General features: G+C 34.7%; 2 long non-coding RNA genes across 3 annotated transcripts; one reads left to right on the top strand and one right to left on the bottom strand.

The window, feature by feature from the left end:
• Positions 1-15,218: 15,218 nt before the first annotated feature.
• On the bottom strand, positions 15,219-20,069 carry LOC139359096 (uncharacterized). The gene is made up of 3 exons (XR_011614748.1): positions 19,960-20,069; positions 16,828-16,936; positions 15,219-15,408 (listed from the first exon to the last, which is right to left on the bottom strand). It is a non-coding gene; the product is annotated as an uncharacterized lncRNA (long non-coding RNA).
• On the top strand, positions 19,141-42,306 carry LOC105489953 (uncharacterized). 2 transcript variants are annotated; one of them, XR_011614746.1, is made up of 7 exons: positions 19,141-19,430; positions 23,345-23,511; positions 27,292-27,323; positions 28,597-28,672; positions 32,309-32,425; positions 36,277-36,388; positions 40,543-42,306. It is a non-coding gene; the product is annotated as an uncharacterized lncRNA (long non-coding RNA). The 2 variants fall into 2 exon arrangements; XR_011614747.1 differs by lacking the exon at positions 27,292-27,323.
• The last annotated feature ends 29,783 nt before the right edge of the window (positions 42,307-72,089 follow it).

Consider the following 72,089-nt stretch of genomic DNA (forward strand, 5'->3'; position numbering starts at 1 on the left):
ATGTTTATTGTGGCACTATTCACAATAGCAAAGACTTGGAAACAACCCAAATGTCCATTAATGATAGACTAGATTAAGAAAATGTGGTACATATACACCATGGAATACTATGCAGCCATAAAAAAGGATGAGTTCATGTCCTTTGTAGGTGCCTGGATGAAGCTGGAAACCACCATTCTGAGCAAACTATGGCAAGGACAGAAAACCAAATGCTGCATGTTCTCACTCATAGATGGGTATTGAACAATGAGAACACTTGGACACAGGGTGAAGAACATCACACACTGGGGCCTGTTGTGGTGTGGGGGAGGGGGGGTGGATAGCATTAGAAGATATACCTAATGTAAATGATGAGTTAAGGGGTGCAGCACACCAACATGGCACATGTATACGTATGTAACAAATCTGAACGTTGTGCACATGTACCCTGGAACTTAAAGTATAATAAAAAATAAATAAATAAAAATAAATTTTAAAGAATCATACCAAGCACACTCTTGCACCACAATCACAATAAAAATAGATATAATATCAAGAAGATATCTCAAAAATATAGAAAAAATGTGGAAATTAAACAGCTTGCTTCTGAATACCTCTTGGGTGAACAACATAATTTAGGTAGAACTCAAAAATTTCTTTGAAAGTAAAAAAATAGAAACACATCTTACCAAAATCTTTGGGATATAGCTAAAGTAATGTTAAAAGGAAAGTTTATGGTGCTAACTTCCTTCATCAAAATGTTAGACAGATCTCACATTAATAATCTCACATTAATAATCTAACGTTGAACCTATAGGAATTAGGGGAAAAAAAATACAACACCAAAGCTGATGGAAGAAAAGAAATAACTGAAATTAGATAAGACTAAAATGGAGGCCCAAATGTTTACACAAGAGATCAATATAATCAAATATTAGTTCTTGAAAGAATAAACAAGATTGATAGACTGCTAGCTAGATTAACAAGGAAAAATAAAAGGCAGTAGATACAAGTAAGTACAATCAGAATTTACAATTATGATATTACAGCCAATTCCCCGGAAGTACAAAAGATTCTCAGAGACTATTATGAACATGAATTAGGAAATCTAGAGGAAATGGGTAAATTTCTGGAAAGACACAACCTCCCAAAATTGAACTAGGAAGAAAATGAAAACTTGAACAAACCAATAACAAGTTCAGAAATTGAATCAGTATAAAAACAAAAAAACGGATAAAAAAAATCTACCAACCCCCCAACATCCTGGACCTGGTGAATCCACAGCAAGATTGCATCGCATGTACAAGGAAGAGCTGATACCAATCCTATTGAAACTACTTCAAAAGTTGAGGAGGAGAAGTTCCTCCTTAACTATAATTCTATGAAGCCAGTATCATCTTATTAACAAATTCTAGCAGAGATAGGACCAACAGTGAAAACTACAGGACAATACTGCTGATGAACATGGATACAAAAATCCTCAGTAAAATACTAGCAAATCATATCCAACAACAAATCAAAAAGTATATTTTATTCCTATAATGGAAGACTATTTCAACATATGAAAATCAATAAAAGTAATTCACCACATAAAGAGAATAAAGAACAAAAAACACATGATCATCTCAATATATGCAGAAAAATCTGTGATAAAGTCTAAGATACCTCCATGACAGAAACTCACAAAACACTAGACATTGAAAGAACATGCTCCAAAGTAATAAAAGCTATGTATTCATGAGTGACAAATCAATAGCCAACATCATACTGACGTGATAAAAGTTGGTAGCATTCCCTTGAGAACTGGCACAAGATAAGGATACCCACTCTCACCACTTCTACTCAACATAATACTGGAAGTTCTAGCCAGAGGAATCAGATAAGGAAGAAAATTAAAAGGCATCCAAATAGGAAAATAAGAAGTCAAAGTATCTCTCTTTGCTGATGATTTGATTCTATAAATAGAAAACACTGAAGACTCTGCCAAAAGACTCCTGGAACTGGTAAATAAATTTCGTGAAGTTTCAGGATACAAAAATCAGTGTACAAAAATTGGTCACATTAATATACACCAATAACATTCTAACTGGGAACCAAATCAAGAACAAAATTTCATTTACAATGGCCACAAATACATAAAATGCCTAGGGAATCATCTAACCAAAGAATTAAAAGTTCTCTACAAGGAGCTCTACAAACACTGCTGAAATAAATCTGAGAAAACACACATAAATGAATAAATAATTTCATGCTCATGGATAGGAAGAATCAATAATTTTTAAATGGCCATACCACCCAAAAATTACAAATTCCAATGATTATCAAAATACCAAAGACATTTTTCAAAGAACTAGACAAATCTACTTAATAATTCATTCAGAACCAAAAAAGAGCCCAAATAACCAAAGCAGTTTTAAGTAAAAAGAACAAAGCCTGAGGCATCACATCATCTAACTTCAAATTATACTATAAGGTTATAGTAACCAAAACGCATGGTGCTGATATAAAACAGGCACATAGACCAATGGAACAGAAGAAAGAGCCTAGAAATAAAGCTGCACACCTACAATCATCTGATCTTCAGCAAAGTTGAGAAAAAACAGCAATGCAGAGAGGACATCCTATTAAGTAAATGGTTCTGGGATAACAGGCTACCTCATGTGGAAAAATGAATCTGATTCCCTATCTCTTACTATATACAAAAATGAACTTGAGATGCATAAAAGCTTGAAATCTAAAACCTCAAAGTACAAAAATCCTACAAGTAAACCTAGGAAATATAATACTCATCGTCTGTTTTGGCCAAGAATTTATGGCTAAGTCCCTAAAGGCAACTGCAATAAAAACAAAAATTGATATGTGGGACCTAATTAAAGAGCTTCTGCACAGCAAAAGAAATTACCAACAGAATAAACAGAGTGCCTACAGAATGAGAAAATATATCCATAAACTATGCATGTGACAAGGTCTAATATCCAAAATCTGCAAAGATCTTAAACTATCAACTAGCCAAAAACAAATAATCCAATAACAAAATGTCAAAATACATGAACAGGCACTTCTCAAAAGAAGATAATCAAGCCATCAACAAACATATGAAAAAATCTTAAATATCTCTAATTATCAGAGAAATGCAAATCAAAACCACAATCAGATACCACCTTACATCAATCATAACGGTGATTATTAAAAATTCAAAAAATAACAGGGTGGAGAGGCTGCAGAGGAAAGGGAATGCTTATAATACTCTGTGGTGGGGATGTAAATTAGTTCAGCCACAGTGGAAAGCAGTTTGAGGAGTTCTCATAGAATGTAAAATAGAGCAAACATTGGACCCAGCAATCTCATTACTGGTCATGTACCCAGAGGAAAATAATTCATTGTATCAAAAGGACACATACACGCATTTGTTCATTGCAGCACTGTTCACAATAGCAAAGACATATTGCTAACCGAACTGTCCATCAACAGTGGATTGGATAAAGAACATATGGCACATATACACCATGGACTGCTACACAGCCATAGAAAGGAATGAAACCCTCTACTTTAAGGCAATGTGGACAGAGATGGAGGTCATTGTCCTAAACAAATTAGTGCAAGAACAGAAAACCAAACTCCATTTTTGTTCTCTGTTTTAAGTGGGAGCTAAATATTGAATACACATAAACATAAAGATGAGCATAATAGACATTGAGGCCTACTAGATGGGAGACAGAAGGAGGGGGATGTAGGCTGAGAAACCAGCTATCAGGTACTATGCTTACTACCTGAGTGAGAATATAATTTGTATCCTAAACCTCAGCATCATGTAATATATCCATGTAACAAGCTTGCACACTTACCTATATTATAAAGGTTGAAATTATCTTTTAAAAATTCTGAAGTGTAATTATTAGTAAATTTTAGTTCTCAGACTTTCTTCCCATTTGATATTTAATATGAGACACTATAACATGTTTGCTTAATATGCACAGATACATTTTTGTAATAAACTTCAATGTACTTTAAATTCTTTAAAATGCTAGTTGTATAATTTACAGGGTTTGCCCTAATTAAATATTTTGAAAAAATCAGATCAACATCTCTATATGGCATATATATTTTTCTCAGTATTCAACATCTTAAATGTTATTAAGTCAAAATATTTTATACACAATTTTATGTATAGCACATATACTGGCATTGCTTTTTGCTATCCAAAATAAATATATAGCAAAATTAACTTGTATTGAAAATAAGACAACTGCTTTTACTTTACTGTGTTAAGTATTTAAGCTTATCCAAGTTTTTAAAATTACAATCTGATACATTTTTAAATCAAAAATTAATATTGCTTCCTGGATATAATTTATGACAGCTATAAAATGGCACTATCTGCTAATCTGCTTTTTGGAACTAACCTATTAGGATCCAGTTCACTAAAATCTATTTTTGTAAATGCTAAGCCTGTGCATCTTTAAAAGGGTTTAAGACATCTTAATGTGGACATCTGATGAAATGAATAGGATTTTGCAATTAATCTAAGAAGCATATTTTTAAGATACACGTATGACCAAACAGAAATGGAAAAATGCTCTAAGACAACTACTAATCCTACTATACCTATAATTACCACTGTGACTATTGGTAATAAACACAATGTTGATAACAAGTTACTTACTAAACAGTTTCTATGAGCAGGAAATTGTTCTACTCATTGAATTATCACAATAAACCTATGAGTTTACTTTTATCATCTCCTTTTTATTAAGGAGAATGAGAGAAATGAGTGACTAACTCAAGGTCAGAAGTTAGGGAGATAGAAATCCAACCTAGGAATTTTAGTAAGCTCATGTCAGCCTCCAAAATAATTATTTACATTTGCATGAATATATTAACATATTTCTCAGGATATAGTTATTTATTTCATATTTTTCCTTTTTGTTTATATTTTATTTGAGAATTTTAGAAACCTTTAGGTCCCAAGTGTTAAGATCTGAGCCTTCCAGAATCCCTTCACACCTAAATAAGCTTCAGCAGTTCACAGGCCCAGTTGCTCTTGGATTAAGTAAATGTTTACCTTTACGGACTGACCGTCAATTAAACAAAACCCCACTGTGATAAGCTACTATCTTTTATTTTCTCAGAAGAAGTTTGAGTCCCATATTTTATATATAACAAATTTTGGTATTCATCTGGACAAAGTGAAGGAATGGATCCTAAAATGGTAGCAAAATATCTCTTTCTGGATTTATGGTTTATATAATCCTAAGTCACCAAAGGAAAACAAAGACTCTCCACTCAAAATGACTGCAAATTTGTATTCACAAGCATATTTATCTGCTTCTCTTCATTATAGTTCTTTTTCAGGCTTTACTATCACATATTGTAGATGATTGCGTTATGCTAAATTGGGAGATGGGAAAAATGCAAAATATTCTTTTGAAGAAAGGGACATTTTACTACTGACTTAAGCCATTTAAAACAAAAACAGGCTTTAGTATTGCCCATATTCTGTAAGGCTTATTTACTATGTGATGATAAAAACTGAAATTATTTATAATTTTATTTTTAAGTTACCTTTCACCAATAATCAATTTAAGAGAAAGTAAGGAATATATTATTAACACTTTTAATGATTTAATTGCCTGAAATTTAAAATTTTATATAAGTGATTTGTAAGAATGATACACTTGAAAATCCATTTGTCAGTTCACCATTATATAATATTTCATGGATTTAATACATTGAGTTATGCTCTCTGCAATTATAAATTAATACCTGTATATTTGTGGCCTAATATAAATGTGTTTTTTTTAATATAAATCTAGTAATGTTCTAATGATGGTTTTCCTGCCTAGGAAATGTGAGAGTTTGGTCTCTGAAGTCATTAAAATACCAAAGTTGCCCTGGAAGGAGGCATGTAACCATCAGAAGGTGAAAAAGTCTAAAAGAGAGCTTGCGAGATGTACCCATGGGCCATGATGGACATGACACTGAATCTCCAGTGTGCCTCTCCTGCATACTGCCTGTCATGACTCAGATGCAGTCACAGAGAAACAGCAAAACACAAGCTTGGAAAAAAGACAAGATGTGGAACAAGGAGGAAGAAAACCATGGATTTTGTTAAACAAAATCTTTTCTAAAATTTCTGATTACACTTGTTTTATAAGTATACGGTAAATCTGAAAGTAGATTGTGTGTGTGTGTGTGTGTGTGTGTGTGTGTGTATGTGTGTGATGAAGTTTTGCTGTTGTTGCACAGCCTGGAGTGCAATGGCATGATCTTGGCTCACTGCAAACTCTGCCTCCCAGGTTCAAGTGATTCTCCTGCCTCAGCCTCCCGAGTAGCTGGGATTACAGGTATGGGCCAACGCACCCGGTTAATTTTGTATTTTTAGTAGAGACAGGATTTCTCCATGTTGGTCAGGTTAGTCTCATAACGTAGATAAGAACAATCAGTATAATAATGCCTTTGAATATGGCTATTAAGAGTATTGCAATATATATATTTAACATATTGCCAACATTTTAGTGTAGAAAAATTGTCCAGAAATGTTATATTTCTCAAAATCATTATTAGATGTACTTATTTTATGTTATTTTATAGAATGTGATTTGAGAAGACTTGTTCCTAAATCAATAATTTTAATCATGTAAGTTTTAACTAAATTTAGATACTATTTTAGACACAATTATTTGTGAGTGCCTAATTTAAGTGATTCATGTAATAAACAGAAAAAAACAGAAGCAAAATATTTTTGAATTAAGATGGGAAAATCTAGGATAAAAAAACATAAAGAGAAATTTGAGATTCAAGGGTGTGAGATAAGGTAGAATTTGGCTAACAAAACAAATGAGTAAGGAAGCTTTTATAAATTATGATTATACTTTAAATTCTGGGATACATGAGCAGAATGTGCAGGTTTGCTACATAGGTATACATGTGCCATGGTGATTTGCTGCACCCATGAACCCATCATCTAGATTTTAAGCCCTGCGTGCATTAGGTATTTGTCCTAATGTTATCCCTCTCCTTGCCCCCTACCTCCTGACAGGCCCCGGTGTGTGATGTCCGCCTCCCTGTGTCCATGTGTTCTCATTGTTCAACTCCCACTTAATGAGAACATGCAGTGTTTGGTTTTCTCTTCCTGTGTTAGTTTGCTGAGGATGATGGTTTCCAGCTTCATTCATGTCCCTGCAAAGGACATGAACTAATTTGATTTTTATGGCTGCATAGTATTCCATGGTGTATATGTGCCACATTTTCTTTATGCAGTCTATCATTGATGGGCATTTGGGTTGATTCCAAATCTTTGGTATTGTAAATAGTACTGCAACAAACATACTTGTGCATGTGTCTTTATAGTAGAATGATTTGTAATCCTTTGCGTGTATACCCGATAATGAAGTTACTGGGTCAAATGGTATTTCTAGTTCTAGATCCTTGAAAAATCGCCACACTGTCTTCTACAATGGTTGAACTAATTTACACTCCCAACAGTGTAAAAGCGTTCCTATTCCCCCATCCTCTCCAGCATCTGTTTTTTCCTGACTTTTTAGCGATTGCCATTCTAACTGGTGTGAGATGGTATGTCATTGTGGTTTTAATTTGTATTTCTCTAATGACCAGTGATGATGAGCTTTTTAAAATATGTTTGTTGGCCACATAAATGTCTTCTTTTGAGAAGTATCTGTTCATATACTTTGCCCACTTTTTGATGGTTTTTTTTTTTTTTTTTTGTAAATTTGTTTAAGTTCCTTGTAGATTCTGGATATTAGCCCTTTGTCAGATGGATAGATTGCAAAAATTTTCTCTGTAGGTTGCCTGTTCACTCTGATACTAGTTTCTTTTGCTGTGCAGAAACTCTTTAATCAGATCAAATTTGTCAATTTTGGCTTTTGTTGCCATTGCTTTTGATGGTTTAGTTATGGAATCTTTGCCCATGCCTATGTCCTGAATGGTAATGCCTAGGTTTTCTTCCAGGGTTTTTATGCTTTTAGGTCTTACATTTAAGTCTTTAATCCATCTTCAGCTAATTTTTGTATAAGTCATAAAAAGAGGTCCAGCTTCAGTTTCTGCATATGACTAGCCAGTTTTCCCAACACCATTTATTAAGTAGGGAATCCTTTCCCCATTGCTCGTTTTTGTCAGGTCCTTTTAATCACTCTATTGACCAGGTAGAACATTCCTCCCTTCCTTTCCCTCCTCTCCTCTCCCCTCCCTTCCCCTCTCTTCTCCTCTCTCTTTGTCCTCCAGCAGAAATAAGGATTTGGATAATTCTGATCCTTTTATATGGGACAGAACAGGAAAATAAAGACTAAAAAAAAAAATACCTTTTATAAGATCCAAAATGAATTTCCTGAGACTTCAACTTTTGCTGAGCAGAATGAGAATAGAAAAGATTTTCAGATTGTTTACTAGAAATTGGTCCAGTTTCAAAATTGCCCACATGTTATTATAAAGCCTAGTTAAATGGAGCTTAAAAAAAATCTTAAAGAATAGCTATTTCCTGAGAGGGAGATACACGGAATCAAGATCAAGGAAAGATTTTCCCCATGGGCATATATATCAGCTGATTACCAGAACCATACCATTACAATCCTCCAAAAAAAGTATCAGTGACAGTGTCAAGCTGTTACATATCATCTAATTTTACTCTTGGAAAGCATTTTTGTCTTAAGCTATTGGAATTAATATATTACTTAATTGGTTTTAGCATACATGTGGACTATCAATTTTAAGTGGCATAATAGTAATCTTTATGCTTAAAATGAAATATTTATAATTTTAAAAAGTAATAAAAATCAGTGCATATGAGTGTAAGAAGAATACATTTTTCCAATAATATTGATCCATATGATGAGTAGCTAAAATTGAAGCTCCTGTTGTAGTCTAGCAGTTTGTTTATTTTTCTGGCACTTTATTTCCATTAAATTCGGAAATATCAATTTAGGTTGTTAAATTTGGCAATACGTATTGGGTAGCTTGTTCAAATAATACTTTGTATTTTTAACAATTATGCAGTGATTTCTCATTGAATACCACTATTATCTCTCTGTGAGTTGATACATAATGCATTATGCACAAGATATAATATTTGGTGGCAGATGAAAATAGTTTTAAATTTTACTCTTTGAGACCAAGATAGTGGAGTAGGAGATACCAATTTTCATCCAACTACTCTCTCTACATGTATAAATATACTAAGATACTCTCTCCTTCTCTCTCTCTCTTTCTCATTCTTGGTTGCAAGAATGGTTCATATTAAATACGCATATGCATATTTAATGCTTCACCAGAATTAATGTTTTTTAAAGATACATTCTGATGATGTACTGTTAATAAAAAATAGTTAATAATGTAGCCACCTGACTGCCTCAGGTTTAAGAACAACAAACAAATTTACTGAAAAAATAACTAAAATATGCATATGCATATTTAACAAAAGGTAAAAATGACATGATTGTCTCAACATACAGAAAAAGCATTTGACAAAACTCTACACTCTTTTGTGATAAAAATTCTCAATAAAAAAGAAACACAAGGAATATACTTTAACATAGTATAGCTCATATATGGAAAGTTCATAACTAATCTTGTACTTGATGAAAATCTGAAAGCTTTTCCTCTGAGATCAGAAACACAAGGCTACCAACTCAACATCGTAATGAGTGACCTAGCCACAATTTAGACAAAATAAATACTAGACATCTGAATTAGAAAGGAACCAGTACAATTATCCTTAAAAAGACCATCTGATCTTTATATAGAGAAAATCCTAACTCTTACAAAAACAAAAAAACCTGTAAGAATAAGTATATATATACACACACACACACATATATACTAGTATATATATATACACACACACATATATATACACACACACATATATACTAGTGTGTATATACATATAATTTACATATTTATGGAATATCTGTCATTACCTATGCTTCACCAGAATTACTTCAGTTTTTAAAAGATATATTCTGATGATGTACTATTAATTAAAAATAGTTAATAATGTAGCCACCTGACCCCCTCAGGTTTAAGAATAACAAACAAATTAACTGAAAAAATAACTAAAATATAATGTATAATTCTTCATAACTTTACACACAAAGATGCTTCAATCTACTGTTTAATGACTATCCAAACTTAAGAAGGCCTGTTTGCCTGGGCCAGGCCACAACGTTATTTTTTTTAATTGTAAAGCGATAGAAATTTAATGAAACTAAAATTCAGACAATAGTCTAAATATTTTACATATCTAGCGAATGCGATGACATGCAATATTTACATATTGTCCTTATTACCTTCAGTCCTCCGCCACAGATGTGGATCTTGGAAATGCTGTTAAATCTTAGAGCTGATAGTGCTCAGAATCTGGCTCAGGGATGGCTTCAGAGAGATTATCCCCCAGTTCACATCAAAGAGTCTTGGAGAACAGCTTAGTTTGCCTTACAAAAGAGAGAGGAGTTTTTCTGATCTATTTACTACTTCTTCCAAGGCTGAATGCAAGGTTTTCGTGAAAACAATTCCAACTTTCTCTTACTCTATTAAAGAGTGAATGTGACAAAGTTTCTCTCTAAACAATGGAGATGACACATAGGTATAAAAACTGGCAGATAAATAGGATTTATAAACCACAGGGTTTAGGCAGTGGGTTTACAAACGATGCACATCTGACATCAATGTTTCACATTCAGGCAAAAATGTAATGAACTGTTGGTGATTATTGTGTGCAGAAAAAAATGATGATAACATGGGCTCCATTTTAAATACTACAGCATGAATGACAAACTCTGAAATCGTAACATGCTCAACCTAAATAACTGTAAGACGTGGCCAATCTCAGGCCCCAATCTGGAAAAATTTCCCGTAATCTTTTTATTTACTTAAGTATGCTACTTGAGCAAGAAACTTTAAATTATATATATGGTCTCTGCTGACTCTGTTTTACTAGAGTTAAAAAAAAAATCTGTTTCACATTTTAGAAATTCACGTCTCTTTCTACCTTCCACGCACCCCTCTGAGGGGAAGCCTCGTTTTTCTCACACTACAAGAATGCACTTCAGGCAGATGTAAAGACTGGGATGGCTATTAGTGGAGATGGTACACCTGGCAAATTAGCCTTCAATTCACCCCCAGAATCAATAATCAGTAAAGTATAGCTTTTTAAAATGTTTTAATTTTGTTTTCTGGGTACTTGCAGTGTTGTAGGCAAACAGATATGTAGTCAGACTTCCCAGAAAAACAAAAGAAGGCCAAGAATTTACATCAATACACATTGAAAGTGCAATATAAACTTCTTAAAGGACTGAAGGGTTTCTCACCTTTATCAAGTGTTGACAAGTAGGGTGTCTGTTTTGGGAAGATGAGGGCTAAGGAAACATGCTACTCTAATCAGAAGAATTATATTGTACCTTATTCTTGAGCACCTTTCATCATTATTGTTCTTGTATAATTTGCATAAAGAAAGAAATAACCTTTATATTTGTATATTTCAGTGACTGAAAGCAAAGTCTGTGAAAAGAAGTTGGGTATAGTTGATTATATGGAGATCACCTCCAGATTATCTGGAGAGCAGGAAGGGTGCAGGTGTGTGAGACAGAGAAAATGGAAGAATCGCAGGAAGATGTTTTGCTTGGGAGGCTACTGCTGTAGACCACTGTGACCCAACTCTCCTCAGAGGTACAAGAGGTCTGACATACAAGAGGTTATGGTGGCCGTTTGTGCAGATTTGCCCACCAGCTCCCATTCTCACATTGGATGAAGGTACTTGCTGGAAGCATTAATTGCTTTCCACTTCATGGAAAACTCCGATGAAGAAAAGCAGAAAGATGAGAGTGATGCAGGATGTTTGAGGTTTCATTCTTTTTCTGTACAAAACATTAATCCATCATTGCTTCTGTTGGTGTCAGAATTGAGCTGAGGGAAGATGGCAGAAAAATGACTAGTTCACTCAATACTCTTCCATTAATCACTGCTCTGCATTTGCAACTGTGCATATACTGCATCTTGTGGACTGCGTATTTGCGTCCTCCCCCAAATTTCTATATTGACAGCTTAACCCCCAGAAAGATGGTATTAGGAAGTGAGGCTTTTAAGGTGTAATTAGGTCCTGAGGCTGGGATCCCAGCAAACTCCATGACAGAGTTAGTGTTTTTTTTGGAAGAAGAGAGCTAGCCCTCTCTTATTCTCTGCCAATGATACAGCACCTTTAAAAATCAATTAAAAACTTGTAGGTCCATAGGTTGAAAGATTTGTTATTATTAATTACAGTCAATAATTATGAAATACAGCTTTAAAAAATCTGCATTTTGAATCCAGGTTTTGAATCCAGGTAACATATCTAGAATAGGTGGTTATTTTGAGGAATAAAAATTACATAAATATAAACATTTAAAATTTATGAACTATAAATATACAAATAAACAAATACAAATGTATTTTAATATAAACCATTATTTCTTTACTAGATCATCAGGCATTTATGGGAAATTAATATTATTAAAAATTGTATTTGTTTATTATAAACATTGGAATGTATATCAGCAAAACTACAATAAGTTATTGTCTTAAAATTTAAAAGGCAGTCATTTTCCTATGTATTTTTTTACTAGCCATATATCCCCCAAATACTGAAAACATCCCTCAGGTATTTTAAAAATCTATTAAACGTTTACCCAAAATAGAACAGCTTTTTCTGTATATCATCTAAAGTGAGCAATTAACGTTCTCTTTAACGGTATATTTATACCGTTATACATGCCATATATACACTATCACTTAAGGACTTAATTTGAGCTCTTAAATAACTGGAGGACCATTCATGTTTTTCTATTCCTATTAAATTGATGTGAGGTTAAATATTATAAAGCATCTGTTGCAAAATGTGTTTTAACATCTATATATGTAACTATATATACATATAGTGAAATTTCTTAAGATACAATATATTTTTCAAAAAGTATTGTATAAGAAACTTAGAAACACACAACATAATCACTTTAATGTCATGTATATTTTCCTTAAGAAATTTAAATGTTATTCCTTTAAAAAGATACATCATAAAATATTTCACAGAAATAAAATATTACTACTTAGATTTTCTTCATGTTCTTAACATTTATTGGACATGTACAATATACTAAGTTGACTAATGTGTACTTGTCTTTTGGATCACAAAATATAAATTTTATTTAATTGCTTGAATTATGTCATTATTAAATAGAATAGAAATCATAAAGACCAAAAGAAAATTATACACCTTTATAATTTGAACAGTAACTGTTCCATACTGCATTTTAGAAAATCAACTGTGAGATGGTGAAGAAACACTCTTTGCACAGTTTGTAAAATACCATATTTTCGCAGAATGCCCTCAGATAGTTTGAATTTTATGTATTGATAATACTGTCATATACAACATTTTTATTCAGTTTGGTTTAGAGTATTAGAATATCGCAAATTTCAAATAATGTTTGACATAAGGATACAATGTTAAATGATCTAGCTGCCATCAGTACTAGAAAAGCAGCAAACATGTGAACATGCTGATAGAGACTTTCCAGCGTCTGATCCTTTATGGATGTGCCAGTTCTTTTCCAGCCTGATTACTCTGCCATTCACTGGAGCCTATCTTGTCTGGAGCTGTCATGCTTGGTCTTTGACATTAACAATAAGATTAGGGCCAGCACTGACTGTCATAACAGCAGCAGGAGCCTAGAAAGATAGTAGGAAGCTCACTCAGATGCAATTACATTTAAAGGGAGACCATTAAATCCATACTTACAGAAAATCATTCTCCAGCTTTACTGAGGGGAAAAAATTACTGAATTTTTACACTTTAAGCACTTTAAGTTGACAGCATGAAAGAAGTAAACAATATAATGTGATAGTTATTAGACTGTTAATTGGTTACAGTTAATGCTTCTTCATTCAGGTGTTGAAAATCTGTAAATAAATTTACATAATCTATAATAAGTAAAGAATAATTTAAATTAGCTTAAAGCTTCCCTTTGTTCTTGACAATACATAATTTCTGAGTATAAAGCCATATTAGTTTATACTATCCTTCCTCATTCCCCCATTTATTTGACCAGTGTTTACATCAGAGAATGAATCATATTCAGAAAATGAACAATATCGAAGTCCTTCTTCTTTTAAGTAAATATATTTTTATTTCTTATATCAAAATCTACATAATATATGAGGTTGTTTTTATACTTTATATGCAAATTTTATACCCATATGAAATAATATTTTTCCTAGTGAGCCTATTTTAACTTGAAGTAATGGTATTGCTTAATAGTGATATTTTCTGATAAAATATAATGAATTGTGGCAAACTGGCATGGAGGTAATGAGGAATTCAGGATCACACACAATAAGCTGAGATCATTGTTATAACAATGTTTAAAATAATATTGTCAATACTAATACTAGCTTTTCTTCTTTGTAATGAATTACCACACACTAAGAGGCTTAAGCTAATATACTTTTGTTATCTTATAGATACTACAGGATAACACGAGTCCAGATGCAGCTTAGTTGGTTTCTATGCCAATGTAGTCTTATCATTATTAGGCTATTGAGATTAAACCCTCATGATGCTTCATTCAAGAATTTTTGCTGGACTGCATTCCTATCTGGAGGCTTGACTGGCAAGAATCTGTTTCTATCTCATTCATGTACTTGGGATAATTTATATTCTGGAAGCTATGGGGGGGCAGTTCTCTCTGGTTATAGGTGAGGGGCACTCATCTCCTCAAGGCCATAGTTTTTTTGACATGTGTTCCTCTCAGAGGCCTTCTTACAAATGGCAGCATAAAACTTCCAAGTCAGCAAGCAAGAAAGTCTATCTCACTCTCTGCTAAATAGTGAATTTTACATAATGTAACCCAATAGAGTAATAGGCCCTCTCTTTTGCCATATTTTATTCATTAGATGAAATTCACAGGTTCCATCCTCATTCAACAGTGTGACACATTGGTAATCACCATAGGGTTGTGCTAAACAGTAATTATAAAGAAGTTTTGTTTTGTCAAAAATGATTGTGATTTTAAAATAATAAGAAAGATAAACACATGGACAGATATGACAATTCATCTGTATCTGGTTATGAATGAGTTTTTAGAGCAGAATAATTTCTAGTTCAGGGAATTTTTGAGGGAAAAGTAAAGCCAAATCTCAGAGTTAGAGCCACAACTCACAGTTCAACCATAGTTGGAAGTTTATGTGTTTAATAAAATAATCTTTTAAGCATAAAACATATCATCTTTCAGCACAGGAACTGCTCTGCATTCCATTCACTTTTCCAAATTTACTCTCCACCCTTTGGTAGCACGTTCTGTGCGTCAGGAAGCTAAATTTTATGGATAGCATCAATGGAGTCATTGATTTTCTGATTTCCACCTGTATTTGGCCAAAACGAGACACCTGAAAAAGATCAAAGTGAAAGAAGAAAATGAAGTAGAATTAGTAATTTTTTTTCCTTTTAATCCCCAAACTCCTAATTGTCAGTTTTTGCACTACTCTTCATGTTTAGTAGTGACCACCCCTTATTTCTGCTTCTATAGGCCAAGGGATAGTTTCCTGAAGCTATTGTCCATGCTCTAAGTCCATGTTAGTTCCTACATATTTATAAATAGTCCTAATGGGAAATACGAGATCTTTGGATATGACTGTTTATTATTCACAGAGTATCTAAGAATCAATTCCGCATGTCACAATTTTCCATGCGGTGAGATGATAAGAGTCAATTGTTCACCTATTCACACAGCGAGGTTGCGCCACTAAAGGAGATCCCAGAAATTATGAGACTCAGAGCTTATACATTGGGGCTGATGCATTGGCCTGTCCTCCTTTAGGAAAGAAGCCTTTACTCTGGGATGAAAAAAAAAAATAACTTTTTGGAGAAAAGGTGAACGTCTCCCTAAAACATAAGCAAGTTGCTCTGAGAGAGATAAGTATGTAAATATCCAAAAAGAATACACAATCTCTAATTTTCAAGTCATGATTGCCATTAAATTATCCTTCAACAAAGTTGACTAGTGCTCTTATCAGTGTATATATGGAGATTTCTAACTCAACACTCTTTATTCAATTTTTTAGCATTATCTCAAGCTTTTTCCTAGTTGGATCTTGTTTAATACAGCCTGTAAGTAATCAAATTGAGATATGAATACACATAACCTTGCTCCTAAGGTAGTGTTATCAATCATTCTGCTATGTGTATGTTCTGAATCCATAAACGTTATTGCATTGCCTGCAACAAAGAAATTATTTCCTTAAAAATCTTCTATTATACTTTCAAGAGTGTATAATTGAATATTTTCAATGTCTGCACAATAAAATAACCCAGAAAATATTAGTGTGATAAGATAACATATAAATAAATTAGAACAATAGTATAGTTCTTCAATTAAGATGATATTTGTTAAGCATATCATTCCTCTATGACTTCAAAAAAATTGCAGTGAACAAGGAATAAAGACACCTTACTGTTCTCAAATACACTATTTCTGTTTTAGGAGACATTCTTTAGTTCAATGTCCTAAACCTTCACCTAGACTATAATAGGAACACAGACATTTTATTTTCCTAACAAAAATATTTTGGAATTTATTTGTATGTAACTATTAAATAGAAAAGTACAGATTAATAGTTATAAATATAGCATTTTATAGATCAATTTTCCATTTATCTGCCTTTTATAAAATCCTGTCTAGTTTACCCTCTTATTTTTCTTTCCAAGCACACAGAACAAAACCATTTTTTAGCATTACTTTAACTTATTTCGGGACTTTATACCTGGGCTCTGTTCAATTCAATATAGTTGTAATTGATATGACTCACCTACAGACTTGGTCCATTAAAAAAACGTGTTCTATGCTCAAATATTTCTTCAGCCAGGTGTTTAACATGACAGTGTCAGATGGATGGAGACCAAATTTCTAGATCAACACTGGGAGGAGATATACCAAATTGAGTTTCTCCTCAGTTTTGAATTATGATGTAAGACAGACATAAAATTTTATATTCTTAAGCCATTGATATTTGGACTTGTTTTTAAAAAGAGTGACAACTAAATTAACTAAACACCAACCCTTTTTATACCACCCTTTACTGAGCAAAATACAAATATATTGAAAACACCTATAGAGCTATTATAGATACTGGCAAATTAGTTAGGTCAGATATTCCTTCAGTTTCAAAAAATCTCAAAATTCACATCATCATCATCATCATCATCATCATCAATAACATAGTAGGCCTCTCAAATAGTCAAACACCCTACTTAATTCATATTTTCTCTGAGTAAATGAAAAGGACTGAAAAATCCAAGGCTATCACTTGTATGAGTCTAGACAAGTTTATTCAGATCACTTGAGATGAATACTCCAAACTCAATCTAAATAATTCTACTTCAGCCACAGAATTAAATAGCTTATTTTAATATGGTCTATATCTAATTCTTCCTCATCAGTTGATTCCTTCTGATATTCTTTCACATGTGCTTTAATTTGATGCTTCTTTCAGTTTATTACATTAAAATTGAGCTACTAGAAACATAGTAAGAATAAATGCAAATTCCCTTTTCCTTTCATAAGAAATATAATAATTCCCAATTATACAGTAACCATTAAACTAGCACTCTAAAATTTTCTGAACAAGTGAAATAATTACAATTTTCCCTGAGATAGTTAAATATCTGCCAATCCTCAAATACGTGAAATGATAATATTTTAACCAGGAGTGTTTGTTTGTATTTGCTATTCACACACCAAAAAAGATATATCTTAAGAAACTTACAGTGGAATGTTTGTTTACTTTTGCTTTTGTTTTTTATGTAAAGGAGACAGACTTCTAGAAAAGGTAAAACCCTAAAGTGAAACAATTCAGTAAACTATGCGTGCCAATTACAGGAGAAAGAAGTGGATGTGGGACTTTTAGGAGACACGCAAAATATCATCATTAAAATGAAAACATTGAATGTTTATTGATGAAGTTAACATATGTTGTCTGAATCAATGAGCAAGAACTAGACATAAACAAGTGAAAATAGAGTGAAAGAAAATTTAAGAGGCTTTATAGGAAAACTATTTCATGCCAAGATGCTTTACTAGACCATCAAGAGATTTTTCTAAAAGACATGCATTGTCACTATTGAAACCTTTGAAGACAGACAACAGAAGCTCCTCCAAACAGTTCTTCAATATACATCCCTTTGTAAATGCTATTGACAACAGTATTGCTCTGAATAATGTTCTGATGAGATGCTCTGAATCTCCTTGTTTTCCTTTTTCTTTAAAGAGATTATTGGCATTTTACCCACTTTGTAGACACAATTAATTATCCCTCCAAAATAAATGAAGTTAAGTGTGTTTTTATTTTAATGAATGCTCTTAATGTCTTTCCCAATGGTGTGAGAAGTATGGAGAAAAAGTTCTGAGCAAAATAGAAGAGCACAATTTAATTAACACATCTATTTAGTAAAACTGTTTTTAATATTTACATGCAATTTCAAACTATATATTCTTGTTTAGCAATTGTAAACTTCAGTCTATCATTCTTCCCTGGAAATATTTTTAGACCTCAACTTCTATCATTTCTGTGAGGTAAAGTATCTCTGAGCAGATAACTGAGTGAGGGTAAGTGCCAAGCTTATATCTGGGGGAAGAATCCACAAAGAGGTAACAGTAATTTCAGATCTGAAAGTGATATTTGAGGTAGATGCTTGGCCTTTCTGAGAAACTGGAAGAAAAAAGAAATGCCAGAGTGTCTAGAACAAAGTCAATGAGTGGGTGAGTCATAAAACTCACAGAGTCAGATTAGCTATTATTTTCTAGATCTTGGTAAGGACACCAGATTTTATTCTGAGATAGAAATGTTGATAAGATTTGAGTGGAAATACACTGGATTTTGTATGCAAATGTGAGACTGTAGAAAGGCAAGAATGCATGCGAAGAGGGCAGATAAAATGATATAATCCAGAGGAGAGATGCTTCCTGGAACTAAAAGTGATTGTAGTATGTAGAGGACTACGTGCTCACAAACAGGGTGTTCCCCATAAGTCCTGCTCTTGCAAACGAAGCAGGGCGTTCCCGACAAGTCCTGCCCTTGCAAACGAAGCAGGGCGTTCCCAGTAAGTCCTGCTCTTGCAAATGAAGCAGGGCGTTGGGGGCCTGTTTATATGTAAACATCTTGAAAATCCAGAAAGTCAGGGAAAGGTCAGAAAAACAACGATGTGTCTTGTGACTTGGCAACATTCCACAAATGACTGTATAAAATAAAGCGGAGCGCGCCATTCAGGGCGGCCGCCATGTTTGTCTTGTCTTGTGTTGTCTTGTGTGTTCATTCCTTTGTTTAGGAAACACGCGGACCCCAACATCTGGCGCAGCGAGCAGGGTCCGTGGCTCCACGAGAGCAAGGAACCGGAGGGGGAACACCCCAGGCAGGTAAATAAAGAAAGGGGGACCCACGGGAAAATTATGGGGAATTCCCCCTCTCTGGCCTCTGAATATTTGCGGTTACTCCAGGGACTGTTGATGTCTATAGGAGTAGCAGTTAGTTAAGGAACATAAGACTTTGAAGTGATTGTTTGCCCATGTTTAACAACATTGTTATTGGTTTCAATATCAAACCAAAGTGCAGTTAAATCGAAAGGAATGGTTACAAGTGGTTAAAGTCCTGCGTCGAGCTCATCAGTGGGGGCAAACGATGCCTCTGACTTTGTGGACTTTGTGTAATTCCATTACTCAGGCATTAGAGTTACTTGAAACTGACTCGGAGCATGGCGATACTGCCACAGGAGGTGAGGCATCTGAAGGTTTAGAGAGGAATGATCTTAAGAGAGGAACATGTTTATGCCCTGGTTATTGAGGACAAGGAATTGGAAAAAGAGCTAATGCCTCCTTCATCTGAAGGAAATTCTGATTTGCAGCACATTTTAGAGATGTTACAACAGTTGTTAAAATTGCAAAATACCGCTGCTCCTGTTTCTCCTATCTCTCCGCTGAAAGGATTTCCCTTTGCCTCCACCTCCAACCTCTTTGTCTATGTCAGGTCAGGTTTTCTCTGTGCCTCTTCCTCCTGTAGGAGAAAAGAAGGAATAGAAGGGAAAGGGTGATTTCGAGGAATTAGATTTATTAATTTTTGAAAGAAATGAAAGCTGCAATTTCTAATTATGGACCTCAATCACCGTTTGTCCTTGGCCTTCTCGATTCCTTCTCTTCAGAACATATGATGATTCCTATTGACTGGGAAACGTTGGGACAGGCTGTCCTTGATCGTTCGCAATGGCTTCAATTAAAAAGTTAGTGGTGGGAGGAAGCAAGAGTACAAGCTAGAAAAAATGCTACACGAAATCCCCCAGGACCTACTGAAGAGCAGCTTACGGGTTCAGGACAATACGCCACTCTTAATGCTCAGGCAGGCCTAGATGATATTGCTCTCACTCAGATTAAAGCCTTGTTTTTAAAAGCGTGGACTAAGGTTGAAATAGCGGGTAAAACTTCTTTATCTTTTGTAAAGATCCTACAAGGAGCCACAGAGCCATATCCAGATTTTGTAGCCCATCTTCAAGATGCTGTATTAGAGACTGTAGGTTCAGGCCCTGCTGCTAAAATTCTTTTGGATACTCTGGCTTTTGAGAGTGCTAATCCTGAGTGCCAAAAATTGCTGCGTCCTCTAAAAGCTAGTGGGGCTGATTTAGATGAATACATTCGGGCTTGTGCAGGTGTTGGAGGAGCTATTTACAATGCTCAGTTGTTTGCTGGGGCACTTTCTAAGGCTTTAAAAGGCAATTCTAAACAAGGTATATGCTATCAATGTGGGAAACCCGGTCATTTTAAAAAGGAATGCCGGAAAAAATTAGGCTTTTCTGCTCTAAAAGAAAAAAGGTTACCATCTAATATGTGTAAACGATGTGGCAAGGGTCGACATTGGACCAATGAATGCCATTCAAAAACTGATAAAAGTGGGAATGTACTGTCACCCCTCTTGGGAAACGGGAGCCGGGGCCCACAGGCTTGGGGCCCCAACAACTACAATGCAGGCCTACCCTAGTACCCAGTGAGCAGTGGCTTAGAACATCAAGGAATGACCTCGAGTCCTCCTTAAAGACATCTTACCCTACCCCAGTTTCTCAGCTTTATGCTGCCACTAAGCAGAGTGCCGCTGCTGACCTAGCTATTGTCCAGCCTTATACTTTAACTCCTAATAGAGGAATATATAAGTTGGCTACCGGAGTGTGTGGTCCTTTGCCAAAGGGACATGTAGGACTTTTACTAGGTTAAAGTAGCAACGCTATGCGGGGGTTAATGGTGGTCCCAGGAATAATTGATCCTGATTTTACTGATGAAATCCTTATTATGGTACAAGTCTCACAACTTATGAGCCTAGAGGCAGGGGAATGTATTGCATAATTGCTTTTATTGCCTTTTTTTCCTTTCTTATCTGGAGATGTGTCTCGTCAAGGAGGTTTCGGTAGTACTGGGAAAACTGTTTTCTGGGAAACTTTAGTTTCTGATCAAAAATCTTTATGTTCATTGCAAATTAATGGGATACTTTTGAGGGCTTAGTCGACACAGGAGCGGATGTATATAATAATGTTTGGCTCAATGGCCTGATCATTGGAAAAAGAAACAAGTATCGGTTACTCTATCCGACCTAGGTACTGCTTCTATAGTCTACCAAACTGTTGAGCCCCTGAGCTGTGTAGGACCTGAAGGACAACAAGGAAAAGTGTTCTTTTATATTGTATTTGGGGCCGCGATCTTTTACAACAATTTGGTGCCTTTTTAAGCATTCCTCATATTTCTTCAGCTGCCAAAAATATGATATTCAAAATGGGCTACAATCCTTTAAACTCTTAGCCACTGTCCACAAGCCTCAAGCTTTACAATTGAAGTGGAAAACTACAACTCCTGTTTGGGTGGAACAGTGGCCATTATCTAAAGAAAGACTTAAGGCTTTAAAGAATTTAGTTAAGGAACAATTGGCCAAGGGGCATATTGAACCAAGTACTTCTGCATGGAATTCCCCTGTGTTTGTCTTGTCAAAAAAAAAAAAAAAAAAAAAGGAAAAGGGCACTTATTAAATGATCTTAGAGCTGTAAATATTGTATTCAACCTATGGGGACTTTATCCCCTGTAGCAGAAGAAGATTTGTCATTTGTAGAAAATAGAATTAATGAAGCTCACCTTGATTATATTGTACCCAATCTTCCACTTTCATTGTGTCTTTTTCATACTCCCCATTCGCCAAGGGCCGTTTTACACCAAGATAATAATATTCTGGAGTGGCTGTTTTTGGCTAATAAAGCCATTAAGAAAATTCACCCATATATTGATAAATTGGCTGAATTAATTATTAAAGGACGACGTCGAGCTCGTCAGTTGCTTGGTGCTGACCCTGTAAAAATTATTACCCGATTACCTAATCAATACATTGAATCTCTGCTGGAAACTCATGAGGGTTGGCAAGTGGCTTGCGCTGAGTATACTGGTTCTTTTTCTCAGCATTATCCTAGTAGTAAATTGTTTGCTTTTCTGCAACAATATTCTTTACTGCCATATAATCCTATCTCTTACACTCCAGTTAAAGGTCCCAACTTTTTTACTGATGCTTCAAGCAATGGAAAGGCTGGATACTGGACTTAAGACAATTCAAAAATTTCTCACTATCCATTTGAATCAGTCTTTATTATTTGTAACTCTTACTTCCCGCATTGCCCCCCTTTTTATCACTCATATTCATTCTCATTCAGCTTTGCCAGGACCTCGAGGCATTCAACAAAATCACATTTGGCAAATGGATGTAACTTATGTTCCTTCCTTTGGTCGTTTAAAATATGTTCATCATACTATTGATACGTGGTCACATTTCCAGTGGGCTACGCCATTACCCTCTGAAAAGGCTGACTCTGTTATTACTCATTTACTTACTTGCTTTGCAGTTATGGGAGTCCCTGCTGAATTAAAAACTGATAATGCCCCTGCTTATTGCTCTCGCAAATTGGCTGCCTTCCTCTCTTTATACCATATTCATCATTCCACTAGTATTCCATTTAACAGTCAAGGTCAAGCAATTATTGAAAGAGCCAATGCTACCTTAAAATTACAACTTTTAAAGCAAAAAGGGGGAGATGGGCGAGATTCCCCAAAACATCAAATTCTGAAAGCCTTTTTTACTTTAAATTTTCTCAACCATTGGCGCCAATTACAGCAGTCTGCAGTGGTGAAACATTTTCAACAGTCTTTAGAAAAGCCACAAAACAGTAATCTGTGGGTGTATTATCCTTCATTACAAAGGAAATATTTAAAAGAAAAAGTTTTACAATGGGGCTGAGGCTATGCTCTTGTCCGTACAGGTGCCGGAAACCAGTGGTTTCCATCTCGACGGTTGAAACAGTGCCATGGCGAAGAGGAGCCAATCCAAACAGTTCCTGAAGGAATTCCAGGAGCTAAATCTGAGCGCTCAGAGAACATTCACCTTTGGAACTCGTGCGGAGCCCCCGACATGGGGACAACTGAAACAGTTAAGAAGCTAAAGGGGTTGTTCAACAAGCTAGGCAGCCCAAAACCCCACTGACTTTATTCCTGGCTATGCTGGCCGTAGTAAATTGTCAGGTAACAGCTAGAGAATTTACATACTGGGCTTATATTCCTTTTGCACCCTTATATCAAGGTGTGGCCTGGGGAGACAGAGAAGTCCCAGTATTTACTAATGATACTGCTTGGATGCCATCACCTTTTTTAAACCAGGATCCTAAATTAGACACTGGCACAGGAAATAGTTCATATCAATTTGGGGTTAAAGGGTTACCTATATGTCTTGGGGGTAGTCCGCATTGTCTGCATCTTTCTCATGAGGCTTGGGCTGTTCGCTATAACCATAGTCATATCTCTGCCTTTACTATGATTGTTGTGGCTCAAAGTTTCAAGTATAATCATACTGCAGTAGTTAATGAAACTCTGCCAAGTACATTATCTTTATGCCCTATCCCTGATGTGTCCGGAGGTGTTTCCCAACTAGAGTGGACTAGATGTAGAAGTAGTGGGCCACGATTATTGTTAAAAGTAAAAGGGAAGAGTCGTAAATACTTTGTTACAGATTGGAGTGTACATGGAGATTTTCAGACTAAATTCAGCCATGTCAACCTGCGTTGGCATAAGGTAATCACAGCATTTCTGCAGATGGCAATGAAACTATTATTTGGCATGATGGTGGTCTATCACCCCCTTGCCACATTTGGCTAATACCTCACAAATACAAGGTCATATTTGGAAGTTGCTAGCTGCTGGTAAACCAATGTTCACTTTCACGGGAAACATGTCCTTAAATCTTACTAATATTGCTAAACCTTTCCATATATCTTTGCATCAAATATAGTTCTAGATATGTTATTGCATGTGTAAGAAAGCCTTACTTGTTGCTGACAGGAATTTTTAAATGGGATAATAATACAGAGGTAGTTAACTGTACAAACAATTGTACATTCTTAAGTTGTATAAATACTACTTGGTGGAATAATAATTGGAATGAGTCTCATTCCGATTTATATATACTAAGAGCCAGAAAGAAACCTGGCTACCTGTAAACTTAACATGTACTTGGAGTGAATCTGCTGAGGTTACTCAAATTTATAAGGTTATGGAAGATCTTGTCCAACGCAGTCGGAGAATGGTTGGAATCGTCGTGACCACGGTGATAGGACTTGTAGTAATTGCTTCCACTGCCGCTGTTGCTGGATTAGCTCTACACCAGCATATACAAAATGCAGAATTTGTGCAACAATGGCATGAACAATCACATTTGTTGTGGCAGCAGAAACGAGACATAGATGCTTATTTGACTGAACGAGTAGATAATCTGGAACAAGTGGTTTCTTGGTTGGGAGATCAGCTAACAGTGTTGAATACCCGAGCTTTGTTGAAATGTGATTGGAACACTACCCAATTTTGTATTACTCCTGTTCCTTTTGACAGCACTATACATAATTGGACTGAGATAAAGAGACTTTTAATTGGTCATAATAATCTTTCCCTAGAAATACAAGAATTAACACAGAATATTTCTGAAACATTTTGCAATCAGTTACCGTTGCTGACTGGTGCAGATTTGATGACTGGTATTGCACAAAGTTTGACGTTTTTGAACCCTATGAGTCCTGTAAAAAATTTTGCTGACCTCTGTTTCTAGTAATGTATTGATTGTTGTTCTTGCCTTTGTCATTTTTCACAGTCTGCTGGAGATGGTGCCAAAGGGCAAACACCGAATCCCAACGAGCCCAACATGTAATGATGGTTTTAAAAGAAATTCAAACTTGTAAATAAGGAAAGGGGAAATGTAGAGGACTACATGCTCACAAACAGGGTGTTCCCCATAAGTCCTGCTCTCGCAAACGAAGCAGGGCATTCCCGACAAGTCCTGCCCTTGCAAACGAAGCAGGGCGTTCCCAATAAGTCCTGCTCTTGCAAACGAAGCAGGGCATTGGGGGCCTGTTTATATGTAAACATCTTGAAAATCCAGAAAGTCAGGGAAAGGTCAGAAAAACAACGATGTGTCTTGTGACTTGGCAACATTCCACAAATGACTGTATAAAATAAAGCGGAGCGCGCCATTTGGGGCGGCCGCCATGTTTGTCTTGTCTTGTGTTGTCTTGTGTGTTCATTCCTTTGTTTAGGAAACACGCGGACCCCAACAGTAGTAAATGTAGAGTAAGAAATGGTCGATAGATAGATAGATAGATAGATAGATAGATAGATAGATAGATAGACAGAGAGATAGCAAGAGAGAAAAACAGAGAGAGAGGGCCATACATACATACATATATGTATATATATCTACCCCAGCATCCCAAAGTGCTGAGCTTATAGGTATGAGCAACCATGCCCAGTCTGACAACTTGGTTTTGAGTAGAGAAATCAAGCGACACTAAAGAGTATAAGAAAATGTATTGAGGATATAAGATATTTTGTTGCTGACAGAGTGCTAGATCTCTATCTAGAGATACATCCAAATCTGTTGCTAGAGTTCTAGATCTCCATCTAGAGATAAATTTGACAGAGATAGATCCACAGGGATCAGTGGAAAGTCTGGTGTTAACTCTGTAGGATGAGACAACGAGCCAAATCAAGAGGTATAGCTAGCTGCATAGAGAGGAGAATTTTTTAGGTCAATTGGGGCTTGATAGGGCTAATCACCATAGTATCTAGGAAAGACATGCTTAATCGGTTAACATTGTTTTCTTTCTTGGCAGTAATATCTTTGGCAGTGTTTAGTAAGGACACAGTGAGCTATGGAGAAAGGGGAAGAATGTTGAGTTCTAAGAGCCCATTTTTCAGTGTTGAGGAGTATGATATAGTAAGGTTGAGGTTTTGTTCAAAATCAGAAGGTAAAAAATCATTAAATTTCAAAAAAATGTGAAAACAATTTCAGGTAACGATATAATTAGGAAATAACAGTAGCTATATGTCAAATTTGAATATATTGATATTACTTATTTTGCTTTATTATGTTATTCTTGCAATACTACTCCAAAGTAGCAGCCTACGTATTTCTCCTTTTTCCTCTGTTTTCACCCATTCCTTTTGTTTCATCAGCCTTTGAGTTCCTATTGTGTGCTAAGTCCATCGCAAGACCAATTAGGACATAAATTGCAGCAAATTTTTACTTTTTCTTAAGCTATTATTCTCCTGGCAAAAATAAATTAACATGAACCAGATATTCTAGATAGCTTATAGTACTAGTAATCTGAAGAGGTATACTACACATGGAAGAAAGAACATGAATCCAGTATTAATTTGGTTGAAGAGAACCAAATAAAACTTGATCTGCCTGGGCAGTGGAAAATAGGTCACACCTAAATCGGTTTATGTTGGGTAATTAGGGGCTACAAAGGTAAACTGAAGCCGATGAAAGGGAGAAAAGTAACTTATCCAATTTTACTGCAGTCAAAACACATCTGTAAAGAAACTTCTTGTAGAGCTTTGTCTTTGAGAAATAGATTTGCAGAAAATGGTCACACTGCATTTTTTTCTGTAATGATTTTGCTTTCTTGTGGGTTAGTATTCCAGCTAGTGTGCTTGTATTGTGAATCCCTCCCAAACTTGTTGCTACTGTTAGTTCTGCAAAATTATCATGGTTTTAATGGACACAAGAAATGAGGAAAATCAAAGCAATCTCTCTTCTGTCCTACATTCAGAGCAATGTGGTTTTGCACTATTAGGCCCAAAGCAAAAAATGGGCACTTCTACAATTTTACAAACTAAAGTTAGCAAAGGTAATTATATCTGTCATTTCTTTTAATTTTAGCTTTGAGGGAACTGAAAGCTGAACAGCACTAAGTAAGTTGTCTATGTAGGCACAACTTTTTAGCCTAACTTTAGTATGATCCTTACAAAAGCAAAAATGTATTGAGGGTTACTAAGTGCTAATCACTGGGCTCTATATAATAGTTACCATTTAAGTATTAAATGTATCTTCCATTATACTACACTAACAAACAAATTGCATTAATGCATGTTTGTTCTAATAAAATAGAAATTCATGCATTTGGAAGCAATTTTAAAATACCAAAATATTAAAAAAGAACAGGTCAGGAATTTCTTTCTCTTTTGATGTAATATAATGATCTATAAGAGCAAAATCAATTTTAAAGTTTGATACAAAATTGAGTGGAAGATTTTATAAAGTCAACATAAAGGCCATGAAAATTTTATCTTAAATATACTTTAATTTATAAATTTGTTGTTCATGTTAATTAGTAGCAGGCTGCAAAATATTGTTAATTCCTGAAAATTTAATTTGCCACAATTCTAAGTTACTTTGGAAAATAAAGGAAGGTCATTTTAACTAACCTTTAATGTTACAATGCCTCTTGAAAGAATGTTTACCTTCCAAACATTGAAATCAAATTGGATGGTTTAACCTATCTTTGTTAAATTTAATACCACCTACATCTAATTTGCATATGTTATTTTCACCTTTAATTTTAAACAGTAGCTAAGTAACACAGCCTGAGACAATGCAATTGACATTTATTATATTACAGTTTAATCTCTAATTTGCTCTTCTTTCTAAATCATATTTTTACATAGATTGTTAATGGTTAACTATTTTCACATCTATTCTAAGGTTCTAAGGTACATGTAGACATTTATTAATCATTTTCAAATCATCAGATTTTTGTTTTATTCCTCTATCTTGCTTGTTATTTCTTGCTTTACATATTTTTGTTCCTATTTTTATCATTTTATCTTACTTATTTGATTTTATTCTGTTACTCAAGCTTCTTCAGCTCAACCGTTAACTCATCTTTAATACTTGTTCTTAGTTTTTAATACAGGTTTAAACAGGTGACATTGTGTCACTCAGGTTGTTTTCGTAGTATTTTAATTGCCTTTACATTTTAATTATTTTGTAATTTCTTTGTATTTTATTTAGCACAAATGATTTTCACACTATATTTTTACTTTTAAGATATATGTTTTTAAATAATCATTTATTTATTTCTAATTTAATTGCATTTACTGCTAGAGATAATAATCTTTTATGGATTTTTTGGAGGCTTCCCTCAAGAACTAATACAGATTTGACTTTTTTTTTTTTTTTTTTAAGACTGAGTCTCGTTCTGTCACCCAGGCTGGAGTGCTGTGGAGTCACATTGAACTTTTTAAAGTATTCTACTTGTGAGGTAAATCTTGTGGGTTTTTTTGTTTGTTTTTTTATATTTTATTTTGTGTTTCATTAATGTTACATACTACATCATGAATATGTCATGTAAAATGTTGACTGGGTCAAACATAAAACACAAACATTTAGATCAATAATTTTGTATAAATATAAATGGATATTTATAAAACTCCATAATAAATATTTTATAGATATATAAGTATCTCTAGTGATATATATCACAGAAGTGTCCAAAATAAGAACAGGAATTTTATGTGTATGAGTTTCTGTTGATACCCTACCATTTAAAGAGAAAACTACCTTCCGTATCTCTCTCTCTTCTGCCTCTTTCTTTTTACACACACACACACACACGTGCGTGCGCGCGCACACACACACACATACACATATACACACACATACACACACATGAGTGAGTCTACATATGGATATAAAAGAAAATAAGATTAGCAAACAGACAAAAATACAACAGGGCATTATATGCGCTATGAGAATCTATTAAGCATTACCTGTATTCTTTGCAAATGAGGGACCAAAAACTCAGAGATGTGAAGAAAAATTCAAAGCTACCTAGACAAGTATTTAAAGAAGTATTCCAATGTTCATAGTTTTAATTTTACATCATATTTTATAGGATCCACTAATACTTTAACAACACTGTAATCTATGTTTTGTTTTTAAAATGATGTGGTAGTTCCTATATATATTTGCATTCGTATCTGTGTAAATTGCAGCTCAGAAAATTTGACATGGCTATTCCATGTCAATTGGATTCCATGTCAATTCCATGTCAATTGAATGAAGAGAGGCTTCATTCAATTTTCTTCCAACAAATTGTTTTAGCATTATACAATGTTAAGTGAAAGGACTCTTTTGATATTGTGAACCGGAACAACAGGGGTGAAATTGATAACTGTAGTCAGTATTCATTTCGCCAAAATGTATGATGACCTAAGCTCCCTAGTATAATGCCAAATCAAGATGAAAGGTGCTAAGTATTAGACTCTGGGAAACACTGATACTTGGCAACATTTTAGAATATTTTTAGTGATTATTTCCCTTGGAAGCAATACAAGTAGCTATTGCTCACATAAAATTAAACAATAATTTTAAAACTTTACTATCTCATAATCTTTGTAGTAATCTCCATATTATCCAAAAGAGCAAAAATAACGACTAGGAAAGCTTACTAAATTTCCCTATATCTCAAGACTAGTTAGTGAAAGGGCAATTTTTAAAAACACTTATGGTTCCCAGGCTTGGGTTCAGAGCGTCTTTATAGTAATACTGTGCTATACAAGTAACTACTTTTACAAATTTTAGGACTCTAACACAGAACTCAATTAATAAGTCTTAATATAATTCACTTGTTATATAAATTATGCTCAGTTTCCAAATACACTTGGCATTCGTATTGGTATCTGACATCAAAAAATTTATTTCCCAAAAGTATGTAATTCCATTTATCTTTTCTTTTTACCTGATTTTATTGGAAAGTAAAATTTAACAAGGAGTCTGTGGTCCAGACTCACAATATCTAAAGTGTTATTTCACGTAATAGTGCATAATGCTAAGACAAATTGCCAGCAGAAAAATGAATCTTTTCTGAACAAATTCAAGACCTTAAAATTTTTTGAAAAAAAATTGCCAGTTTAAACACTTTGTTTACCATAGACATTTTATTTATAGAAATATTCAGGAGTTATGTAGTTACATTTTATTTACTGCTTGATACTGCTACAAACCATTACTGTAATTGAAAAGTATTTAATTTTAATTACCATCTTTTCACATTTAAAATATATACAGTATCAATATGACAATTATTTACTAGTAAAATTATTGTGGACAAGTGTGAATATGTTAGTTAAAATATAATATTGTGAATATTAATAATAGAACAAAGACTAACATTCCTCCAAATTAGCAACCAAAAAAGGTCACTTTTTTAAGTTACAAATTAGTAAATATTAAAAATAATAGATTTTATTCTAGTAATTATGTAACCCAGTATTTAGACTTAGAAATTATGAAGCACATATTTAAACTCTATTGTTGTTTATAGTAGAAAATACTCAAGCTTTCTTGAAATATGTTTTTGAGCATTATAAATTCCATTATGGTACCACAAATAATTGTTGAAAAATTATAATTATCTTTTTACCTTAAATATTTATAGATTATTTAAATTGATTTCAATAAATAATAATAACATTTAAGTTCAATGTTAGTTGAAATTGAAGTAAAAAAGATAAAAATTCTTCATAAACCTCATTAGGGATTCCTTTCCATATAAGCTATAATTTTAAGAGCTATTTGGAACTTAAGTTCTTTAATTTATAATTTAATATTTTTAAATGCTGAATGATCAATTTGTGCTGATTTTAAAATTTTAATATAAAATATTTAATATTTTGATGTTTAATATTAATGCACAAAGTAGCTCTACGTGTCTACATTCAGTATGTTTATTGTTTAACACGTTATATGATCACATTTAAAAAATAAACCCGTTGGACTTCTTCCCCACATTATTCCCAAACTTCTAAAATGCAAACGCTGAAATTATGCATTCCATTAAACAGTATAAATAATCTTCCGCCTAGAGGAATATTATTATCTACATTTTTAAATAAAATAGCACTCAAATGTTAGAAAGTTTTGTCACAAAGTGCCACTTCAACGTCAATAGTGGATACACATAAATGGTAAGAGGTTTTGCTGTATACATGGCTTAAAAATACCAGTGAATCACCAAAAACTCTTTGTCTTTGCACATATATTTTGGTGAATATGATGACATGTATATGCATCTTTATCAAAATATCTAAAAGAAAACATAGAAAGTGCTAACATTTCATGGAAATCTCCCCTTTAATCACTATGAGCAAGGAAATGTTTCCTTTCTTTGTTTCTGCTAGGTTTCCTTTTTTCCAGCTGAGTTGGCAAATTTTTCTTCTGTTCATTTCAAATTATCAGAAGTTTGTTAAAATTATCAACCTGGTATGAGGCCGAATTTAATGTATTTTTTTGGTTGTTGAGGGGGAGAATTATTTTATTTTACTGTTTTAAGTCACCGCAAGCTTTGAAATACTGGAATGAAGGAAGCTGGAAGGTATGTTAAGGACCTGCTAATTGTAAGGTCAGAGATATGAAGGAATAATAACTATAAATTGTGATATCTTGAAAATTAAACAGAGAAAGAAAGAACAAAAACACATTACCTCACTTTTTCCATATTAGTAATATTGCAAGGGCTTTTTTGTTTGTTTGTTTGTTTGTTTTTCTGTTTTACCTACAGGGAAAGGGAAGGATATAGTATAGACTTATTGTAATATCTTCATCATTAGTCTCTCTGTTCTCTGATATGAGCAACTGAATTTTTCATAACTCAAGTCAAAGGTAATGAAAAAGCAGTGTCTAGAAAATTCCCCTAATTATGACACCTTCCCTGCCCACTTTCAAAATGTTTGCTGATCTTAAACTTCTCTTCTGCATAAATCTGCATCTGAAAGTCAGTTTTTAATTTGCCAGGTGGTCAGTTTGAAGCCACACAGTTGGCTATTTGACCTTTTGATCAAGCACATCAATGTTCATATATTCTAATTAAGTAAATTTTATTATTATCATGTTTTAGCATGCCTTCTGCTCAACTGCTTTCAATTGTCTACGCTGCTGTACATGTCACTGAACTAATCTGCTATTTCCTAGAAGACCATAAACTTTACTGGAGCCTGGTGCAGACGACTCAAGAGTAAGGACTAACATATTTATTTACAAAGTACTGAATCCACCTCAGTCTTTTACTCTCAAACAATAGACTGCTTTGCAGTAGTGTTATTTGCCTTTGAGAAAAACAAAAACTGTAACTTTTAATCATTTATCTGACTTTCTTCACTTAGTTTTTTTACTTAAGCTCCATTTAGTAACTTAAACAATTTAAATTCAATATTTTAAAATCTAATTTTGTAATTGGAAAAACTTTTTTTTTTTCTTTTCTTTTTTTGCTAAGGTCTCTCACTGTGTCACTCAAGCTAGAGTGCAGTGGTGCAATCTCGTGGAGGGGTGGGTGAGGTGGGAGGATCACTTGATTTCTAGAGGGCAAGTGATCCTCCCACCTCAGTCTCCCAAGTAGCTGGGACTGCAAGCATGTACCACCACATCTGGCTAATTTTTATATTTTTTTCTAGAGAAGAGGTTTTGCCTTGTGCGCAAGCTGATCTCAAATTCCTGGGCTCAAAGAGAGCCACCCACCTCGGCCTCCCAACGTGCTGGTACTACAGGCATTAGCCACCATGCCCAGACACAAAAAACAATTTTCCAATCAGGAAATGAGTATGTGTAATTGTATACGGAGAGCTTTATACCAATATTATGCATTAATTTAGATAGACAAGTACTAGTATTTGGTTTCTAATAAATTAGAAATCCAGTGTGCTATAGATATATCTTGCATTTCAAAGTTATTTTTTCCTAACGTGCTTTGAATTGACACTTACAAACAATGAGCAGTATTTATATAAATCCTATTAAACATCTCAAAGTCAATATAGCATATAATAATAATAAAGGCAGCAACAATTCTAAATAATAATAGCAAAGAATTGCCACAGTGCTTACTCTGTATCATGCAGTCACCTATGTATTACATATGTCAGCAATGTGTATACATACACACGCATACACACACATGCATATATATACACACATACACACACACATATATATATAGCTTTGTATTACTTTGCAATGTATTCTTGTGGGCTTTTTAAAGTCAATGAGAAAACATTGATCAGTAAAAACAAAATCATTTTCTAAAACTAACATGCAACTCATCAAAACAGTGTTTTGAGTATTACAAAAGCAAAAACATAATTTGAAAACAGTTAAATATCATGGATTATATTTTTATGAAAATATTTTAAGTCTTTATCTACCAGAGGGCTTTATTTTTCAAAGAAGATCAATGGTTAAATATAAAGATACTTAATTCTTATATATGTTTGCTTATTTTATGTAGGTTAGTATGTATCTGATTAAACTTACTTATATTTTTCATATTCATCCCACCACCATCCAAAGGACACAGAGGAAATAAAATCATCAAGATGGAGGTCACTGCAATTATGCACCATGACTTCAACCATTATGACACCATTTCACAGTAAAAGCATTCTCTTGTTCCAGGAGAAAGATATCTCCCCGATACTATAACACTTTCAGCCTAGAGAAACTACACAGAAGCAAGATAAGACTTCACGGAAGAAGTTTTGTGTACTTCTTGGCCATCACACTACCATAAAGTAGAGGAGAGATCAGTTTCTGTCCTCCTCTCCCACTTCACCTGTCAAATATCTTAAGAGTGAATTTATCCGGCCGGGCGCGGTGGCTCACGCCTGTAATCCCAGCATTTTGGGAGGCCAAGGCGGGCGGATCACAAGGTCAGGAGATCGAGACCACGGTGAAACGCCGTCTCTACTAAAAATACAAAATATTAGCCGGGCGCGGTTGTGGGCGCCTGTAGTCCCAGCTACTGGGGAAGCTGTGGCAGGAGAATGGCGTGAACCCGGGAGGCGGAGCTTGCAGTGAGCTGAGATCCGGCCACTGCACTCCAGCCTGGGTGACAGCGGGAGACTCCGTCTAAAAAAAAAAAAAAAAAAAAAAAAAGTGAATTTATCCATACCTAAGTTTTTGATTATCTTAATTACTCCCAGAGGGTCAAGCTCTCAATCATTTTTATCCAGAGTCTCATTACTCTACTATTTCATATTGCTTAATCTGACCCAATTTCCCAACTTTCTTTGCCCTACACTACATTCTAGAATTAATTGCTTTATTTTTTAACAATAAAATGTTTTTATTTTTAAATTATTTTATCCTTCATGATTACTCTGAATGTTTCTAGTGGAGGCTCAAGATCTGATGATTTATTTATCCTGTAACGCTCTCAATTGGAGAATATTTTTTTCTCTCTTTAAATCATATACTCCAGAGCTTGCAGGTGAGGTATGTATCTTCCTTGTTTTCATTGCCATTTCCATCTTACTTATCCTAAACATCCTTTTGGGAACACAGCTCCTTTGAGTTAGCTCTTTGATGATCTCCCAACATTTCCTCCTCAGTTTTTGATATCTTTATCAACTGGTCCTTTCCTACCACTACTATTTCTCTATTTCTGAAGGAACACATACTTTCCATTTCACATTTTGGCCTCACACATGTAACCTTTTGACTTTGGATGTCAGCCTACTCCATTTCAACCCTATTTCACAGTCATATTCTTCTGAGCAACCTATTTTATGACCATAGACACCTATCCTTTCAGGTTACCTATTGTATTATCTTCACTCCTACAAATACCCCGTGTCATTTAGCCTTTTGCTTTTTTGACCCTCACCACTTACTAAACCATCAATAAAGTGCTTCATATTCTGACTTTTCTCTTTACTTAAGATTGAATCAATTATCTTTCATTAAGATCACTCTCTTGGGCTGGGCGCAGTGATTCGCATCTGTAATCCCAGCATTTTGAGAGGCCGTGGTGGGCAGATCACCTGAGGCCAGGAGTTCAAGACCATCCTGGCTAACATGATGAAACCCCGCCTTTACTAAAATACAAAAAATTAGCTGGGCGTGGTGGGGTGCACCTGTAATTCCAGCTACTTGGGAGGCTTAGTTGTGAGAATCTCTTCAATCCAGGAGACAGAAGTTGCAGTGAGCCGAGATCACGCCACTGCACTCCAGCCTGGGTGATAGAGTGAAACTCCATCTCAAAAAATAAATAAATAAATAAATAAATAAATAAATAAATAAATAAAATAAAATACTCTCTTGGAAATACAGTAATCGCATTTTTCTACTTCTCTGTCCCACTCACTTGGCAAAACCCCAACACTAGTCAGCCCAACTCTCTGTAGCTGAAATTCATTGGAAAAAAAATGACAAATCTGATGAATCTACTTTTAAAGTTATGGACACAGATCTCAAACAAACACTCCATACCAATCTGGCTGTCTAAAAATGGCATTATTTAAATTACTGCATTACACATTTCCTCCATGTTCAAAATTCTTCTCTTTCCATCCCCTGTTAATAAAACTCTGAAAACCAAAACACAACCCAGAGTCCTTTAAGCAGATATTTTATTGAAAAATGGTAAATAGAATCAATCTGACAGGAATTTTCTGTTCTACCACATCCAAATGCCAACTGCCTAAATCTTCGCTTTGTCATCATTTATAACGGAAGTTCATCCCAGACTCATTAGTGACTTATTTTTACCTTAAATGATACGTAAAACTGTTCTCCGACATTGACCCCAGGAAAGTTTTATAGTATGCTAAAGGCAGCGCAAAGCAGAAACACTAACGGGAAGAGTTATATGACTCGTGAAAAATGACTAGCAGTTTATCAATCAGGTGAAGGAAAAAGGGCATTCTAAACGTAAAATCCAAAGTTCTGAAAATGAAAGAGAAAGAGTTTGTTTAAGAAACAAAGTTAGTTGTTATGCCTTGGTAGATTAAAATGTGTGTGTCTGCATGTGTGTGTGTGTGTGGAGAAGGGCTGTGTGGGAGAAACTTTTAACCAAGTTTTTTTCTGTTGCAGATTTAAGATGCAGCCAAAATGTTTAATTTTGCCAGGAGAAGAAAGCTATACCAGGAAAAAAGTGGCTACCTCTACAGAGAACTAGTTCTTCTCTGGCATCATCCAATTCTAGGTATTAAGCCTGAGTGACCCATGCATGTCCTACACCAGGGGTCCTCAACCTCGGGGTAGCAGACACATACCAGTCTTGGTCTGTCAGGAACTGGGCCGCACAGCAGGAGGTGAGGGCGGGCAAGTCGTTATGACTGCCTGAACTCCAGCTCTTGTCAGACCATCAGCGCATTAGATTCTCATGGGAGCGTCAATCCTGTGTGAACTGGACATGTGAGGGATCTAGGTTGCTCACCTTTTACGATAATCTAACTAATGCCTCGTGATCTTGTTACCGATGGGGGGATGTCCAGGTTCTTGGCATCTTGAACAAAGAACTGGACAAAACGCACAAACAAAGCAAGGAAAGAAGGAAGCAACAAAAGTAGATATTTAATGAAAATGAAAGTATTCTACAGTGTAGGAGTGGGCCCTAGCATATGAGCTCAAGGGCCCCTTCACGGAACTTGTGGGGGTGTAAATATCCTCTAGAGGTTTCCATTGGTTAATTGGTGTACTTCCGCTGGAGAGGACATTTCCTGTGATAGCTGAAGTGTGAGTGAGCCTTATGTTTCCTACCTCCAGACCCTGTTTTCCTGCCTCAGTCTGAGGAGGAAGTTTCATCCCAAAACAATGCCCCAGACTCGTGAAAAAAATTGTCATCCAGGAAGCCTGTTCATTATGCCAAAATAGTTGGGGAGCATTGTTGTACACCATCCTCGATGATAAAGACCCTCTTAGCACCTCTGGCTTTCTTTCATGCCAGCTGGCTAATTGTCTTTTAAATATTCAAAGAAAATAGATTAGGATATCATTTTTATTTTACAAGAAGACTCCTTTGCCTCCATGTAAAGGTTTCAATATCTGTTTATGAAAGGTAAGAAGACAATTGGTCTTTGGCAAGGAAAAAAAAAAAACATTTATTTCCTATAAAATGGGAAATAGATGCTTTTAAATTAATACTACTAGTAATATGTAAATTAATATCTAATTTAGCTACCAGATTTAATGCTGAATTATAGCATTTATGTGAATTCATATATGTGAATTATAACATTTAATCTGCACAAGACTTCAGGTATAAACTGTTTATATATATATATATATATATATATATATATATATATATATATATAAAACTGTGGCTAACAAGAGCAAAATGACTGGGCTATGCCTTACTGTTTAACTTAGTTAAGAATTGAGAAGATAATTTTTAACCAAGTCAGCTGTCTCTGAAGGCCATGCTGTAGAACAACTGCACATGGCCTCCACCAGAAAAAGGAGTAATTAGCAATTTAGACAGAAGTTTTTCTCATTGGGTAGCGTGCATAAAGATCAGTTTCAGTAAATATTCTACTACATTTATATATTTTAATAAAATATATTTAGATATGATTCAGAATATGAGCCAAAAATTATGAATTCTATTATTCAATATAATTGAAAGTTCTAATTGATACAGTTTCTCTATGTCCTATCTCTTCATATCATTAAACAATTATTCAAATAATCAAGTTATTATTGACACATACAACCAACCAATGAAAAAGGGTAACACAATACAATTAGGTAAACTCGTTTGTGCACATGTGTTGTTGATTGACAAAAATTTTATGGAGCTATTAATTAATAAATGCTCAGCTGTGAAACACAAAATATCTATACATTTTCTAACCAACTCCCTGTAGAACACTCAATTTGCCTTACTGGGGATGTGGAAATTATGAGGAATATTATGTTTGTTACAGTCATTTCAGGTCTTATAAAGATAAGTTGCTCTTAAAGACTGATTGCTTTAGAATTATCAATACTTCTGATTTAGAACATACATACACAAGTACACATACAGACACACACACACGATTATTATAGTTACATGTTGCTGCTAACGTGTTATCCCAAAATTTGTGACTTAACAACTTTTATGATGCTCCTGATTTGTGGACCAGGAGGGATCCAGGCAAAGTTTGGCAGGCAATTCTTCTACTTTACCTGCTCCACATGCTTTACTGAAGTGGCCTGGTCATGTTTAGCTGGCAGCTTGGCTAGGCCGGAAGTTCCAAAGAGGCTGTACTCATATGTCTCCCACATTGGTATGGATACCTGGAGGCTGGGATCAGCTGAGCTGCTTTCTCTGTCAATTATTTGCAGAGTTTTCCTATGCGGTCTCACAAATAACAAAGTAGAACTTCTTACATAGCCTTTCAGACTTTTAAGAGGAAGTGTTCCATGAAAGAGGAACCTGAAGATCCCCTTATCTGGGCCTGGAAGCTGTAGCAGGATGACTTCTGCCACTTGGTATCAGTAAAAGCAGTCCCAGTCTTTGTCTAGATTCCTAGCAAGGTGAAAGACCCGTTTCTCTGTCTTAATTGACATAATTTTATGTATTTACTGTGTACAATATGAAGTTTTCAAGTATGGATGCTTTGTGGGATGGTTAAATCTAGCTAATGAGCAAATGTATAATCTCACATAGTTATTACTTTTGTGACGAGAACACTTAACATCCACTCTTTTTGTATTTTTCAAAAATACAACATATTATTTTTAACCAGTCACCACACTGTATTATATATCTCTTCAACTTATTCTTACTATCTCACTAAAATATATGTGCTTTGGCCAATATCACCCGTATCCCTCTTCCTAAAAGCCCCAGGCTCTGATCACCATTTTATTCTCTATTTTTATGGGATCGACTTTCCATCTCTTGATGGGTATTTAAAAGAAGGTAGAGCTATCTTTAATTCACCAAAATAAACAAGAAGCTGACTAACAAATTAGTAGTAAGATATAGTTTATATTATATTTTTATTAAATATATTTCCATCTTGTTTTTAATCAATAGAATCTGAGCATAAATATATGTATATAATTATATATCAAAGCATACACTTTTCTTAAATTATATTAAATATCCTCGTTGCATACAAGAAAGAGCGTTTTTATTTGTCATTGTAGGTTTGAGTCATTTGGCTGTGACATAATTTTGAAAATCATGACTTTTATATAAAATTATTAATTTTATACATTATTTCGAGAAAATTAGATTCATGCATCTATCAAATTATTTTGTTTTTGGAAGCATAATTTTATTTAAATTAAGTTTCTATTCATATGTCTTGGTAAATTCAGATTTTCAAAGCACATTGGTATTTTATAATAATACAATTTTTGGCTCTAATAATGATATTTAACTTTGCATTATTTCTAAAACCTTCATAAGGTCTTCAGTGAAATCATTTGTAGTAGCCTCAAAAATACAGCTATATCCTTCTTCCTCTAATTTTGTAAAGGAAGGAAATTATTTAGTTATCAAACAAAAGCAATGGAAGCTTCCGTAAATCATTTCAATTTATAGGCATCTTTTGACATTTATAAAGCAAAAATATCTGCTGACAGCAGACCAGAATTACTTTATTCTGAGTGGTAAAATTAGCATTCAGTCCAGTAAATGGAAATTTTAGTTACAATTCATTAATATGTTCTTAAGCATTTTTTTTAAACAACTATCTATGTACAAGAGAGACAGCATCAGCTCCTGACAGCTGTCCTCTCTATGCTTTCCGTAAACAGAAAATGAAGCAACATCCCACTCATTCTCTCTGGAAAGACAGCTTTCAGAGCTTTATGCAAATAACATGACCCTCTAGCTGTGGCACATTCTTCAAAAAGACACCTACCTTCAAAAGTGACAGCAAGTAATAATGTGACAAACGAGCATGCAGCCTGTACGTGTGCCACATATATCACCTAGAATCCTTGGATGTGATAAAATTAACGTGACCTCTACTGCCAAGGACATTATAATCAATGCAACAATGTGGCACAGGAAAAGCAGAAATCGTGGGGGCTATGTGCTCATTCAGTAGACGTTTAAATAAAGCTTTTTAAAGTCAATTGGCCTTTTTATTTTATTTTACTTTATTTTTTTGGCAGAGATACATTGACTAATAGAATTTCCATTGTCTTTATTACAAGAAGATGGCACCATATTTGCTGATAGTTGGGAACAAAGATAGGTTACATATGATACACTTGAGTAATTAGAGTGTAGGTAGGTAATATAAAACTTCAATGAATATTGATATTGAGATTAAAGATCTTGGCTTAATGTTAGTGTAGCCTGCTCTACGTTTTGCTTTGTTTTACAATTGATTTTTTTCCCTTTTACAGAGAGAAGACAAACGATGCATCTTTTTCTTTTTTATTGATGAGAGAATTATGCAAATAAGTATAATAAAATATTTCCAACTGGCTTTGCAAAATAGATAATGTATAAATGAATTGTTTTCAGTGTACCCACACAGGAGTGCAATACACACCCCATGAGAGCGTTATTGTATCTTAATTGTAGCAATCAAATTTAAGAAAAAACCATAGGGCACTTTTAAAATCTGTCTTGACAGGTTTCTGGCAAAAATTAAAACATCCTAAACAAAAATAATCTTTGTGGTGTCAAGCTGAGACTAGGCCACCAACTGATACAGACATCAGAATGCTGCAAAAGTAGATTTAGATGATTGCTTATAATTATTTTGGAGCCACTGAACAGGATCATATATTTTAATAATTTATATTCAGTGTTCATAGTTATTTAAGATTGTGGAAAATAAGTAAGAACTAACAAACAATATGATTACATGTCTACTGATAAGGTTGGGAAAAAAGTAAATTGAGTTCATCATATATAAAAATATATTCATAATAGAAATGAAAAGCATTTGATCCCGGCTTCAAAATAGTACATATTTTCTCAGTATAACCATATTTTTTATGTTAAACGTATACATGTAGTAATTATATATGTTGAAAATATTCATGTAGTAATAAACAAAAAAAAGGCATAAGATGTAATTATTGTTCAAATATGACATCCCATGTTAGAAGAAGTTATATACACACTCAGAAAATAAGTTAGTAGCTTAGAAATAAATTCTTAATAGTAAAGACCATTTAAAGGCCAAATGGTCTTTGCTATTATAAATTTCAAAAAAACGAACTATAAAGTTCTCCTTTATTTCACAAAGAAACTCGTCTCTTCAAGTGTTTCCAATTACACATAACAAAAGGTTTAGGCATAGTAAGGAGATTTGCTCACTTTATAATCCTATGTGCATTTATAAAGCTATAAGCTATTTCAAAGATTAAGAAGCATACAAAATTGTGGCTGTTTCCTCAATATTAGATTTAATATGTATTGAATCTGGTATTTTTAGTTTATTATTAATTTATATTCATTTTTATCAAAGTTATGCCTGTGAAATGAGTAAAGACAAATAGTTCTTCATAGCTGACTTGGAGAAAAGTAGTCCTCTGCTTCCTTTCAGTCACGTGTTCTGAGTGCCCCAGAGGCAAACACTTTTGATTATGTTCGTTGTTCAATTTGGCATTAACTGTTTGTCCCTAAATAATATGTTTATAATTTCTAGATTGGTGCAAACATAATTGCAATTTTTACCATTAAATATAATTTCAAAAACCACAATTACTTTTACACCAACCTAATACTTCTTTATCTTTCAGTATTAGCCAATTTTCAATTATTTGTAGTTTGGGTATAAAGATTTATTTCTCATTTCACAGCAATTCTGAAACATATTCATGGAGCCCTGCTATATCTTCCCATTAAAATTGTATTATAAATTTTATACAATCAGTATTTAATTTTAAAGGGTTATGTAGACACTAGTCACAAATGATTATGATTCACTATGTAAGCACTGTTCTACAATTGAATGCTAGTACATTTATTTGTATTCTTTAACATAAAATCATTTTTATTTTAATGCTTATTTAGCTTACTATGTATTTTTTTCTTTTTTTTTTTTTTAGTACATGGATGGTAGTTTTGGTAGAGATATTGCAAGCATGAAAGGCAAATTCATATCCTGAGTAAATGTATATTCCAATAAAAATAAATAGCTGTGCCTTCCCTGATTGAAGTGGTTCAATATAATCACCCTGTGACCAGGTAACTGGCTGATCACCCCATAAGTGGTGCCCTATGAGAGGGCTCAGTATTGCTCTCTGCTGCTGACAGATTGGGCATTCAGCAGTGGCTTTAGCCAGGACAGCCTTGTTAATTTGAAGTCCAAATTGTGGCGCCTCTACATAATCATCATCTCTGTAACCACGTCCGCGTTGTTAATGTGCCTATTGGACAAAAACAAAAGTGGCTGAGGAAAGAGACTAACTGAAATACACAAAATGAGGCATACATAGTATCTATCATCATGGTATTTCACGTAACATTGTTTCTGACCAAGAAACTCACCTCACAGCCAAATAAGTATTATTAATATGTCAATGGGCACATACTCATGGAATTCACTGATCTTACTACTTTCCCCACATCACCATGGCCTTTTGAAGACTCAGTTATATGAGAAGCTAGGTGGCAATACACTGTAGGGTTGGGGCAAGGTTCTTTAGAAGGCTGCATATGCCTTAAATTTGCATTCAACATATGATACTGTTTTTTTCAATAGCCAGGATTCAATAACCAGCCTCCAAAAATCAAGGTTTAGGAATGAGAGTGATAGTACCTATCATTACCCCTAATGACTTGCTAGCAAAATTTTTGCTTCCCACTCCCACAGCTTTATGCTCTGCTCACCTAGAGGTCTTAGTTCCAGAAGGAAGAATGCTTACACTAGGAGATACAAGAGTGATTCTGTTGAACTGTAAATTAAAACTGTAACCTGGCCACTTTGGGCTCCCCGTGCCTCTGACTCACACTACAGAAGGAATAATGGTATTTGCTGGGTTGATTGATCTGGACTACCAAGGAGAAATTTGATTGCTTTTCCACAATGGAAGTGAGAAAGATTATATCTGGAATGCGGGAGATCTTTTAGTGTCTCTTAATATCACCATGTCCTGTGAATAAAGACAATGGGAAATTACAACAACTAAATCCAGGTAAGACTACAGATGTCTCAGACTCTTCAGGAATGAAAGTTTGGATCACTGGATCACTCTGTCAGGTAAACAAGGAACACAGAATACGAAGTAGAATAAGCTCATATGTATGTAAATACCAGCTAAAATAGTGTGATCAGTTAGAGAGATGAGGATTAAAACAGTCATGAGTATTTCCTCCTTATTTTGCTATGAATACATTTGTGTGCATATTGCTGACCAAAATTAAGGCCATGGAGGCAGAAATAATTCGATAAAGGTTTTATTGGATGCCAAATTTGAGAGTCAACTTGGGAAGATACATCAACAAAGTTGAGCATATTCTAAAGTCTTAGAATTTGAAATGTTTCTAGGAGAATATTTAGAAGGGAGAGGAACTTTTCTTATCACATTGTACTCTTTCACTCAAGGGTACAATACAGAGGTTACAGTGATTGGCTGCCGATTACAACATGCAGCATACAAGCTAAAATGTTTTGCATGAAAGACAATCAATAAAACTTCAAACTCCATAAACAAACCAGAGTCCTTTACAATGTAAGTAAGTTAAGTATTAATCGTTAACACTTTGAAGAATTCACTATCACTATAAGATTTGAGAGATTCTCAGTAAGATTATTCACTCAAGAATAGGATTTAAGCCGTGAATCACACGACTCTTCCTAGGAAGTTAAAATAGTTTATTATTTAAGTGTAGAGTGTGTAACTTAACCCTTCCCTGACATGGCCATAAGTTCTGTTTATAATTTAGTATCTTATTGCCACAGAGTCCATTCCATCAGTCTTAGGATCTCTATTTTAGCATTAATTCCAGTCAGTTGTTGTGTCTAAACTGCAAAAGGAAGAAGATGTATTTGACCTCTTGTCTCATCGTGGTGACAAACCTAGTTTTTAAGTTTTTCTATGGGGTTCCCTTGGCCAAGAGTTTGTTCATTTGGTCAGTTGGAGGGGCTTAGGATTGTGTTTTTAGCTTATAATATATACATATGGTAAGCAGATATATTTATGTTTTCCTCTTATTCTTTTATCAAATGATATAAAAATATTGGCTTTATATCCATATTTAAGTACTGTTAGTTTTACATCATAGTATTTAAGTTACAGGATATCAGGAGAAGGGTAACCATCAAGCTCAAGTATCTTACCTCCCATTCTAGAAAAGAGATTAGTGGATTTTTTTGTTGTTGTTGTATGCAGGATAGTTGTGTTGTCTTAGGTGCAATTATGACCTTATTATCTTCTGTATTTGGAGATTAAACATGGTTTAATATGCATGTGGAAGCCAATGTGTATATGAGAACCAAGTTGATAAGTGATAGACTTGTAATAGTTAATTTTATGTATTAACTGGGCTAAGAGATGCTTGGATAGCTGGAAAAATGTAATTTCTGAGTGTCTTTGTGTGGGCATTTTAGGGAGAGATTAGACTTTGCATCACAAGACTGAGTATAGAATATGCCTTCACCAACATGGGTGAGCATAATGCAATTTTTCTGGGGCTAGAATAGAATAAAAATGGAGAGAAAAGGAAAATTCTTTCTCTTCTTGAACTATGACATCCATCTTCTCCTGCCATCAGAAATTGGAGCTTATAGTTCTTTGGTCTTCAGAATCTAGGACGTTCTCAGGTCTTCAGACTTGGCCTGAATTACACCACCAGATGTCCCGCTTCTCCAGCTTACAGATGGCATATGGTGAGAATTCCCATAATAAATCTCCTCATATATGTTTGTGTGTGTGTGTGTGTGTGTGTGTGTGTGTGTGTGTATCATATTAGCTCTCTCTGGGACCCCTGACTAATATATTTAAGTTAACATCATTTTACTTTAATGTCTGTTCAGCTTTCCATGTATTCATTTTAATATTATATTGTAATTGTCATAACATTCCATCTTTTCACAAATTTTTTGGCTGATTTATTTGTACTTTTTAATTTTATTTTCCTTTGTAAAACACAAATTTCTCATACAGAAAGAAAATCTTTATTTCTGAGTTTATTTTACTTGTTTTATGTCTATATCCCCTTTATCATGTAAACAAAGTTGCTCTGCATATAATGTCTTATAAATTGTAAGTATGAATGAGATAAGCTTTTTAGAAAAATTAATTCCCGATTGAGTTTATTTTTAATCATATTGTTTTAATTTTTTTTTTTTTTTTTTTTTTTTTTTTTTTGAGACAGAGTCTCGCTGTGTCGCCCGGGCTGGAGTGCAGTGGCCGGATCTCAGCTCACTGCAAGCTCCGCCTCCCGGGTTCACGCCATTCTCCGGCCTCAGCCTCCCGAGTAGCTGGGACTACAGGCGCCCACCACCGCGCCTGGCTAATTTTTTGTATTTTTTTTTAGTAGAGACGGGGTTTCACCGTGTTAACCAGGATGGTCTCGATCTCCTGACCTCGTGATCCGCCCGTCTCGGCCTCCCAAAGTGCTGGGATTACAGGCTTGAGCCACCGCGCCCGGCCCATATTGTTTTAATTTTACCCCATTCACTAAAAAGCAGCTGCAAACCACATCATTTCCATATAATATTTTCTTTGATCCCTATCTGTGAGGTAAGGTGAATGGTAATAATTCTGTTTTGTTTGTTTTGTTTTTAATCAATCTTGAGCTTTAATTCACAAAATATACAATTTTCTCATTTAAACGTATAATCCATTTTTGGGGTATATTCACACAAGTGTGCAAACACCATCGTGATATGAGACTAGAGTATTTTCATCTCCCTAAAAAGAAACACCATTCCCATTAGCAGTCACTTTTTTCCCAAGCCACATAGAAACCACTAATCTACTCCCTATCTCTATAGGTTTGACTTTTCTGGGACATTTCATTAAAATAGAATCACTAATATATTTTCATAATGGTTAGCATGATGTTTTCAAGGTTCATCCATGTTGGAAAGTATAGGACTACCTCATTCCTTTGTATCACTAAATAATATTCTATTTAATGGTATAATATTTTTTTAATGACCTCTCCTTCCAGTGATGCATATTCAGGTTGCTTCTACTTTTTGAGTATCATAAATAATTCTGCAATGAACATTTCTGTACAAGTTTTTCTGAAGATAAAAAGATTGCAATTCTCTTGGACATATATATTTAGAAGTATAATTACTGGGTGACGTAGTATGGATATTTTTCCCCTCCAGATCTCACTTGGAAATTTAATCTCCAGCGTGGCAGTTGGGGTCTGGTGGGAGGTATTTGCTTCATGGTGACAAATCTCTCATGAATGACTTGGTATCATTCTCACAGAATTGAGTGAATTCTCCCTCTTAGTTTCCATGAAATCTGCTTGTTAAAAAGATTCTGGGATTTCCCTAAATCTCTCTCTTCCTCCTCTCACATCATACCCTTCACTTTCTGCCATGAGTGGAAGCTTCCTAAGCTTTCAGAAGAAGTAGATGCTGGCACCATGTACATGATTATTGTACAGCCTGAAGAACTGTGAGCCCAATGGAACTCTTTTCTTCATAAATTACCCAGCATCAGATATTCCTTTACAGCAATGCGAATGAACCAAGGCAATGAGTCTATTGGTAACTCCATCTTTAATATTTTGAACAACTGCCAAATTGTCAGAGTGACTTCACTGTTTCATACTTTCACCTGCAGCAGGCGAGGTTTTCAGTTTCTCCTTATCCTCAGAAAGACATGTTATCATCTGTCCTTCTTATGTTAATCAATCTAATGTATGTGAAGTGATATCTCATTATAGTTTTGGCAAGTATTTATCTAATGGCTAATGAGTGTCGAGTGTCAGTATATTTTATTGGGTTTCTTAGTCATTAGCATATCATCTATTTGAAAATTTGATTTCAAAACATCTGTTCAAATCCTTTTTTTTTCCATTTTAAAATTTTGTTCTTTTTTGTTGTTGTTGTTTTGAGACAGAGTCTCGCTCTGTCGCCCAGACTGGAGTGCAGTGGCGCCATCTCGGCTCACTGCAAACTCCACCTCCCAGGTTCACGCCATTCTCCTGCATCAGCCTCCTGCATAGCTGGGACTACAGGCATCCGCCACCATGCCCAGCTAATTTTTTGTATTTTTCATAGAGACGGTGTTTCACCGTGTTAGCCAGGATGGTCTCGGTCTCCTGATCTCGTGAACCACCAACCTCGGCCTCCCAAACTTATTTTTACTATTAGTTGCTGGACTTGCTTTGTTAGTACTTTGTTGAAGGTTATTTGTCTATATTTATAAGGGATATTGATATTTGGGTTTTTTGTTTTGTTTTTTCTTTTTTTTTTCATTACTTTTTATTACTATACTTTAAGTTCTAGGGTACATGTGCATAACGTGCAGGTTTGTTACATATGTATACTTGTGCCATGTTGGTGTGCTGCACACATCAACTCGTCAGCACCCATCAACTTGTCATTTACATCAGATATAACTCCCATTGCAATCCCTCCACCCTCCCCCCTCCCCATGATAGGCCCTGGTGTGTGATGTTCCCCTTCCTGAGTCCAAGTGATCTCATTGTTCAGTTCCCACCTATGAGTGAGAACATGCGGTGTTTGGTTTTCTGTTCTTGTGAGAGTTTGCTAAGAATGATGGTTTCCAGCTGCATCCATGTCCCTACAAAGGACACAAACTCATCCTTTTTGATGGCTGCATAGTATTCCATGGTGTATATGTGCCACATTTTCTTAATCCAGTCTGTCACTGATGGACATTTGGGTTGATTCCACTTCTTTGCTATTGTGAATAGTGCTGCAATAAACATACGTGTGTATGTGTCTTTATAGCAGCATGATTTATAATCCTTTGGGTATATACCCAGTAATGGGATGGCTGGGTCATATGGTACATCTAGTTCTAGATCCTTGAGGAATCGCCATACTGTTTTCCATAATGGTTGAACTAGTTTACAATCCCACCAACAGTGTAAAAGTGTTCCTATTTCTCCACATCCTCTCCAGCACCTGTTGTTTCCTGACTTTTGAATGATCGCCATTCTAACTGATGTGAGATGGTATCTCATTGTGGTTTTGATTTGCATTTCTCTGATGGCCAGTGATGATGAGCATTTTTTCATGTGTCTGTTGGCTGTGTGAATGTCTTCTTTTGAGAAATGTCTGTTCATATTCTTTGCCCACTTTTGAAAGGGTTGTTTGTTTTTTTCTTGTAAATTTGTTTGAGTTCTTTGTAGGTTCTGGATATTAGCCCATTGTCAGATGAGTAGATTGCAAAAATTTTTTCCCATGCTGTAGGTTTCCTGTTCACTCTGATGGTAGTTTCTTTTGCAGTGCAGAAGCTCTTTAGTTTAATGAGATCCTATTTGTCAATTTTGGCTTTTGCTGCCGTTGCTTTTGGTGTTTTAGACATGAAGTTTTTGCCCATGCCTATGTCCTGAATGGTACTACCTAGGTTTTCTTCTAGGGTTTTTATGGTATTAGGTCTAACATTTAAGTCTCTAATCCATCTTGAATTAATTTTCGTATAAGGAGTAAGGAAAGGATCCAGTTTCAGCTTTCTACTTATGGCTAGCCAATTTTCCCAGCACCATTTATTAAATAGGGAATCCTTTCCCCATTTCTTGTTTCTCTCAGGTTTGTCAAAGATCAGATGGCTGTAGATGTGTGGTATTATTTCTGAGGACTCTGTTCTGTTCCATTGGTCTATATCTCTGTTTTGGTACCAGTACCATGCTGTTTTGGTTACTGTAGCCTTGTAGTATAGTTTGAAGTCAGGTAGCGTGATGCCTCCAGCTTTGTTCTTTTGACTTAGGATTGTCTTGGAGATGCGGGCTCTTGTTTAGTTCCATATGAACTTTAAAGCAGTTTTTTCCAATTCTGTGAAGAAACTCATTGGTAGCTTGATGGGGATGGCATTGAATCTATAAATAACCTTGGGCAGTATGGCCATTTTCACGATATTGATTCTTCCTATCCATGAGCATGGTATGTTCTTCCATTTGTATGTGTCGTCTTTTATTTCACTGAGCAGTGGTTTGTAGTTCTCCTTGAAGAGGTCCTTTACATCCCTTGTCAGTTGGATTCCTAGGTATTATATTCTCTTTGAAGCAATTGTGAATGGAAGTTCATCCATGATTTGGCTCTCTGTTTGTCTGTGACTGGTGTATAAGAATGCTTGTGATTTTTGCACATTAATTTTGTATCCTGAGACTTTGCTGAATTTGCTTATCAGCTTAAGGAGATTTTGGGCTGAGACAATGGGGTTTTCTAAATATACAATCATGTCATCTGCAAACAGGGACAATTTGACTTCTTCTTTTCCTAACTGAATACCCTTGATTTCTTTCTCTTGCCTAATTGCCCTAGCCAGAACTTCCAACACTATGTTGAATAGGAGTGGTGAGAGAGGGCATCCCCGTTTTGTGCCAGTTTTCAAAGGGAATTTTTCCAGTTTTTGCCCATTCAGTATGATATTGGCTGTGGGTTTGTCATAAATAGCTCTTATGATTTTGAGGTACATTCCATTAATACCGAATTTATTGAGCGTTTTTAGCATGAAGGGCTGTTGAATTTTGTCAAAAGCCTTTTCTGCATCTATTGAGATAATCCTGTGGTTCTTGTCTTTGGTTCTGTTTATATGCTGGATTATGTTTATTGATTTGCGAATGTTGAACCAGCCTTGCATCCCAGGGATGAAGCCCACTTGATCATGGTGCATAAGCTTTTTGATGTGCTGCTGGATCCGGTTTGCCAGTATTTTATTGAGGATTTTTGCATCGATGTTCATCAGGGATATTGGTCTAAAATTCTCTTTTTTTGTTCTGTCTCTGCCAGGCTTTGGTATCAGGATGATGTTGGCCTCATAAAATGAGTTAGGGAGGATTCCCTCTTTTTCTATTGATTGGAATATTTTCAGAAGGAATGGTACCATCTCCTCCTTGTACCTCTGGTAGAATTCAGCTGTGAATCCATCTGGTCCTGGACTTGTTTTGGTTGGTAGGCTATTAATTATTGCCTCAATTTCAGAGCCTGCTATTGGTGTATTCAGGGATTCAACTTCTTCCTGGGTTAGTCTTGGAAGAGTGTACGTGTCCAGGAAATTATCCATTTCTTCTAGATTTTCCAGTTTATTTGCGTAGAGGTGTTTATAGTATTCTCTGATGGTAGTCTGTATTTCTGTGGGGTCGGTGGTAATATCCCCTTTATCATTTTTTATAGCGTCTATTTGATTCTTCTCTCTTTTCTTCTTTATTAGTCTTGCTAGCGATCTGTCAATTTTGTTGATCTTCTCAAAAAACCAACTCCTGGATTCATTGATTTTTTGGAGGGTTTTTTGTGTCTCTATCTCCTTCACTTCTGCTCTGATCTTAGTTATTTCTTGCCTTCTGCTAGGTTTTGAATGTGATTGCTCTTGCTTCTCTAGTTCTTTTAATTGTGATGTTAGAGTGTCAATTTTAGATCTTTCCTACTTTCTCTTGTGGGCATTTAGTGCTATAAATTTCCCTCTACACACTGCTTTAAATGTGTCCCAGAGATTCTGGTATGTTGTATCTTTGTTCTTATTGGTTTCAAAGAACATCTTTATTTCTGCCTTCATTTCGTTATGTACCCAGTAGTCATTCAGGAGCAGGTTGTTCAGTTTCCATGTAGTTGAGTGGTTTTGATTGAGTTTCTTAGTCCTGAGTTCTAGTTTGATTGCACTGTGGTCTGAGAGACAGTTTGTTACAATTTCTGTTCTTGTACATTTGCTGAGGAGTGCTTTACTTCCAATTATGTGGTCAATTTTGGAATAAGTGTGATGTGGTGCTGAGAAGAATGTATATTCTGTTGATTTGGGGTGGAGAGTTCTATAGATGTCTATTAGGTCTGCTTGCTGCAGAGCTGAGTTCAATTCCTGGATATCCTTGTTAACTTTCTGTCTCGTTGATCTGTCTAATGTTGACAGTGGAGTGTTGAAGTCTCCCATGATTATTGTATGGGAGTCTAAGTCTCTTTGTAAGTCTCTAAGGACTTGCTTTATGAATGTGGGTGCTCCTGTATTGGTTGCATATATATTTAGGATAGTTAGCTCTTCCTTTTGAATTGATCCTTTTACCATTATGTAATGGCCTTCTTTGTCTCTTTTGATCTTTGATGGTGTAAAGTCTGTTTTATCAGAGACTAGTATTGCAACCCCCGCTTTTTTTTGTTCTCCATTTGCTTGGTAAATCTTCCTCCATCCCTTTATTTTGAGCCTATGTATGTCTCTGCGTGTGAGATGGGTCTCCTGAATACAGCAGACTGATGGGTCTTGACTCTTGATCCAGTTTGCCAGTCTGTGTCTTTTAATTGGAGCATTTAGTCCATTTACATTTAAGGTTAATATTGTTATGTGTGAACTTGATCCTGCCATTATGATATTAACTGGTTATTTTTCTCGTTAGTTGATGCAGTTTCTTCCTAGCCTAAATGGTCTTTACATTTTGGCATATTTTTGCAATGGCTGGTACCGGTTGTTCCTTTCCATGTTGAGTGCTTCCTTCAGGGTCTCTTGTAAGGCAGGCCTAGTGGTGACAAAATCTCTAAGCATTTGCTTATCTGTAAAGGATTTTATTTCTCCTTCACTTATGAAACTTAGTTTGGCTGGATATGAAATTCTGGGTTTAAAATGCTTTTCTTTAAGAATGTTGAGTATTGGCCCCCACTCTCTTCTGGCTTGGAGAGTTTCTGCCGAGAGATCTGCTGTTAGTCTGATGGGCTTCCCTTTGTGGGTAACCCGACCTTTCTCTCTGGCTGCGCTTAAGATTTTTTCCTTCATTTCAACTTTGGTGAATCTGGCAATTATGTGTTTTGGAGCTGCTCTTCTCGAGGAGTATCTTTGTGGCGTTCTCTGTATTTCCTGGATTTGAATGTTGGCCTGCCCTACTAGGTTGGGGAAGTTCTCCTGGATGATATCCTGAAGAGTTTTTTCCTACTTGGTTCCATTTTCCCCCTGACTTTCAGACACCCCAATCAGACGTAGATTTGGTCTTTTTACATAATCCCATACTTCTTGCAGGCTTTGTTCATTTCTTTTTCTTCTTTTTTCTTTTGGTTTCTCTTCTCGCTTCATTTCGTTAATTGATCGTCAATCGCTGATACTCTTTCTTCCAGTTGATCGAGTCAGTTACTGAAGCTTGTGCATTTGTCACGTATTTCTCGTGTCATGGTTTTCATCTCTTTCATTTCGTTTATGACCTTCTCTGCAATAATTACTCAAACCATCAATTTTTCCACTTTTTTTTCAAGATTTTTAGTTTCTTTGCACTGGGTACGTAATTCCTCCTTTAGCTCTGAGAAGTTTGATGAACTAAAGCCTTCTTCTCTCATCTCGTCAAAGTCATTCTCCGTCCAGCTTTGATCTGTGGTGGCGATGAGCTGCGCTCCTTTGGAGGGGGAGATGCGCTCTTATTTTTTGAATTTCCAGCTTTTCTGCCCTGCTTTTTCCCCATCTTTGTGGTTTTATCTGCCTCTGGTCTTTGATGATGGTGATGTACTGATGGGGTTTTGGTGTAGGTGTCCTTCCTGTTTGATAGTTTTCCTTCTAACAGTCAGGACCCTCAGCTGTAGGTCTGTTGGAGATTGCTTGAGGTCCACTCCAGACCCTGTTTGCCTGGGTGTCAGCAGCAGAGGTTGCAGAAGATAGAATATTGCTGAACAGCGAGTGTACGTGTCTGATTCTTGCTTTGGAGGCTTCCTCTCAGGGGTGTACTCCACCCTGTGAGGTGTGGGATGTCAGACTGCCCCTAGTGGGGGATGTCTCCCAGTTAGGCTACTCAGGGGTCAGGGACCCACTTGAGCAGGTAGTCTGTCCCTTCTCAGATCTCAACCTCCGTGTTGGGAGATCCACTGCTCTCTTCAAAGCTGTCAGACAGAGTCATTTGCGTCTGCAGAGGTTTCTGCTGCTTTTGGCTTTTGTTATTGTTTACTGTGCCCTGTCCCCAGAGGTGGAGTCTACAGAGACAGGCAGGTTTCCTTGAGCTGCTGTGAGCTCCACCCATTTCGAGCTTCCCAGGGGCTTTGTTTACCTACTTAAGCCTCAGCAATGGCGGGCGCCCCTCCCCCAGCCTCGCTGCTGCCTTGTGGCGAGGCAGACTGCTGTGCTAGCAATGAGGGAGGCTCCATGGGTGTGGGACCCTTCCGGCCAGGTGTGGGATATAATCTCCTGGTGTGCCTGTTTGCTTAAAGCACAGTATTGGGGTGGGAGTTACCCAATTTTCCAGGTGTTGTGTGTCTCAGTTCCCCTGCCTAGGAAAAGGGATTCCCTTTCACCTTGCGCTTCCCAGGTGAGGCGATGCCTTGCCCTGCTTCAGCTCTCGCTGGTCGGGCTGCAGCGGCTGACCAGCACCAATTGTCTGGCACTCCCTAGTGAGATTAACCCAGTACCTCAGTTGAAAATGCTTAAATCACTGGTCTTCTGTGTCGTTCGCGCTGTAGTTGGAGACTGGAGCTGTTCCTATTCGCCATGTATCCACTTTTTAAACAAATTTTGGGACCTGTTTTTTCTTTATGTCTTTGTTTTTGTAATGTCTGTGTCTGGGATAGCATACTGGCATCAAAAAAAAATCGCTTTGGAAGCATCTCTTCCTCTTCTATTTTCTGAAAGCGTTTGTGAATGATTAGTATTAATTCCTACTAAAACTTAGTAGAATTTTCCAGTATGGCCATCTGAGATTTTTTTATTTTTTATTTTTTGTTTGTTTGTTTGACTTGTAGGTGACGTTTTAAATTACTAACTCAATAGTTTTAATTTTTATTTACATTAAATTAATTTTAATTAATTGTTTATTTATTAGTTTAGTTAAAAATAAACAATTGTTTATATTTATATTCACATATTTTTATATATTTATATGTATTTAAATATATTTATATATTTATATTTATAAATAAACAATTGTTTATTTATAACTAAACTAACTGTTTAGTTCTTCTGAGTCAGTTCTGGTAACGTGGTTTTCTATTTTTTTTTTTTTCATTCTATATTACCATCCTAATTACATGGTTTGTTGGCATATCATTGTTCACAGAATTCTCCTGTAATCTTTTTTTTTTTTTTTTTCATGGTTGTAAGCGATGCTTTCTCTTTCTTTCCATATTTTAGGGAATGGTGTCATCTCTTTTTTTAAAATTATTGTTTTGATATTTTTCTCAGCCAGTCTAGCTAAAGATTAATTGCTTTCATTGATATTTATAAAAATTCAACTTTTACTTTGTTTGATTTCCCCTAATGTTACTTTTCTTTTTTTTTTTTTTTTTTTTTGAGACGGAGTCTTGCTTTGTCACCCAGGCTAGAGTGCAGTGGCCGGAGCTCAGCTCACTGCAAGCTCCGCCTCCCAGGTTCACGCCATTCTCCTGGCTCAGCCTCCCGCGTAGCTGGGACTACAGGCGCCCGCCACCTCGCCCGGCTAGTTTTTTGTATGTTTTAGTAGAGACGGCATTTCACCATGTTAGCCAGGATGGTCTCGATCTCCTGACCTCGTGATCTGCCCATCTTGGCCTCCCAAAGTGCTGGGATTACAGGCTTGAGCCACCGCGCCCGGCCTCTAATGTTACTTTTCTTTTCTATTTCATCAATTTTTGCTCTAATGTTTATAATTTTTTTTTTTTTTTCATTTTGAGATTGCTTTGGTTTTAGTCTGTTCTTTTTTCTAATTCATCGTGAAAAAGTCACCTTACTGGTTTGACATCTTTCTTCTTTTTTAATGTATGCGTTTGTACCTATGTATGCTTTCCATAAGGGTTGGTATGATGTACATTCCTTTTTATTTATCTTGAAGTGTTTTATGCTTCTCCATATGATTTACATCTAACCCATTGTTTATTTAGACATGTGTTACCAAATATCTACTTTTTGTGAATTTCTTGTATTTTCTTCGGTTATTGATTTTTTTATTCCATTTTGACTTGAGAGCGTAATTATATGGTCAATGCTTTTGAAACTCATGAAGGCTTGCTTTGTTATCTAGCATATAATCTATTCTAAATGATGTTCCACGTATTGTTGCGGGAAGTCAGGGACCCCGAATGGAGGGACCAGCTGAAGCCATGGCAGAAAAACATAAATTGTGAAGATTTCACGGACATTTATTAGTTCCCCAAATTGATACTTTTATAATTTCTTATGCCTGTCTTTACTGCAATCTCTGAGCATAAATTGTGAGGATTTCATAGGCACATCACTTCTCCAATCAATACCTTTGTGAGTGCCTATGCCTGTCTTTAATCTCTTAATCCCATCATCTCTGTAAGCTGAGGAGGATGTATGTCACCTCAGAACCCTGTGATGATTGTGTTACAGCAATGTTCAGGGAACAAGAGAGATAAGACTTTGGACTCTGACTGCTGGTGAGCCAGATGGAACAGAGCCATATTTCTCTTCTTTCAAAGACAAATAGGAGAAATATCGCTGAATTCTTTTTCTCAGCAAGGAACATCCATGAGAAAGAGAATGCGCCGTGAGGGTAGGTCTATAAACGGCCCCCTGGGAGGTGGCCATCTTTTATGGTTGAAGCTGAAGGGATGAAATAAGCCCCCGTCTCTTGTAGAGCTCCCAGGCTTATTACGATGAGGAAATTCCCACCTAATAAATTTTGGTCAGACAGGTTGTCTGCTCTCAAACCCTGTCTCTTGATAAGATGCTATCAATGACAATGTGTGCGGAAACTTCATTAGCAATTTTAATTTCGCCCCATCCTGTGGTCCTGTGATCTCACCCTGCCTCCATTTGCTTTATGATATTTTATTACCTTGTGAAGTATGCGATTTCTGTGACCCACACCCTATTGGTACACTCCCTCCTTTTTTGAAAATTGCTATAAAACCTTGCTGGTTTTACGGCTCAGGGAGCACACGGAAACTGCCGACATGTGAAGTCTTCCCCGGACACCTAGCTTTAAAATTTCTCTCTCTTGTACTCTTTCCCTTTATTTCTCAAACCAACCGAGATGCTTAGGGAAATAGAAAAGAACCCCTGTTAAATATTGGGGGTGGGGTTTTCCCCAATAATGTATGCTTGTGAATAATGTTTATTCTGCTGTCATTGGGTCTAGTGTTCTACATATGTCTATTAGTTAAATGTTTTATCAAGTTGTTTAAATTTTGCATTTCCTTGGTGAACTGCCTATTTATTCTACCACTATTAAATGTGGGGCATGAAATTCCCTCAAATTATTGTTGAGTTGTCTATTTTGTCCATCAAATTTTTAGTTAAGTTTAATAACATCTGAAATGTTGTTTATATGGTTTGGCTGTTTCCCCACTCAAATCTTATCTTGAATTGTAGTCCCCCTAATCCCTACCTGTTGTCAGAAGGACCAGGTGGAGGTAATTGAATCATGGGGGCCGTTTCCCCCATACTGTTTTCATAATAGTGAGTGAATTTCACGAGATCTGATGATTTTATAAGTGTCTGACATTTTCCCTGCTGGCATTCATTCTCTCTTCTTCCGCCCTGTGAAGAGGTGTCTTTTGCCATGATTGTAAGTTTCCTGAAGCCTCCCCAACCATGTGGAACTGTGAATCAATTAAGCCTCTTTCCTCTATATATTACCCAGTCTTGGGTATTCCTCATAGCCATGTGAGAACGGACCAATATAGATGTTACTATCAGTATATGTGATTATAAGTATCATATCTTCAGGATGAATTTACTATTTTAATATTATAAAATGTCCTTCTTTGTCTCCAGCAATTTTATTGCCTGAAAGTATATTTTGTTGGATATGAATATAATATTTTCAGCATTCTTTTTATTACACTTTGCATAGTATATATTATCAAATCATTTTATTATTTATTTATTTTTCATTAATTTCAACTTTTATTTTAGATAGAGGGAGAACATGTGCAGGAGTGTTACATGAGTATACTGTACTTAGGTAGTGAGCATAGTACACCATAGGCAGTTTTTCAAACCATAGCCCCCTCCAATCCTCCCCCATTTAATAGTCTGCAGTGTCTATTGTTTCTATGTTTATGCCAATGTGTTCTCAATGTTCACCTCCCACTTATGAGTGAAAATATGGAGTATTTGGTCTTCTGTTCCTTAATTAATTCACTTAAGATTATGGATCCAGCTCCATTCATGCTGTTGCAAAGGATATGATTTTAATTTTTTTATGCTTGCATACAATTCCAGGCTATATATGTCCCACATTTTTAATATTCAGTCCACCATTGAAGGGCACTGAGGTTGGTTCCATGCATTGACTATTGTGAATATTTTGATGATAAACATGAGTAAATGTGTCTTTCTGGTATTATCTATTTTTCTTTGGGTATACACGCAGTAATAGGATTGCTAGGTTGAACAGTACCTCTGTTTGACGTTTTTAGAGAAGTCTCTGAACTGCTTTCAACATGTACTGAAATAATTTGCATTCCCACTAACAATGTATAAGTTGTTACCTTTTCTCCGAAGCCTTTCCTGAATTTGTTGCTTTTTGACTTTTTAATAATAGCCATTTTGTATTTAAAAGTCAAAAAATAACAGATGCTGGTGAGGTTGCAGAGAGAAGGCAATGCTTATAAGCTATTGATGGGGGTGTAAATTAGTTCAACCACTGTGGAAAGCAGTGCTGTTATTCTTCAAAGAGCTAAAAACAAAAACAGCATTCTCCCCAGCAATCCCATTTCTGGATATATACACAATATAGTAAAGCCATTCTGATATAAAGACGCATGCACTCATATGTATATTGCAGCATTATTTACAATAGCAAAGATGTGGAATCAACCTAAATGCCCGTTAATGGCACACTGGAGAAAGAAAAGGTGGTACACATACACCATGGAATACTATGCAGCCATTAAAACAAAAACAAAAACAAAAAAAAGCTCATGTCCTTTTCAGTAACATAGATGGAAGTGGAGGCTATTGTCCTTAGCAAGTTAAAGCAGGAACAGAAAACCAGATGCCACATATTGTCATTATAAGTGTAAGCTAAATGATGAAAACACTTGGATACAAAGAGGGAAATGATAGACACTGGGACCTAGTTGAGGGTAAAGGGTGGGAGGAGGAAGAAAAATAGGAAACAAACAAACAAACAAACAAAAAAAACCAAAAACTATTCGTTACTAGGCCAAGTAACTAGGTGATGAAATAATCTGTACAAAATACCCTGGTGACACAAGTTTACCTCTGTAACAAACCTGCTCGTGTACCCCAAACCTAAAATAAAAGCTTAAATATAAACAAGTAAATAAATAAATAAAAGTCATTCTGATTGGTGTGACATAGTATTTCATCATGGTTTTTATTTGCATTTCTTTTACCATCAGTGATGTTGAGCCAAAAAACATGAGTTTTTCATGTTTTTTGCCATGTATATGTCTGTGAACTTTGCCCATTTTTCATTTTTTTTTTGTTGATTTAACTTCTTTATAAATTCTAGATATTAGACTTTTGTCGGATGCATAGTTTGTGAATATTTTATTCCATTCTAAAGGTTGTCTGTCTACTCTCTTGATTCTTTCTCTTGCTGAGCAGTTCTTTTTTTTAATTACATCCAACTTGTCAGGATTTTTTCTTTCTTTCTTTTTTTTTTTTGTAGTTGTTTTTGGGAAAATAGTTAAAAATTTTTTGCCAAGGCCAATGTCAAGAATGGAATTTCCTCAGTTTTTGTCTAAGATTTTTTATAGTTTGAGGTCTTACATTTATATCTTTAATCCATCTTTATTTGTATATTGTTAAAATTCACGAGGTTCTATAGATCTCTGAGGTTTTGTTTATTTTTCACCAGTTATTTTTCTCTTTCTCAAACTGAATGGTCTCAATTAACTTACTTTGAATTTCATTAATTTTTCTTTTGTCAGTTCAAATTTGCTCTTGTACCCTTTTAATGACTTTTGTATTTCACTTATTATCTTAAACTTCAAAATTGTAGGTGTTTATTTTTCTTTTTTGATGTTATCTATTCTGTGAAATATTGTTACCATATTTTTATTTAATTACTCAGATTTTTTTTTATTTTTTGAGTTCATTGATAATGGCTGATTTAATATATCCATCTAGTTCTTGCATCTATGTTCCTTCTGAAACAATTTCTATGGATTTTTTTTTTTTTTTTTTTTTTTGTATCTTGGAAGTGTACTTCCCTATTTATTTTCACAATTTGTATTTCATGTAAAAAATGAATACTTAGGTTAATATAAAATGACAGCTCTGGATATGAGATGACTCCTCATTCCAGGGCTTGTTATTGCTGTTTTATTGTTGGTGGTGGTAGTGCTGCAGCTGATGTAGTAACTCTTTCGTGTGTGTGTGTGTGTGTGTGTGTGACTTCCTTGGGCTGATGCTATAGTTTGTTTCCTCTGTAATTTGTAATCACTGAAGCCACTGCTTGGTTAGCTAACTCTCAGCTAATGGTGTCCAGAGTTTTTCTTAAATGCCTTAAACCAATAAGCCTTTCACTCTTCACCAAGTAACTCTGTGTATGAATTTGGACATACATTTAACTCCTTTCAGCTAACAACTCTGCCTTAGTGTTAAATTCTTACTTGTGAGGGATCTCAATATTGGCCAAAGCTGAATAATTGGAACCCACTCAGGTCTTTCTTGGGCATGCACACAGCCCTGCACTGGAATATGGCTCTCTAGAATAACCAGAAAAATCTCAGAGCTTTTTAAAACTCTCTCTGTCAACATCTGGTTTCTTTGAAATTACTTTTAGGTTTTGACCAGTCTTTAGATTGTGCCACCAGCTATCACACCACCAGATATAAAGCATCTGATTATTTCCAACAAATGCTGTTGAAATAAGACTTTTCCCCAAAAGGAGCTCTGAGTTCAAACTCATAACAAAAAATGCCCTCTAAATAGGTCTTTCTCACGGAGCTGCAAAGCAGATCCAACAGTGGCAATGCTCTGAAAAGGAGAACTTTTAGTAACTTCAAAACTGATCTTTTCCTTTTGGTGGTTTCAAGGCATCTTACTGCACATCCTGCATTTGTAACATCAGTGGTTTTCAACACCCTGTGTATTTTTTTTCTTTGAGCTAAGATTAAATATTACAATTATTATACTTATATCCAGATTTTGGGTGTACAACTCTCAGGCATCTAGATAAGTTATGCCTTCCATGTTCCAGAATTCTTTTTTAAATTGCAAATAGAATTTTTATTTTCCCACCCAAATTTCACTTCAGTGTCTCCTAATTGTTTACGTATATTTAGATATACTTGCCTGCAGGAAAATTTATCCATGACATAATTCCTGATATCTTTTTCAATCTCATTTCTTAGAAATTACTCTTTTTCATATGTTCTTTGCAATTCTATTTTATGGGTCTAGGTTACACATTTTCCATTCCCTTTGGATTACAAGCATTCTTGCTTTTTTCACCTTTCCTCATCATTTCCAAGCATACACTTACAAAGATTCTGATGAGCTAAATATAATGGCTTTTTTTCCAAACAACATAAATATTCTTATTTCTCTTTGAGTATAGGGATGTTTATGCAATTTATTTTTTTGTTTAATGTAGTTATCACAGTTTCTGATTTATTTTATACATTGGAAATATATATTTGCTGAATATTAAATCAATTAGTCATATAGCATATGATTCAGGAAACTGAGTAAAGGTGCCATAATGGGCGAAAAACAACAGTAAGTATTTTTCACCTATGGTTTGTTTTTACTATTTAGAGGGTAAATAAATTAGCTTTATTGAAATGTTTTGCTGTTATTCATTTGCTTTTTCATTGTACAAATGCAAATATCTAAGCTCCTAGTCATTAAGACAAAACAAAGCAGTTGGAAGTGATGAGAAGACATCCCGTGAATAATTTAATTTATTTCAGTAAGTTACAATTACATGAATAAAATGAGTGAGCCTATGCTTATTCATTTCAGCATTGTTAGTAAATTGTTAGGGAACTAATGATCAGATAAGTCAGAGAGGATAAGCATTTTCACAAGAGGCATGCCATTTAAAGTAACAACTGGCTGTCAAGCCAATTAACAGGCAGGTAAATAGTTTGCGACAAAATTAAAGGTATAGTCTACAAGAGCAAAAACACTCTGCATCTATTTTTTAAATTTATTTGTTATGATTTAATCTATGTAATAAAACATTTTTAAAAGATTTATACAATATGTATATCCAACATCAAATCATGTAATTGCTATTATTATGATATACATTTATTCAGATTTTAAAATATACTATATATCTGTATCTATCTTTAAATGAAGCTATTATGAATATATTTTTTGAACTATATGAATATTTAGGAAAATTATTTCAATTATTCTACAGCATTACTCTAAAGTCTCTTTATTTTTCTCATTTATATATGTATCATACTATGTTTAGCTTATTTCTATGATTGAATAATTAGATTATGTCAATGATTTATAATATAAATTATGTTTGTATAAATACTAATTCCTGCATATGATTCACATGGTGTACAAATGAGTGGATGTATATGTATGTCTGCATATTTCCTCAAAAATTTCAAGTTTGTTAGAACACACAATATACATATTCTATAGTTCGTAATGTTATGCTGTTTTACATATCTGCATTTGCAACACATGCTGTTATCAATATATTTATTTATTTAGTCAATAAACTTTCCAAAAATTTATCACTGTCATTGCATGTTTCAAAAACAGCTATTCTATTCTTACCAGTTCTATCTATTTATTCTATAGTACAGAATGTTTGACTCTAATTTTGTGTAAATTTCTCTTTAATCAACTAATTAATATTTTTTATAGGGGAAAGCACAATGACTAGTAAATTTTAAATGCCGTTAAATTATTCCACCAGGGACATATTTCAGCCAGAATGAGTTGCTTTTGTGTTTTGTCTTTATTAAATACTACAGATTTACTGATTCTTACACGTACACAAGTCAATTTTATTGTTAATTAAGGCCATGTTTTCAGGATAATCAGTAATTATATAACTGTTTAACTCTGTTGTTAAGACAGCAAGATAAATCATTTGGAGATTAGAATAATACATTCCAAATTAATTTTTATTACATTTAAACATTGCACTTTATATACTACCAAGTTAAAAAGAACATTTGGAGCTCTGTGACATTTTGATGTAATTTTTTTGTTTATTTCAATTTTTAACATATATTCATTTCTGTAATTGCTTGACATATTTAAAAATATGTAACATATTTAATGTAACAAAATGACATTTCTACTGACATAGTTAATTTAATTATGTGCTTATTTTTAATAATCCATCTTACATACGAATATCAAATAAGTCGTATTTTCTGCCATTCCCCAGAAAAGCATAGACAACACATACAAATGTACTGTAGTAATTTTTCTTTCTTTCTTTCTTTTTTTTTTTTTTTTGAGACAGAGTCTAGCTCTGTTGCCCAGGCTGGAGTGCAGGAGTACACTGGCGCCATATCCGCTGCAACCTCTGCCTCCTGGGCTCAAGCAATTCTTTCTCTTCAGCCTCCTGAGTAGCTGAGATTACGGTGTGTGCCACCATGCCTAGCTAAACTTTGTATTTTTAGTAGAGACAGGGTTTCACCATATGGGCAAAGCATCTCTAACTCCTGGAGCTAAGTGATTTGCTAGCCTCGACCTCCCAAAGTGCTGGGATTAGAGGTGTGAGCCACTGACCCTGGCCCAATTGTAATTTTTCTATTTTTTCAAATAAACAATGCTTATCCCTTGTTAAACACATGCACACACATAATAAACACACACACATGTTTAGAGGGGAATGTAAACAATAGAAAATAAGTAAAAAATATCACTGTCCATTAGGTACACAACTTTCTATAGCAGAAGCAACCACCAGCCAAGATCTAATATTTTCTTCTGAATTTCCTGAGGTCATCTATTCATTTAAAAATATAGTACTGTGTAGGGATGGGTCGGGACTGAAGGGTGTGTAAATAGTTATGTGCTTAATACTATATTGCCTGTTTTTCCTTGCTAACTACTTTTTTTCTTAATAGGTTATGATTCACAGAATAGACTACATGGAGTTTCAATTCTATTGAAGTATTAACTACTATAGCTTTATCTTGAAATAATTTATTATACATAACTAGACAAACGGTTGTACATTAATAAATTATCAAACACTTTGGGAGGCCGAGGCAGTCAAGTTCAGGAGTTTGAAACTAGCCTGGCCAACATGGTGAAACCCTGTCTCTACTAAAAATACAAAAATTAGCCAGGCGTGGTGACCCGAGCCTGTAGCCCCAGCTACTCGGAAAGCTGAGGTGGGAGAATAGCTCAAACCTGGAAGGCAGAGCTTGCAGAAATGAGATAGGGCCACTGCACTCTAGCCTGGGCAACAGACCAAGACTCTGTTTCAAACAAACAAATAAAAAATCAAACAATACTATGATAGCTTTTAAAAATATGTATTTCCTAATATTTGCAAGTTTATATCTAGAGTATAAATTTACCAATACTACAAATTAACATTTTAAAGCAGATATTGCCAACTTTTTCTCCAAAGATATTTAATACTTTTAATATTTAATACTTTTTAGTACTTTTACTGCCACCTGGAATTCGTGAAATACCTGTTTTTTTTTTCATTTCTTCATTTACTTGAAGTGTCCTTAACTCTTTATCATTTTTGTCTTTGCTATTCACATAAGTAAAAACTAGGTCATCATAATTTTAATTTGTATTTTGAAATTACAAATTTAAGACTCTTTTCAAATGAGTAGTGAGTCATTTTATTTCCCTTTCAATTCTAACTGTACATTCACACATATATAGTCATTTGTTAATATGTAATACATAAATGCAAATATATTATACAAAATCTAGCAAAATTTAATATATTGGTGTTTAATCATTTGAAGATTTCTGAATAAATCTATTGTATAATGATTTCCACAGTTAATGTTAATAAAATTATAGATTCATTATCCACAATTTTGACACCTCAGTTTAAAACCTATTACTTGAAATATGTTTTAAATCACTTGAACTTTTACTACAAGCAAAAGTTTCTAATAATCTTTCCAAATGTTTAATGTTAAAGTTGTTTGAAAAAAAAGTACCTTCTTTATTTCTTCCAAACCTATAGAATTTCAGCTATAAATTAATAGTAGTATGATGTAATAATCTTTTAAAATAGTTATACTCACATAAAGTTTTTATTAGATTAATATTTCTAATTAACAAACATGCATATGTTATGCAATAACTATGCAATAAATCTTAAAAATAGAAGACAATATATCTGATTTTTATGGCTAGTAATTTGACTTCTTACAAATATGTAGTTCTGAATAAGCAGATAGTTCTCTAGGCAAAAGGAACATAAGGAGAAACAGAAAGCTGTATATTTCCCTTGTTTCTAGTCAGACTTATATGTTCAAAGTCATTCTAAAACAATCAAAAATATTTCAGAATGTTTAATTTGCTCAAAATATCCCGAGTATTTATGTGATTGACGATGAATTTCATTTAGTAGTAATTGTCTGGATTGGCAGTTTAAAATCATTTTTTTTCTGTCATTTATTGGTTGTACTGAATTGTTATATTAATATGCTATCTTGTTCCATTTCAATAAAATATGTCAGTTCATTTGGGTTTCAAAGTTAAATAACATGTGTGACTCTTGGTGGGGGGGTCTTTCATAGATCATGTTAACTTACTTACAGGACAATGCTGTAGAAGTAATTCCATGGGATCCACAATATAGCCAGTGGTGCTGACCACTTAGATCTGACTATAATTTCAAAAGTTAATGTGCTTCCTTGATAGGTTTTGTTGCATTTTTGTTGCATTGTTTATTGATAAAACAAACTATCTTATTTTACTGAATATAAGTTTTACTCAATTAAAAATAAACTTTAGAATAGTTTAATCTGCTACAATTTGGGACAAAATAATCTATGGCACAATCACTATAACTCAAATTCTCAGGAATTTTACTAATAGTCCATTTAATGTTTCCATGGAAGTGAACATTTATACCTCAGGGAGGCTGACCGACACAATTAAAGTCAAAATTGACAGTAACTTCATTATTTCAAAAAGGTGTTCAAGCAGATTTCTCCTCTTTGTAAATTGGACATAAAAGTTTCATTAAATTATATGGTCACACAAGTAAAGATGAAATTCCCTGTCATAATGTACATGGTAAGGCCAATGTTGTTCCTGAAGTTTTAATGATAAAATTTGATATATTAGCTTGAAATAGCAGTGTGCAGGGTTATATATGTATGCCAGTTGTTACTGTGAGCAAAGATTTGGATATAAATAGAATTTTTATTTTATATTTGTCCACTAAATTAGCTATTTCTTTTCAGTCATTTACTGGGAAAAAATATGTGCTTGCCTATAAGGTTCAAAGGATAATAAAATATAAATAGTAATAAAAGCAAGAATGGACATTGATGCTATAAAATGTTTGCTAGCAAGCTAAAAAATGTACCCTTATCACCCACATGTGTTTTTTTTGGTATTATTTTTGCCTTCATATTCATAATCATTTAAAGAGAAATTTAAAAATGTTATGTAATGACTATAAACTGAAAATAATTAAACAATCAAAACCTCTTAATATAATTTATACTCCTAAGATTTTTCCCAAACTGTTAGAGATCAGCAATTTCTATGGTTATGAGAGTCCTGTCTGTATGCATGCATTAATACTCATCATAGTATTTATCTAATTTAAAAAAAAAAAAAAATCACAATGAACTTCCAAACCTTCGGAAACAGGACATTTTCCCTGACACCTCAGCGCCTCAGGACACGGGTTCCTCACTTAGCCTGCATCTCTCAACCCCTCATGGAAAGGGGAGCATGAAGGTGAGTGCGTGCAGGAGCTAGGGTGAGCGCTTTTGGGCATCGGCAGGAGCAAAATTCTTGTATGGGCCGCATGGCAGCATCTAAGGGGAAGTACCCGTGACTCCCGAAGCCTCAGAGGGCATGTGTGACAGTGTGCTCTTTTAGCTTTGCCATCCGTGGACAGCTTAGGTGTTAAACAGCTCAGTGGGCTCTCTGCCTTTTCACGTGAGGCACTTGCTTTCCACCAGTGAGAGCAGAAAGTCAGTGTGACAGCCTTTAGTTCACACTCATGTCACCTGAGCTCTTTTTCGGCATCCACGAAAAATCAGGCCAAAGGAGCAAATTGAAGGGTGGTGAATATGGAGGATTTTAACGCAGATGAAAGTGGCTCTCAGTGGGAAAGGGCGCTGGAAGGGGAATGGAGAGTGAAGGTGATCTTTCCCTAGAATCCTCTCTGAAACACCATCACGAAGCTGTCCCTCTGAAATCATGCTGCTTCTCTCTGATATGAAACCACAGTCTCCCATGACCAGATGTCCAATTGCTTCTTCTCTTCTCTGCTCTGCTCTCTGCCATTCAAGTAACTTTTTTGTTTGTTTTTGCTTTGTTTTTTGTTTTGTTTTGTTTTGTTTTTTGTTTGTTTGGCTCACTGCAACCTCTGCCTCCCGGGTTCAAGGGGTTCAAGCAATTATCTTGTCTCAGCCTCCCGAGTAGCTGGGACTTCAGGCCCCCTCCACCACTCGCAGCTAATTTTTGTATTTTTAGTAGAGACGGGGTTTCACCATATAGATTAGGCTGGTCTAGAACTCCAGGTCAGGGGTTTTAATGGGAACAGGGTATGGGGCAGAGTGGGCCACGGGTGGTTTTGGAAAAGGCAACATTCAAATGAGAAAACATGAATGCATGTTCACACTTTGGGCTGCGGTTTTAGATTTGAGGGTGGGGTCTTCGTTTGGGACCCCACCCTTTTTCGGCCTAGAATTCCTCTGCCTCCTGTATCTATCACTTCTACCCACGGTGTGTATGTACATATACATATATATATCTATAACAATTGTTGCTTCTGAGAAGTGGCCATGATAAATCTTTCAGATGTGATTAAAATGTTTTATATTTTGATAAAGGTTGGAGCTACAGAGGTTTTGAATTTGTCAACATTCATTAAAAGGGTAGCTTAAGACTTGTGCATTTCTTTGTAAATATCACCTCAAATACACAAAATAAAAGAGGGACTATTACCATATATTGATTTCTTACTATTTATACACATGCTGAAGCATTTGGGAAAAGTAAACTGATGTCCGAATTTTGAAACTAATAATTCATAAGATAAATTGAAGGACAGATAGGTGGGCTATGTCTATTGAAATAATGAGGTAAAACTTTATTTGTAGAATTTAGATGGTGGGATATGAGTATTCACTGCAAAATTGTGTTAACTGTTTTATAATCAAAACTTTTAATAATAAACCGTTGTTAACAATAAAAACAAAATATGTAATTTGCTTGTAATATCTGGGTCTCATTATTTCCTTCATTTTAAATGTAGAATCTAAAGGTGTGATTGAAAAATTATGATACAAATGAGGTAAGTGAAAAGTCCGCAAAGTAACCTCCTGTACTGCATAGAGTCAAATGTTTGTTGTATTTTGTTGGCTTTATTTTATCATAATTTTAGCTTCTATATATTGTGTGTTTCTCTAATTGTTTCATTTACAAAAATTATGTATTCTTTTATTATTTTCTAATTCTGTTAATGCATTACCTGCTGTGTTTTTAAAATTCTTGTCTTCTAGTAAGTTTTCATTTGTGAAGTGACTTTTTGTGTCTCTAATTTCCACCCCATTCTGATATCTTATTTTCAGATTTACTAATTTTTCTATGTGCTCTAATATTTTTCTTACTTTATTTCAGCTCATTTTGAAATATTAAAGCTATACTTTGTTTCTGTTTGTGTGAATGTTTCCTGACATAATTTTATTATTTGAAATAATATTATTCTAGTCCTTATTCCTTATTTTATTATAATAACCTTGTATTTGATTCAATAGCAATCCTTTGTATTATTCCTTTTGATGTGTAATTTGCCTTTCTGATTTACTGGAACAAAGTATGTGTTTCAATGCCTTTTATAGATTCATAGCTTTACAATTACCTCTTTGGTTCTATTTATAAAGTGTTAAAATTTGTGGCCTCTGATTTCCTAAGACCTCTCAGTTCTCTTTTGGGATCCCACTCTCTGCTATTGAGTGACTCTTTCTTTACTCTTTTTTGTGTCTTTATGGCACCAACAGGATTCTATCTCCAACAATTTCCCTGCAGTATAATATGGGACACCTTTCCAAATGAGCGGGTAATGACTCGTTTTGAGATTTCATGGAACTATATATTTTTTTAGACAATTCGAACCTCACTGTGGATTCTTGCACTCATCCTGAAGTGAAGGCAGTCCAGTTTTAGTTGTGTAAACAGGTTTACTCTACTTTCCAAAGAGAATCTGTTGGCTAATCTGCAGTTTCTCTCTTGTCAAGTATGTCCACCACTTTTTTGAATCTTCTCTCCACACAGATGCTGATATCATGAAAACATGTTCCTTTTCCTTCGATGTGTGTATTTGAATGTTCATAGATATAGCTTGTTATGTACTTTTGTTGTAGATACAGTCCAACAGTTTTGTTTCTAGTATCCAAATTCTCTGATATTTTCATTTTATTAGAAGAAACAAGAAGATTAAAAACTATAGCAGTTGCCATCACTATCTTTCTGTAACACTTATTAGTTTTTTAAAAGTTTTTTTGTTTTTTATTTAAAATTAATCTTTCAATAATTTTATTTATGTATTATATATTAATTTAGACTAATATATGATTTTGTGTATTTGATTTTTAAAAAATTTTCTTCACTTAAAATTTATATTTTACAAGATTTTTTACATGTAAAATTATATAAACCTAACAGTAAAATAATTAAATGATGCCACAGTTACAATACCACATACACAGGGTATAGGAGATACAATTTCCCAGGTTATTTGCTTCTAAAAATTGTTATGAAATGTATTATTTCAGCACCGAATAAACTTAATATTATATACTAATCAGAATGGGCACTGACATCTATGTATGGGGGAAACGAAAACAAAACTGCTGCTAAGTTTTTCTTTTATTTTTCATCTTATAAGTGATACATTTATAATTATAGTAATTTATGAATTATAAATTCAATTTTGTTTTGTACCCTGGCAAATTAATATTAAGTTTTTGAGGTTGACATAAGCTGATTTATTCATTATGTAACGCAATCTTACTGTGAACCTACTTTTTCCAAATCATGTATGTTTGTATGTGCCTGTTTGTGTTTAGTTCTTGTTTTGATTTTTGTACTAGCTATAAAATCTATCCCTTAATCAGTACGAAGCACTATAGATAACACTCCTGAGAAATTCATTAAAACTTACAAATATAGAAAATATGTTTATATGTTAATACTTAAATATACTTTATATATATATTTGCTATGCAGCACAGTGTTTTGATATACATACACATAGTGAACTGGTTACTACAGTCAGGCTTGTTAACATATCCATTTATTTACATAGTTACCATTTTGGGTGTGTGTTTTGTGTCTATGTGTGTCATAAGAATAGTTACAATCTACTATATTATAAGTGTTAAGTGTATAATACAGTATATTATTAACTATAGCCTTCATGCTATACATTAAATATTTACAACTTATTTATCCTACAATTTTAATTTTTACTCTCACCCCATATCCCTCACTTCCAAACTTTGATCAACCAGTATTCTACTTTTCACTTCCATGAATTTGGCTATACTAGAATCCACATATAAGTGAGATCATGCAGTTTTTCTTTCTATGCCTAGTTTATTTCACTTAGCGTAATTTTTCAGGTGTATACCTGTTGTCATAGATGACATAATTTTCTTCCCTTTTGAATTGGAATAATATTGAATTTTAAATTGTGTGTGTGTGTGTGTGTGTGTGTGTGTGTGTAGTTGACCTTTGAATAATGCAAAGGTAAACAATGCTGATGCCCTGCACAATAAAAAAAAAAAAAATCCACATATAACTTTTGGCTCTTTGAAAGCTTAACTACTAATAGCTTACTGTTGAGTGGAAGCCTTATAAATGACATAAAAAATAGATTAACTTGGCCGGGCGCGGTGGCTCAAGCCTGTAATCCCAGCACTTTGGGAGGCCGAGACGGGCGGATCACGAGGTCAGGAGATCGAGACCAGCCTGGCTAACACGGTGAAACCCCGTCTCTACTAAAAAATACAAAAAAGCCGGGCGCGGTGGCGGGCGCCTGTAGTCCCAACTACTCGGGAGGCTGAGGCAGGAGAATGGCGTGAACCCGGGAGGCGGAGCTTGCAGTGAGCTGAGATCCGGCCCCTGCACTCCAGCCTGGGCGGCAGAGGGAGACTCCGTCTCAAAAAAAAAAAAAAAAAAAAAAGATTAACTTGTAATTTGTATGTTATTTGTATTATATATAGTATTTTTACAATAAATTAAGTGTAGACAAAAGACATGGATATTAATAAAATCATAAGGAAGAGAAAATACATTTAGAGTACTGTACTGTACTGTATTTGTTGATACCGTAAGTTTACCATGTCTGTTTACAAGATGAATTGTCTGTCTGAAACTGTGCACAACCACAATTGCAGACCCCAGTCTATGCAGTACATATCAAGCAACTCAACTTTTACTTATAATGTCATGACTTTTCTCTGCTATTTGGGAGCACTTTCAGCATCACTAGTGGCACTTCATAAGGATCTCAGGATATTATTCAAGGCTTACAATATTGGACTAAGCATCATGAAAAATACATAAAACGGAGAGATCACTTTTTGCCGTGAGAAATAATTTACTTCAGATATAAATTGCTCATGCAGAGATCGTGAGGCTTAAATAGTGTTTTAAATGATACAACACTTCAGGTCATCCTAATAGCAAAAGGAGATGTCTAAAAATTATTATAGTACTACAGTAAGTATTATAGTTAAGTTTCAAACTTTCAAAATCTGAAATATTTGCACACTGACATGAAACCAGGACTGGAAAATCTCACACAAACACAAAAACTAATTAAACTTTGTTTTATGCATAAAATTCTTAAAAATATTGTGTAAAATTACCTTCAGTCTATGGGTATAATTCATACATTAAACATAAATGAATTTTGCGTTTATACTGAGGAGCCATCCATAAAATATTTCCTCATGTATATGTAAACATTTGAAAATATTTCTAAAAATCAGAAATCCAAAACACACTAGTACCAACTATTTTGGATAAAGACTACTCAACCTGTATACAGACATGCCTCAGAAATATTGTAAGTTTGGTTCAGACCACTGCAATGAGCAAGTATTACCAAAAAATGAGTCATGCAAATATTTTGGTGTTCTAGGACATATAAAAGTTATGTTTATATTATACTCTAATCTATTAAGTGTACTATTATTCTAAAACAGAGTGTATATATATATATGTTTGTGTGTGTGTGTATATATATACACGCCAATGTATATATCTTAATTAAAAACACTTTATTGCTAATCTCACTTCTGGTATATATCCAAAAGAAAGGAAATCAGTATATAAAAGAGATATTTGCATTCCCATGTTTGTTGTAGCACCATTCACAATAACACAAATTTGGAAGTAACCTAAATGTCCATCAACGGATGAATGAATAAAGAAAATGTGGAACATATACATAATGGAGCACTATTCAGACGTAAAAAAAAGGATGAGATCCTATCATTTGCAACAACGTGGATGGGACTGGATGTCATTATACTAAGTGAAATAAGCCAGACACGGAAAGACAAATATCACGTGTTCTCACTAATTTGCGGGATCTAAAAATCAAAATAATAGAACACATAGATATAGAGGGTAGAAGAATGGTTACCAGAGGCTTGAAAGGAAAGTGGGTAGGTGGGGAGGAGGTGAGATGGTTAATAAATACAAAACAAAAAATTAATTAGAAAGAATGAATAAGACCTAGTATTTGAGAGCACAATAGAGTGACCGAGGCCAATAATACTTTAATTGTAAAT

This window comes from Macaca nemestrina, chromosome 16 (assembly GCF_043159975.1).
Source record: "Macaca nemestrina isolate mMacNem1 chromosome 16, mMacNem.hap1, whole genome shotgun sequence".
Lineage (NCBI taxonomy): Eukaryota > Metazoa > Chordata > Mammalia > Primates > Cercopithecidae > Macaca > Macaca nemestrina.